The sequence below is a fragment of the Triticum urartu genome, chromosome 7A (assembly GCF_056163025.1).
Source record: "Triticum urartu cultivar PI428250 chromosome 7A, HENAU_Tu73, whole genome shotgun sequence".
Classification (NCBI taxonomy): Eukaryota; Viridiplantae; Streptophyta; class Magnoliopsida; order Poales; family Poaceae; genus Triticum; species Triticum urartu.
In genome coordinates, this window is record NC_141879.1 from 591,521,360 (window position 1) to 591,593,448 (window position 72,089).

Consider the following 72,089-nt stretch of genomic DNA (forward strand, 5'->3'; position numbering starts at 1 on the left):
CTACTCAAGTTGATCACCCTAAGGAGAAGTGGTTTAAATATAATCCTCCCATTGAAGTAAAGTAATTGCACCTATTAAAGTTGAAGAAAAGACTATCACTTATAATGATCCTGTTGTTCCTACTACTTGTATCGAGAAACCACCTTTCCCTGTTAGAATAAAGGATCATGCTAAAGCTTCAACTGTTGTTCATAAGAGTAATACTAGAACACCTACACCCTCTAAGCAAATTAAAGTTGAACCTAGTATTGCTATGGTTAAATATCTCTAGGCTGATAATATTGATGGGCATGTTCTTTACTTCTGTGATGAAGCTGCTACAATTGCTAGACCTGATACTAAAAATAAACATAGACCTGCTGTAGGCATGCCTGTTATTTCTGTTAAGATAGGAGATCATTGCTATCATGGCTTATGTGATATGGGTGCTAGTGCAAGTGCAATACCTCATTCCTTATATAAAGAAATTATGCATGATATTACACCTGCCGAGATAGAGGAAATTAATGTTACAATTAAGCTTGCCAATAGAGACACTATTTCACCAGTTGGGATTGTTAGAGATGTTGAAGTCTTGTGTGGGGAAGTTAAATATCCTGCTGATTTTCTTGTTCTTAGTTCCCCACAAGATGAATTTTATCCCATTATATTTGGTAGACCCTTCTTGAAGACTGTTATTGCTAAAATCGATTGCCAAAAAGGATGTTGTTACTATTGGTTTGGGGGATATGTCTCATGAGTTTAATTTTGCTAAGTTTCGTAGACAACCACATGATAAAGAGTTCCCTAGTAAAGATGAAATTATTGGTGTTGCTTCTATTGTCGTGCCTCCTAGTGATCCTTTAGAACAATATTTGCTAGACCATGGAAATGATATGTTTATGAATGAAAGAAGGGAAATAGATGAAGTATTCTTTAAACAGGGACCTATTTTGAAACACAACTTGCCTGTTGAAATTCTAGGGGATCCTCCTCCACCCAAGGGTGACCCCGTGTTTGAGCTTAAACCTTTACCTGATACTCTTAAATACGCTTATCTTGATGAGAAAGAGATATATCCTGTTATTATTAGTGCTAACCTTTTTGAGCATGAAGAAAAGAAATTATTGAAAACTCTGAAGAAGCACCGTGCTGCTATTGGATATACTCTTGATGATCTTACAGGCGTTAGTCCCACTCTATGCCAGCACAAAATAAAATTGGAGAAAGACACGAAACCGGTTGTTGATCACCAACGACGGTTAAATCCTAAGATCAAAGAAGTGGTAGAAAAATAAATACTAAAGCTTCTGGAGGCAGGTATAATTTATCCCGTTGCTGATAGTCAGTGGGTAAGTCCTGTCCATTGTGTGCCTAAGAAGGGAGGTACTACTGTTGTTCCTAATGATAAAGATGAACTGATCCCACAAAGAATTGTTACTGGTTATAGAATGGTAATTGATTTCCGCAAATTAAATAAAGCTACTAAAAAGGATCATTACCCTTTACCTTTTATCGATCAAATGCTAGAAAGATTATCCAAACATACACATTTTTGCTTTCTAGATGGTTATTCTGGTTTCTCTCAAATACCTGTGTCAAAAGAGGATCAAGAAAAGACAACTTTTACTTGCCCTTTCGGTACCTTTGCTTATAGACGTATGCCTTTTGGATTATGCAATGCACCTGCTACCTTTCAAAGATGTATGACTGCTATATTCTCCGACTTTTGTGAAAAGATTGTTGAGGTTTTCATGGATGATTTTTATGTATATGGAACTTCTTTTGATGATTACTTAAGCAACCTTGATCGAGTTTTGCGGAGATGTGAAGAAACTAATCTTGTCTTGAATTGGGAGAAGTGCCACTTTATGGTTAATGAAGGTATTGTCTTGGGGCATAAAATTTCCGAAAGAGGTATTGAAGTTGATAAAGCTAAGGTTGATGCTATTGAAAAGATGTCGTGTCCTAAGGACATTAAAGGTATAAGAAGTTTCCTTGGTCATGCCAGTTTTTATAGGAGGTTCATTAAGGACTTCTCTAAAATTTCTAGGCCTCTGACTAATCTCTTACAGAAAGATGTTCCTTTTGTCTTGGATGATGATTGTGTAGAAGCATTTGAAATACTTAAGAAAGCTTTGATTTCTGCACCTATTGTTCAGCCTCCTGATTGGAATTTACCATTTGAAATTATGTGTGATGCTAGTGATTATGCTGTAGGGGCTGTTCTAGGACAAAGAGTTGATAAGAAATTAAATGTTATCCAATATTCTAGTAAAACTCTAGACAATTCCCAAAGAAATTATGCTACTACTGAAAAAGAATTTTTAGCAGTTGTATTTGCTTGTGATAAGTTCAGACCTTATATAGTTGATTCTAAAGTAACTGTTCACACTGATCATGGTGCTATTAAATATCTTATGGAAAAGAAAGATGCTAAACCTAGACTTATTAGATGGGTTCTCTTGCTACAAGAATTTGATTTGCATATTATTGATAGAAAGGGAGTTGAAAACCCCGTTGCAGACAACTTGTCTAGGTTAGAGAATGTTCTTGATGACCCACTACCTATTGATGATAGCTTTCCTGATGAACAATTAGCTATCATAAATGCTTCTCGTACTGCTCCATGGTATGCTGATTATGCTAATTATATTGTTGCTAAATTTATACCACCTAGTTTCACATACTAGCAAAAGAAAAAGTTGTTCTATGACTTAAGACATTACTTTTGGGATGACCCACACCTTTATAAAGAAGGAGTAGATGGTGTTATTAGATGTTGTGTACCTGAGCATGAACAGGAATAGATCCTACGCAAGTGTCACTCCGAGGCTTATGGAGGACACCATGCTGGAGATAGAACTACACATAAGGTATTGCAATCTGGTTTTTATTGGCCTACTCTCTTCAAGGATGCCCGTAAGTTTGTCTTATCTTGTGATGAATGTCAAAGAATTGGTAATATTAGTAGACGTCAAGAAATGCCTATGAATTATTTACTTGTTATTGAACCATTTGATGTTTGGGGCTTTGATTATATGGGACCGTTTCCATCCTCTAATGGGTATACACATATTTTAGTTGCTGTTGATTATGTTACTAAGTGGGTAGAAGCTATTCCAACTAGTAGTGTTGATCATAACACCTCTATTAAGATGCTTAAAGAAGTTATTTTTCCGAGGTTTGGAGTCCCTAGATATTTAGCGACTGATGGTGGTTCACATTTTATTCATGGTGTTTTTCGTAAAATGCTTACTAAATATGATGGTAATCATAGAATTGCATGTCCGTATCACCCACAGTCTAGTGGTCAATTAGAATTGAGTAATAGAGAGCTTAAATTAATTTTGCAAAAGACTGTTAATAGATCTAGAGAGAATTGGTCCAAGAAACTTGATGATGCCTTATGGGCCTATAGAACTACATATAAAAATCCTATGGGTATGTCTCCATATAAAATGGTTTTTGGAAAAGCATGTCACTTACCTCTCGAACTAGAACATAAGACATATTGGGCCATTAAAGAGCTCAATTATGATTTCAAACTTGCCGGTGAAAAGAGGCTTTTTGACATTAGCTCACTTGATGAATGGAGAACCCAGGCCTATGAGAATGCCAAACTGTTTAAAGAAAAAGTTAAAAGATGGCATGATAAAAGGATACAAAAAACATGAGTTCAATGTAGGTGATTATGTATTATTATATAACTCCCGTTTAAGATTTTTTGCAGGAAAACTCCTCTCTAAATGGGAAGGTCCTTACATCATCGAGGAGGTCTATTGTTCCAGTGCCATAAAAATCAACAACTTTAAAGGCACAGTTCCGAGGGTGGTGAACGGTCAAAGAATCAAACATTATATCTCAGGTAATCCTATAAATGTTGAAACTATTATTGAAACCGTAACCCCGGAGGAATACATAAAGGGCACTTTCCAGAACGTTTTAGACTCCGAAAAGGAATAGGTATGAGGTATGCTAAGTAAACCGACTCCAAAACATTTATAATAGCAATTTTTCTCCGTTTTGGAATATTTAAGAAAATAGGAAAATAAGTAGTCCGGGAAGGACACGAGGCGTCCACGAGGGTGGAGGGCGCGCCCCCTACCTCGTGGGCACCTCATGTGCTCTCCAGACTCCGTTTTCTTGCATGATACTTCTTTTGGTTGGTAAAAATTCATTATATAATCTCCCGAAGGTTTTGACCACTGTATCACGCAAATATCCATTGTCTTTGGTTTGAGCTATTTTTGTGACAGATCTAGATCACCATGACGTCTCGAAATGCCCCAAAGGACAAGTTCTTCGAGAAGGGCATCAACCCCTACCTCACAGAGGTGCTGCAACACCCTCAAACCATTGAGATGCGTGAGGGGTTGCTGCACATCCACGATGTTGAGGGACCAAGGAGGACCGGAAGTGTGGAGACAAGACTCGAAGCAATGGAGCAACAAGTTTTCAAGTGCCAGGAGATGGTGGAACGTGGACTCGACACCAACCACATAATGATCACGGAGTTCACCAACACCACCAAGCTAGATGCCAGAAACATCGGAGAGACCATCTTCAAGCTGCATGAGAAAATCGAGCATCTCCAAGCCCATATCTATGACCTGCAAAACCAAAACTGTGAGTATGAATATAGATTCAAGAGGATGAGTTTGGCTGCAGATTTGAGGATCCCGGAGACTCGATCATCCTTCTATGATGGTGAGCCTATGCCTTGGAAGATATGGACAACAAGCCTACATCGTCAACAACTCCATCATCACTACCTCCGAGGAAGGAAACATAAACACATGGGTATGGGCACTCCCCTTGGCAACTGCCAAGCTTGGGGGAGTGCCCCGGTATTGTATCACCATCACACTTTTACCTTTACCATTTTTCTTAGTTCGATCCTTTTGGTAATATCTTGATCTAGTAGAATAATGTTTTAGCATGATATATTTTTGAGTTTTGCTTTATGATCCTTCTATGTAATTGAGTCCGTGAGCTATATATAATAAAGATTAGTGTTGAGTCAAGGGCTTGATTATCTTGCTATGATCTTGAGAAGATAAAAATAAAAGAGAAAGAATAAAAAGAAATAACGAGATCATGTGGATCTTATGGAGAGTAATGACTTCACATACAAAGAGTATGATGAATAAAAATTGTTGAGGGTTGACAAACATAGTTTTCGTCATCGTTGCAACTAATAGGAAGTAATAAAGAAAGAGAGGTTTTCACATATAAATATACTATCTTGGACATCTTTTATGATTGTGAGCACTCATTAAAACATGACATGCTAAAGAGTTGACATTGGACAAGGAAGACAACGTAATGGGTTATGTTTTCTTACATTTGAGATAAATTATATTGTCATGGATCATCCAACATGTTGAGATTGCCTTTCCCTCTCATGCTAGCCAAATTCTTTGCACCAAGTAGAGATACTACTTGTGCTTCCAAATATCCTTAAACCCAGTTTTGCCATGAGAGTCCACCATATCTACCTATGGATTGAGTAAGATCCTTCAAGTAAGTTGTCATTGTTGCAAGCAATAAAAATTGCTCTCTAAATATGTATGATTTATTAGTGTGGAGAAAATAAGCTTTTTATGATCTTGTGATGTGGAAGAAATAAAAGAGACGGACTGCATAATAAAGGTCCATATCACAAGTGGCAATATAAAGTGACGTTCTTTCGCATTAAGATTTTGTGCATCCAACCATAAAAGCACATGACAACCTCAGCTTCCCTCTGCGAAGGGCTATCTTTTATTCTTGTCTTATACTTCATACAAGAGTCATGGTGATCTTCACCTTTCCTTTTTACATTTTATCCTTTGGAAAGCACATTGTGTTGGAAAGATCCTGATATATATAGCTAATTGGATGTGAGTTTTCATGAATTATTATTGTTGACATTACCCTTGAGGTAAAAGGTTGGGAGGCAAAACTATAAGCCCCTATCTTTCTCTGTGTCCGACTAAAACTTCATAACCATAAATATTGCGTGAGTGTTAGCAATTGGGAAAGATTAAATGATAGTTGAGTATGTGGACTTGCTGAAAATCTCTTATATTGACTCTTTCAGATGTTATGATAAATTGCAATTGCTTCAATGATTGAGATTATAGTTTGTTAAGTTTTCAATGGAGTTTCTGATTCATACTTGAAATTGTGAATGAATTGTTACTTTAGCATAAGAAGTCATATGACAATATATATATATATGTATATATATATATTGCTGTTATAAGAATGATCATGATGCCCTCATGTCCGTATTTTATTTTATCGACACCTCTATCTCTAAACATGTGGTCATATTTTTTGATATCGGCTTCCGCTTGAGGACAAGCGAGGTCTAAGCTTGGGGGAGTTGATACATCCATTTTTCATCATGCTTTTACATCGATATTTATTGCATTATGGGCTGTTATTACATAATATGTCACAATACTTATGCCTATTCTCTCTTATTTTACAAGGTTTACATGAAGAGGGAGAATGCCGACAGCTGGAATTCCGGGCTGGAAGAGGAGCAAATATTATAGAACTATTCTGCACATCTCCAAAAGTCCAGAAACTTCACGGGAGCATGTTTCAGAATATATAAAAAATATTGGGTGAAAGAAGTACCAGAGGGGGGCCACCCACCATTCACGAGGGTGGGGGCGCGCCCTACCCCCCTAGGCCTGCCCCCTACGTGGTGGGCCCCCTGGCAGCCCTCTGATGCCCATCTTTGGCTATATGGAGTCTTTCATCCTAGAAAAAATCATAAGGAAGCTCACGGGATGAAACTCCGCCGCCACGAGGCGGAACCTTGGCGGAACCAATCTAGGGCTCCGACGGAGCTGTTCTGCCGGGGAAACTTCCCTCCGGGAGGGGTAAATCATCACCATCGTCATTACCATCGATCCTCTCAACGGGAGGGGGTTAATCTCCATCAACATCTTCACCAGCACCATCTCATCTCAAACCCTAGTTCATCTCTTGTATCTAATCTTTGTCCCAAAGCCTCAGATTGGTACCTGTGAGTTGCTAGTAGTGTTGATTACTCTTTGTAGTTGATGCTAGTTGGTTTATTCGATGGAAGATCACATGTTCAGATCCTTTATGCATATTAATACCCCTCTGATTATGAACATGAATATGATTTGTGAGTAGTTACGTTTGTTCCTGAGGACATGGGAGAAGTCTTGCTATAAGTAGTCATGTGAATTTGGTATTTGTTCGATATTTTGATGAGATGTATGTTGCCTTTCCTCTAGTGGTGTCATGTGAATGTCGACTACATGACACTTCACCATTGTTTGGGCCTAGAGGAAGGCATTGGGAAGTAATAAGTAGATGATGGGGTGCTAGAGTGCGAGAAGCTTAAACCCTAGTTTATGAGTTGCTTCGTAAGGGGCTGATTTGGATCCATATGTTTCATGCTATGGTTAGCTTTACCTTAGTACTTATTTTGTAGTTGCGGATGCTTGCAATAGGGGTTAATCATAAGTGGGATGCTTGTCCAAGGAAGGGCAGTACCCAAGCACCGGTCCACCCACATATCAAATTATCAAAGTACCGAACGTGAATCATATGAACGTGATGAAAACTAGCTTGACGATAATTCCCATGTGTCCTCGGGAGCACTTTCCTTTATATAAGAGTTTGTCCAGGCTTGTCCCACTACTAGGAAAAGGTCTATAGATGAAATTGACACTAATGGCGCACCAGACAAGTGGTGCGCCACTACTATATACTAATGGCGCACCATGTGCTGATGCGCCATTAGTGTGGAACACACTAATGGCGCACCAGACACATGGTTCGCCACTAGTAACAATTTTTTTTTTCATTTTTCAAACATACTAATGGCGCATCCAGGCAAAGTGCGCCATTACTAGTTCTAACTAGTAATGGCACACCAGCCACACAATGCGCCACTACTGTATTTTTTTTATTCTTTTTTTGCAAAACTACTAATGGCGCACCGTGGCATAGTGCGCCATTATTAGTATATATATATATATTTTATTTTTTTGCAAAACTACTAATGGCGCACGGCCAGCAGGTGCGCCATTAGTATGTTGGGTTACTAATGGCGCAAGGGTGGGTGGTGCGCCATTAGTAACCTGGGACCAGCTAGATATTTTGGACAGCCACACCTACACACTCACTTTCCCCACTTCATTCCCTCCACCTCCTTCTCCAAGCTTGTCGGCTGCCTCCTCCTCCTCACCTCATTTGCACCATAGATTCATCAAAATTAAGTGGTTAAATTACCTTTTTTGATAGGTAAGTAAGGGGAAAGCTATCTTTATGTTGTAGATCTACTTTTTTCTCCCTAACTCGCTCCAACAACGTGCACATGCACTTTTTGTGGCCTAGCTAGATCTATGTATGTTTGTGGTGTTGCATATATGTTTGTGTTTGCAGGTACCGGTATTTGAAATGCGATAGTTGCCAATATTTTGCCAGAATGTTGATTCATTTCCGTTTCGGCAAGAATTTTGGCACTATGCATTCTTTTTGGTCCTATTTTTAGGGAAAGTCATGCCAAATTTTTTCTTGGTTCTAAAATATTGTTTTGCTCTATCCCGCAGGTGACCATGGTCCGCACGGTGACCGAAGGCATCGTGAATAGGTTTTTGAGATCCGCGAAGGCCGAGATGCTTCAAAAGAATGAGACTGAGATAAGATATCCGTGTCGAAGATGCAAGCTGAAGAGCCTTATTGCGGGCCCGGATTCCGGGCAGGTGCGGGACCACCTACTCTTGCGTGGTTTCATGGATGGCTATCGGTGGCAAGGTGATGAAGATGACTATGAAGTCGTCCATGGGGGCCAGGCAAGAAATGAGGAAGGGCAGCAAGAGAACCACCGCGGCTCGGGCGGGCGAGAAGATGAAGAATCTCCAGGACATGATCACGACGGTGATGCTGTACACAGTCATCATGTAGAAGATGCCGGACATGATGATGAGGAAGATGCCGGAGTAGACGAAGGGCATGATCATGAATATGAAGATGCCGGCGGAGCAGACGACGATGGACCATCGATGGGCTGGGTGCAGGACCCTCATATTCAAGAGCTGCTTCTCAAGCAGACGGATAACGCAAGAGTTGCCACCCGAGAGAAAGCCAAGCTGGATCAACTGGAGATAGATGCGGTTACTCCATTGTATGAAGGATGCAGTCCCGAGGATACCCGCCTGAAAGTAACGCTCATGGCTCTAGAGATGAAGGTAAAACACAAAATGACCGACGCATGCTTCGACGAGAACATGTCATTCTGGCATGAACGTCTTCCCAAGGGGAACAAGTGCCCTACCAGTTTCGAGGAGGCGAAGAAAATCGTGTGTCCTCTGGATTTACCGCACGTGAAATACCATGTGTGCATGAACAATTGCACCATTTATCAGGACGAGCACGCGGAGTCTATCATATGTCCGGTGTGCGGCATCACTCGATACAAGAAGAGGAAGAAAGCTCCTCAAAAAGTGGTGTGGTACTTTCCGATCACTCCTCGTCTGCAGCGGTATTTCGCGGACCCTAAGGTGGCAAAGCTCCTACGTTGGCACGCGGATAGGGAGGAGAAGAAGCGAGAAGATGACGCAAATGATCCGGAGATAAATAAAAAAGACAAGATGCTGAGTCACCCTAAGGATGGGAGCCAGTGGCAAGCGTTGAACTTTGAACACCTAGAATTTGGGAAGGATCCAAGGAACATTGTGCTGGGCGCGAGCACCGATGGAGTCAATCCATTTGGCAGCCAGAGAAGCACACATAGCACCTGGCCTGTGTTTGTGTGGATGTACAACCTTCCCCCTGGTTGTAAATGAAGAGGAAGTACATTCACATGAGTATGCTAACTGAAGGGCCGAAACAACCAAGGAACAACATCAATCTGTATCTGGGGCTGCTGAAAGAGGAGCTAGACACGCTGTGGAAAATGCCAGCCAATATGTGGGACGCCGCAGAGAAAGAATATTTCCCTATGAGAGCCGCACTGCTCACGACGGTGCACGACTATCTCGGTTACGGATATCTCGCGGGGCAGGTGGTCCATGGATTTTCTGGATGCGTCAGGTGCATGGATGACACAACGTATCGGCAGCTAGATAGAGATCCCGGGTCTTCGAAAACCGTGTTCATGGGACATCGAAGGTGACTTCGCGACGATGACCCGTGGAGGAAACGCAAGGATCTGTTCGATGGTGAAACTGAACCCCGAAGACGCCCGCGTATGAGGAGCGGTGAGGAAATAGACGAGTTGTTGAAAAATTGGAAAGATTTCCCACTACCGGGAAAGAAGCAAAAGGCGCCAGAGCCGGGAAAGAAGCGAAAGGCGCCAGAGCCGCTGCTGAAGGTATGGAAAGCGAGGTCTGTTTTCTGGGACTTGCCGTACTGGAAGATCCACCGTGTGCCTCACAGCCTTGATGTCATGCATATCACGAAGAACGTGTGCGAGAGTCTGCTTGGTACCCTGCTCAACATGCCAGAGAGGACCAAAGATGGGCCGAAAGCAAGGGCAGACTTGAAATCAATGGGCATCAGGAAGGAGCTTCACGCTAATGATGATGATGATGATGATGATGATGATGATGATGAGGCAAAGCAGGACACAGAAAGTCGTCGCAAAGGCAAAAAGGCCAAGAAGACCGGAAATGACTACCCTCCCGCGTGCTTCACTCTAAGTCAGGAGGAGATCGAGCAGTTTTTCACCTGCCTCGTAGGAGTAAAACTTCCTTACGGTTACGCGGGGAAGATAAGCAGATACCTAGACCCAGCGAAGTAGAAGTTCAGCGGGATGAAGTCTCACGACTGTCACATGCTAATGACGCAGATACTTTCAGTTGAAATCAGTGGGATCATGGACGCGCATGTCCGTGAAACGCTATTTGGCCTATGCAACTTTTTCGACATCATCTCTCGGAAGTCGGTTGGCGTGATGCAACTCAGAAGGCTACAGGAAGAGATCGTGGTGATACTATGCGAGCTTGAGATGTACTTCCCGCCCGCATTCTTCGACATTATGGTGCATCTGCTGGTCCATATCATGGAGGATATCATCCAACTCGGGCCGATGTTCTTGCACGGCATGATGCCGTTCGAAAGGATGAATGGTGTCATCAAAGGATACGTTCGCAACATGTCACGTCCAGAGGGAAGTATAGCCAGGGGCTTTCTGACCGAAGAGTGCATCTCCTACTGCATGAATTATCTAGGCATCGAGAACCCCGTTGGTCTGCCCGTCAACAGGCACCTCGGCAGGCTCGCTGGATGGGATCACCGTGAGGGTCGCCGCGAAATGCATGTTGACTTCGAGGGTCGACTCGCCGACTTTGAAAGAGCAAACCTAGTCACGCTACAACACACAGACGTGGTCGATCCTTGGGTGGTAGAGCACAAAACCTTTATTGAGAAGACGTACAGTGACCGAGGCCAACAAAGGACGGACGGAGATATAATCAAAGAGCACAACTCATGTTTTACGCGTTGGTTCAAGCAGAAGCTTCTGTCGTACCCTTTACACGAGGATTCTTCCGCGGAAGAACAACTCATATTCGCCTTGTCATAGGGCGCCGAGCACAACCTGATGACCTATGAGGTGTACGATATCAATGGCTACACAATCTACACCGAGGACAAGGACATGAAGAGCGATGGTTATCAGAACTCTGGGGTAACGATGGAATCCTACACCGGTAACGGCAAGGACAGATACTACAGAAGGATCGAGGAGATCTGGGAGCTGAGCTACGCTGGAGAGAAGGTCCCGATCTTCCGTGTCAGATGGGCCAAGAGCGTCCTAAAAGAAGACCGGTATTTCACCACCATGGTTATACCCGAAGCCAAATCCAAGACCGTGGGCGCAAACGTCACCGCGAAAAATGAGCCATGGGTACTGGCTTCCCAAGTGGACCAATGCTTCTTGATTACCGACCCGTCAAAGCCCAGTCGTGTTGTCATGAGGAGAGGAAAAAGGAAGATCATCGGAATGGATGGAGTAGCCAATGAGCAAGACTTCGACAAGTACGGCGACCCGAAGATCGAACATGACGACGACGATGAAGTAGCAGCATACACCACAAGAAGAAGCAGGACCACCCTACCTAAAGGACGTTCGTTCCACACAAGAACTCCATTTGCGAAAAAGAAGGGCAAGAAGATTGTGAACAGATAGCTAGCTAGCTAAGATCGATTGTATTTAAATTGTAGTCTTCATTTCTCGATTGTATTACATGGCCACTTTTTGAACTATCATGAATATTTTTAAATTTCATGGGCACTTTTTGAATTCATGAAAAAATATTGAATATTCATGAGGACACTCGATCTCGATCCCCCTCCATCTTGATCGCTACCCCCCCTCGCCAGATCCCCCTCGCCGCCGAGCACCCCCCGCACCCTCCCCCGCTCCACCGTCACAAATGAATGCAACTAAAAATCCAAAAAATAATTATATTTTCAAAAAACAAATTTGATTATATTTTCAAATAACAAATTTGATGATATTTTTTTATATTCATAAATATTTTCAAATAACAAATCTGATGATATTTTTAAAAAAATTATTACTGTTTTTATAAAAATTTATTACAGTTTCATATTCATATTCATTTTCTAAAAAATTATTAGACGCAACAAAATAATAATAAAAAAATCTTACTTATGGCGCACGGCTGGCTGGTGCGCCATTGCTATCTTAAAAAAAGAATACTTATGGCGCACCGTCCCGCTGGTGCGCCATTGCTATGAAAAAAACATTCTAATGGCGCACCGCCAGGGGGTGCGCCATTAGTAATCTTCCCCCATCCATACACTTCGTCCCCCCCTCTCGCCAGACACTTCGTCCCTCTCCCTCCACCGCGCCGCTCCCTCCCTCGTCCCTCCCTCCACCGCGTCGCCGCCGCCGCTACCCCGACCCACTGCGCCGCAGCCGCCCACGCGCCCCCGCCGCCTCCCTCTCCCCTTCCTCCCCTCGAGCGTCGCCTCGCCCCCGAGCCCCGCCTCCCCCCGAGCGCCGCCTCCCTCGAAACCCTAGAAACCCGCCGGAGATTTGGAGCCTCGGAGCCGGCGGAGACTTGGAGCCTCGGAGCCGCCCCACGTCCACCAGGAGAGGAGGCCCCACGTCCACCAGGAGAGGAGGCCCGCGACCTCCCCGCCGTCTATCCCCGCCTCCCCCAAGCTCGCCGTCTCCGCCCTCCGTCGTCTCCACTCCGGCCACCACCTCATCGTGGTCAGGTAACCCTCCTCCCTCTTCTTCTCTTCTCCTCTATTCCTCCTCTCCTCCCTCCCGGCCATGCCCTCTTCTTCTCTCTTTTTCTAGGTTTAGGTCAAATCCCTCTCGAATTTAGGTCAAATTAGGTTCAAAAAATTGTGGGAGTAGTGCCTAGCAAACATGAATAATTAGTACTCCATGTGCATTGGATTACTTGGTACCTGCAAGATTTGGACACTCAACTGCAAAAGTCGAGGTATCTTTTTCATGCTTGTTGTCTATTGCTTGAAGGATCACTGCCTCTGCCTCACTGGCCGACACTTCCATGGTGCTATATCCTTTGTTGCTTTAATTGTATAGCATTAGATATAGACATTTGAATCAAATTTGTGATCATCAAACATCAAAATTGCAGGGGAGAGGTTGGTGCCTGGATTGCATTCGTTGTAGTCATCCTGCGGCTCTTCTTCCCGCGTCACTTCCCTGGTATCATTTCCTACCTAATCTTTTACCTAACCTTGCTGCCCCTAGCAAATTATCACTATGTGTTGCATTTCTCATCTTTGTTGTGCCCTGTAAAGAGAATTTTCTGCTTATATAGCACTACCAAAAAACATGTCCTTATTTTTCATCTACGCAATAAGCCGCTAAACTGTTACATAAATGACGCAATGAGTACTTGGTGCCTAGCAAACATGTATTTGTCCATGGTTTATAGACGAAAAAATGCACTGGACACACTGAAGAAAAATGCACTGTATCATGTATTTGTCCATGGTTTATAGATGAAAATGAGTTATTTTGGACATTAACCATTGCAAGTAGTGTGCTGCTACCACTGTCCTGCAAGGTAAGAGACATGTAGGACTGAAACTGGATCCAGTCCTGTTTGCAACTAGATACAGACTAATTGCAAACTGTGCTCTTTATTATATCCCAGTAAAATAAAATATAGGATAAAGTATGTAGTGCTGGCTCCTGAGAATGAGTAGAGCTATCTAGTCTCTGCAAGCAACTTAAAGCCCCAGTATTCAGTTGCTGGTCTGTTTGGTGTGATACATAACACAAGATGGGTTTGGTGTGGTTCTAGTCAAGAGATATGGACTCTTAATTACAAGTAAATATAGGGTTCAAGATGAGTATGTTGATTATCCAGGGCTGGATCTTAATTACAAGTAAATATAGGGTTTAATTTGTGTTTGGGGTTGGAGCTGGGAAAGAGAGACAGAGGGATAGGAGGGGGAGGGGAAAGAGAAATGTTTATTTTAGGGTTTAATTAGGGCAGTGGCATGGTGCCCAGCCCAGGTGATATGACTGTCAATGCATGTTCATGTTCATGTTGAGAACCTGTCACAATGCTTGACTTGAGTATGTTTAATCCTCATTTTCTATGCATGCAGAACATCTTATTTCAGTAGTAGTGCTCTTTTGACAAAAATGTTTTAGTTACTTTTTAAAGGAAAAAATAGGTGCATTTTAAGGAGAATCATACTGTCTGTGTACCTAAGTAGTACAGCAACACTGCATGCCTAACAGAGCTGCACAATAATTAAACATTAACAAGAGGTTGATTTTCTTCTTTCTGTCCAACAAACATGATGGTGCCAGGTAAAGGTATCTTTTCTGTGAAGTCATGCAGATTCGATGAATCTTCTCATATGTGCTTCTATATGATTTTTTTCTTTTTTCTCCTGTTGTTCTGTTAATAACCAGATATGATACTTGCAAACATTTTATTACTTGTTGCATTGGAGGTTCATCTTGTCTTGAGGCAAACAAATCAACATTGGAGGCTCATCTTTGAGGCTCATCTTTATTACACATCAGAACTTGCAAACAAATCTGTGAAAGACTTGTAAAGTTGCTGGGTTTTGTCTCCGACCATTGTGTCGTGATGAATTTGCAGGTACCCCGAGAGGCCCTTGAGTTTGCCGGAATGTCGATTAACTTCCATTCCGGCAAATTCGGGTACTCCATATGTCCTATTTTCAGCAAAGGTCATGCTGAAATTTTCCGTGAATTTTAGCATGACTTTGCTAAAAAATAGGACATATGGGGTACTTGCGACTAATGCATGGGTCGGGGTATCTTAGTACTTAGTTAAGTAGGATCAACTGCCCTGCCATTCTTGCTGCATTAAACCATAGGTGGCAATAGAGCCAAGTGATTAGGCTCAACTTAGAATTCTCCTTAGCATCGATAAACCCTAGATGATAAACCTAGCATGGGTGGCAATAGAGCCAAGTGATTAGTGCCAAGTGATTAGGCCCAACCTAGGGTGCCTCGGCATCGATAAACCCTAAATGATGAAAACTTAACTTGGCTTCTATAGGGTGCCTCGGTGTCGATGAGAACCTAAATGATGTACGCTTAGGCTTTTAGGGTGCCTCAGCGTCGACAAACCCTAAATGATAAAAGCTTAGCTTTTAGGATGCCTCGGTCTCGAAAAACCCTAAATGATGAGACCATGATCTTGTTCCTTGACAATAACCAACTTTTTGACCAAACTTTTTTCCTATTTAGAGCGAAACATGGCCCACAACGATGAGGCCGGCGGTTCGGGCGGCAAGCAATTCTAGGAGCTGTCCCAGGAGTTGGAGGAAGAACCTCACCGCTATGAGGATGCCGCGGAAGACACCGATCCTGACTACACAACCCCTAGTGGCGTCGGGGATGACACCACTGATGATGGCGCTGCGGATGCCACCACTAATGATGGCGGCGCACACACAGATGGCAGCCAACCAAAGAGGCAACGGAAGGACCGGCGCCCGAGCGTGCTCGGCACCGTCAGGGAGGAATTTACTGAAGTGAACTCCGACGGGCATCCGACGGCGCCCAAAGAAGTAGTCAAGGGGTACTCGGTTCAGCTCGGGTGCATTCTCTAGAGCACCATCTCGATCAACACCAAGAACCTAAGGCATAAGGACCGAGGGAATTTGCGCAGCCTCCTCTTCATGAAGCTGCATGAACGATACAAGTTCCCCGCTGAGTTTGCCAACACACGCCTCTCAGGGAATAAAGTGAACGGTGCCGCCCTCACGAGGATGAGCACGGCCCTGTCTACTTGGAAAAGCACGGTGAAGGCAATGATTGAAAAAGGTGATAGTTATGAGAAGATCAAGGCGAAATATCCTTTGATGAGCGAAGATGACTACAAGGAGTTCAAGATCAAGTGCGAGAGCAGCGCAACCTCCGAATCAAGTCAGTGGGGGAAAGAAATGCGGAAGTTGAACTTAGGGTCCACCAACTCGGTCCCGGCGGTTACAGAGTGGCGGAGCCTATATGGGACAAGGAGGACGCGGAGCGTGCCGAGCAAGGCCTACCGCCCCGCTTCGAGAAATACCGTGACAAGCAGACCAGGAACCTTCTCAGGGCCCGGTACAAGGAGGACCCGGTAACAAAGGAGCTTACCACGGATCCGAAGACCAGAGCGCTTGAGCTTGTTCTGGTAAGGAATACACCCCCGTGTAATTAGCTCCATATGGTTGCATTCTAATTAATCCCCAATATTTCTAAATGGTTCACGTTCCTTCCGTAGGACAATGAAAGCAGTAGCGCGGGGTCGTCTCAGAGCTCCCCTTTCAACACCCCTTTAAATAGGGCGTTGAACGTAATGAAAAACAAGGATAAGCTCAGTAAGCCGACGTCAGCTGGTCGTGTGGCCGGCAAAGGCTTGTCCACAAAATGGTCGTCATACTATACCGCTGGTGGGCGAAAGGAGAAAAAGACCAGCTCGGAAAGCCAGTTGCGCGAGGTTGAAGCACTCAAGGCACAAGTGGCGCGGATTCCGGAGATTGTCCAAGAGCAAGTGCAACAACAACTGGGAACGACGCTCAACGCCATGGTGCCTATGTTGATTCATGGGCTGACGATGTGGATTGCGGGCGGCCAACAGGGGCCTCCCCCGGGTCCCAGCTTCACTGCCAGCAACTCGCAGAACGCGCAGGCGGTGCCATTGGTGTCTCCGGCGGCGCCATTGGTGTCTCTGGCGGAGGCGGTATTCGTGTCTCAGGCACCAGCACGGGCATTGGAGCTTAATGCACCCGGGTGTATGCCGGCCGGCACCTCGCCAGCAAGCGGCCCCTCCGTCAGTTGCACGCCCGCCATTGGCGGTGCCTCGACATAGCCGAGCTCGACGGCATCATGGTAACTAAGCCTCTCGGTCGATGACTTCATCTCCTTGCCTTTGACTGGGCATCCCTGACGCCCTACATGTTTTCGTAGGGTGCCGTTGACGTTCCTTGCACTCTCCTACACTTCGTGGGCGGCGAGTTGGTCGATGTCGCCAAGGGTAGAATCGTTCAACCGGGCAACCCTGTGTTCCACAGTAATCCGATGCCACCCACAGTGTATAGGGTTTAAGTGGTTCGGGTGCTGCCAGGCTGCGACGAGCTGTTACCTCTGATTCAACCCGCTGGGGCCAACGAAGAAGATGAGATGACCCTCAGCGCCTGCGTAAGCTGGCCCCTGCTTTGGCCGAAGAGCCAGATTCGTTTGGGGGCGGGGGACACCACCCCACAGACAAGACTACCAGTCATGCCGGTGCCAAGCCATGGCAAGAACGCCGCAACGCTACTGGACATGTCGGACATCCCTATGGCACAGGATCCGGACATGCATATGGCACAGGATCCGGACGACGACGACAACAGCGACGGTACATTTACCAACGTCGATAAGTACTTTGCCAAACATGGGTACGGTGACGAGTTCTGCGGGCCTCCTTCTCAAGAACCCAACCAAGACGACCGCGATCTAGCTGGTACGGCGGAGAAACCCAATTGCAACAGGCGTCGTCTGGCGTTCAGTTCTCAGGAGATGCCTCCAGATGCCGCCTTCACCGAGCCTCAGATAGCTAAGGTGCAAAATATTATCAGCCCCAACACGCTCAAGAAGGCGGTCTGTGAGTAGAACTCGGTCCCATTACAGCAGATCAAGAAGAAGGGACAGAAACAAAAGGCTAAAAAGGGCACCGGTGCGAGCCAGCCAGCACCGAGTACGATCCATGCTCAGGACGGGCCACCTTCATCTAAGGATATCTCGAGGAGGGTGCATGTGGCAGGTAGGGCGATGCTACCGACAAATATGCTCAATGCTGCAACCGGTGCTATGCGGAGTCTACATGACAGTGTTCTTTCTTTTGAGAAGCGGCATCTCAGAGGGAATGATGTGGCATACCCGGTTTTCATGGCCAAGGTGCCAGAGGGCAAGGGCTTTGTGGATGGCGCCATCGGGGGTACGATCGTCCTGCAGTTTGATGACATCTTTGCTATGTTTAACCTTCATCCGCTGTAGTACATCTTCGTTCGGCTGTTTTCGCTGAGTATGGAGATGCGGATCATTAGAGAGAAGACCCTGCACATCGTGATAGTCGACTCCTTCTACATGCGTGCCAAGCTCTTGGGCAGCGTTGGGGACCGCCAAGTCGCGAGTTCACACCTCGAAGGCGTCATTCTGGCAAACCCAGATAAGGATAACTTCCTCGTGTCTTACTTTCCCGAGTAAGTCATCCCTTAACCGCCCCCAAAACAAATGATTTCTTAGATTTCGATCGTTCTTTCTTTTTTCTAACATTCCGTGTTCTGTGCAGTGACACACATTGCACACTCATCCTCTTAAGCCCGAAATATTCCATGGCCACGTATTTCGACCCGAACCATGACTCCAAGATAGACTACACACATATCAAGAAAGTTCTTGATGATGTTCTCCCCGGCTACGCCAAATCTAGAGGCACCTTCACCAGGCCAGTTCGTAGGTACGACAGGCAAGTGTTCGCCCATAATACTAAGTTCTACTACGTCAAGCAGCCGCCTGGCGGTCAGAAGGATGCCTACTATGCCCTCCATCACATGCGGGCGATCGTACGGGACCATCATCACCTTCTGCTACCAGATAATCTCAAAGATTGGGCCGCGAGCTTGTCGGCAATCCAGGACACGGACATCAGACAAGAATTCTTTCGCATCCAGTCGGAGTTTGCGGAAATCATCCATCAAGATGTCCTTCATACCTCGGGGCAGTTCTACCTCAGATATCAACCGTCCAACAGTGACATAGACACAACGCTACAAATGCAGGCTGACAATGCCCGCGATTTCATGACCATCACGACAGACGGCGGCTTCATCCACGCTCCGGTCCCATGAGTCGAGTCGAAAGTAGTGATGCTATGTCTAGTTCTGAAACATTGATTGGCTCATGTTGTAATTAAACTTTAATGAATTGTATGTCTCTTTGGTTTGGACAGTCGTTCAACTTAGATGTAATCGATGCTATTTATTAGTAGGACCATGAATCGTGCTATTAATGTCTTGCTTTTCTCTTCCGATCCTTTTGTTGCATACTTATATATTTCTTATGTATTGTCTGTTGTTTGGCTTGTGCATAGAGATGTCGTCGTATGTCGTGTACAAGGGTAAGGTTCCCGGAGTCTACGACGACTGGGAGGAGTGTCGGAGACAGGTTCACCGTTTCAGCGGTAACAGTTACAAAGGGTACACCACTAGGGCAGAGGCGGGATCTAGATACTCCCGCTATCTAGCGGGAGAGAGGAGGGAGCATTGGAGGAACCGGATGAAGACCAGTTTCATCGCGATGATGCTCATCGTGATGACCGCATCTCTCTTCTATGTGATGGTAGTTTATATGATCGATATCGACTTGTAATGTAAAGACAAACTCGCTACTCGCGGTCTCGAGACTTGTAATGTTTTATCTTTGTTCGGTCTTTTGAATTCGGAGACTAATATGTGATGGGTTTCGTAGTAATTTCAAAAATTTCCTACGCACACGCAAGATCATGTGATGCATAGCAACGAGGGGGAGAGTGTTGTCTACGTACCCAACGCAGACCGACTACGGCACCTCCGAGTTCGAGCACACGTAGTAGAGGAAGTAGTCGTACGTCTTCACGATCCAACCGATCAAGTACCGAAACTACGGCACCTCCGAGTTCGAGCACACGTTCAGCTCGATGACGATCCCCGGACTCCGATCCAGCAAAGTGTCGGGGAAGAGTTCCGTCAGCACGACGGCGTGGTGACGATCTTGATGAACTACAGCAGCAGGGCTTCGCCTAAACTCCGCTACAGTATTATCGAGGAATATGGTGGCAGGGGGCACCGCACACGGCTAAGGAATAGATCACGTGGATCAACTTGTGTGTTCTAGGGTGCCTCTACCTCAGTATATAAAGGAGCCAAGGGGGGAGGGAGCGCCGGCCAGGGAGAGGGCGCAAGAGGAGTCCTACTCCTTCCGGGAGTAGGACTCCCCCCCAATCCTATTCCAACTAGGATTCCCCAAGGGGGAAAAGAGGGAGAGGGGTGGCCGGCCACCTCTCCTAGTCCTAATAGGACTAGGGGAAGGGGGGAGGCGCGCAGCCCTTATGGGCAGCCCTTTCACCTTTCCACTAAGGCCCATGAAGGCCTATATGGCTCCCGGGGGGTTCCGGTAACCTCCCGGTAACCCGGTAAAATCCCGATTTCACCCGGAACAATTCCGATGTCCAAACATAGGCTTCCAATATATCAATCTTTACGTCTCGACCATTTCGAGACTCCTCGTCATGTCCATGATCACATCCGGGACTCCGAACAACCTTCGGTACATCAAAATGCATAAACTCATAATGTAACTGTCATCGTAACCTTAAGTGTGCGGACCCTACGGGTTCGAGAACAATGTAGACATGACCGAGACATGTCTCCGGTCAATAACCAATAGCGGGACCTGGATGCCCATATTGGCTCCTACATATTCTATGAAGATCTTTATCGGTCAGACCGCATAACAACATACGTTGTTCCCTTTGTCATCGGTATGTTACTTGCCCAAGATTCGATCGTCGGTATCCAATACCTAGTTCAATCTTGTTACCGGCAAGTCTCTTTACTCGTTCCGTAATACATCATCTCGCAACTAACTCATTAGTTGTAATGCTTGCAAGGCTTATGTGATGTGCATTACCGAGAGGGCCCAGAGATACCTCTCCGACAATCGGAGTGACAAATCCTAATCTCGAAATACGCCAACCCAACATCTACCTTTGGAGACACCTATAATGCTCCTTTATAATCACCCAGTTACGTTGTGATGTTTGGTAGCACCCAAAGTGTTCCTCCGGTAAACGGGAGTTGCATAATCTCATAGTCATAGGAACATGTATAAGTCATGAAGAAAGCAATAGCAACATACTAAACGATCGGGTGCTAAGCTAATGGAATGGGTCATGTCAATCAGATCATTCAACTAATGATGTGACCTCGTTAATCAAATAACAACTCTTTGTTCATGGTCAGGAAACATGACCATCTTTGATTAATGAGCTAGTCAAGTAGAGGCATACTAGTGACACTTTGTTTGTCTATGTATTCACACATCTATTATGTTTCCGGTTAATACAATTCTAGCATGAATAATAAACATTTATCATGATTATAAGGAAATAAATAATAACTTTATTATTGCCTCTAGGGCATATTTCCTTCAGTCTCCCACTTGCACTAGAGTCAATAATCTAGATTACACTGTAATGAATCTAACACCCATGGAGCCTTGGTGCTGATCATGTTTTGCTCGTGGAAGAGGCTTAGTCAACGGGTCTGCAACATTCAGATCCGTATGTATCTTTCAAATCTCTATGTCTCCCACCTGGACTAGATCCCGGATGGAGTTGAAGCGTCTCTTGATGTGTTTGGTCCTTTTGTGAAATCTGGATTCCTTTGCCAAGGCAATTGCACCAGTATTGTCACAAAAGATTTTCATTGGACCCGATGCATTAGGTATGACACCTAGATCGGATATGAACTCCTTCATCCAGACTCCTTCGTTCGCTGCTTCCGAAGCAGCTATGTACTCCGCTTCACATGTAGATCCCGCTACGACGCTTTGTTTAGAACTGCACCAACTGACAGCTCCACCGTTTAATGTAAACACGTATCCAGTTTGCGATTTAGAATCGTCCGGATCAGTGTCAAAGCTTGCATCAACGTAACCTTTTACGGTGAGCTCTTTGTCACCTCCATATACGAGAAACATATCCTTAGTCCTTTTCAGGTATTTCAGGATGTTCTTGACCGCTGTCCAGTGATCCACTCCTGGATTACTTTGGTACCTCCCTGCTAAACTTATAGCAAGGCACACATCAGGTCTGGTACACAGCATTGCATACATGATAGATCCTATGGCTGATGCATAGGGAACATCTTTCATATTCTCTCTACCTTCTGCAGTGGTCGGGCATTGAGTCTTACTCAACTTTACTCCTTGTAACATAGGCAAGAACCCTTTCTTTGCTTGATCCATTTTGAACTTCTTCAAAATTTTGTCAAGGTATGTGCTTTGTGAAAGTCCAATTAAGCGTCTTGATCTATCTCTATAGATCTTAATGCCTAATATGTAAGCAGCTTCACCGAGGTCTTTCATTGAAAAACTTTTATTCAAGTATCCCTTTATGCTATCCAGAAATTCTATATCATTTCCAATCAGCAATATGTCATCCACCTATAATATCAGAAATGCTACAGAGCTCCCACTCACTTTCTTGTAAATACAGGCTTCTCCGAAAGTCTGTATAAAACCAAATGCTTTGATCACACTATCAAAACGTTTATTCCAACTCCGAGAGGCTTGCACCAGTCCATAAATGGATCGCTGGAGCTTGCACACTTTGTTAGTTCCCTTTGGATCGACAAAACCTTCCGGTTGCATCATATACAACTCTTCTTCCAGAAATCCATTCAGGAATGCAGTTTTGACATCCATCTGCCAAATTTCATAATCATAAAATGCGGCAATCGCTAACATGATTCGGACGGACTTAAGCATCGCTACGGGTGAGAAGGTCTCATCGTAGTCAATCCCTTGAACTTGCCGAAAACCTTTTGCGACAAGTCGAGCTTTGTAGACAGTAATATTACCATCAGCGTCAGTCTTCTTCTTAAAGATCCATTTATTTTCAATTGCTTGCCGATCATCGGGCAAGTCAACCAAAGTCCATACTTTGTTCTCATACATGGATTCCATCTCAGATTTCATGGCTTCAAGCCACTTTGCGGAATCTGGGCTCACCATCGGTTCTTCATAGTTCGTAGGTTCATCATGATCTAGTAGCATGACTTGCAGAATAGGATTACCGTACCACTCTGGTGCGGATCTTACTCTGGTTGATCTACGAGGTTCAGTAGTATATTGATCTGAAGTTTCATGATCATTATCATTGGCTTCCTCTCTAACTGGTGTAGGTGTCACTGAAACAGTTTTCTGTGATGTACTACTTTCCAGTAAGGGAGCAGGTACAGTTACCTCATCAAGTTCTACTTTCCTCCCACTCACTTCTTTCGAGAGAAACTCCTTCTCTAGAAAGGATCCATTCTTGGCAACGAATGTCTTGCCTTCGGATCTGTGATAGAAGGTGTACCCAACAGTTTCCTTTGGGTATCCTATGAAGACACACTTCTCTGATTTGGGTTCGAGCTTATCAGGTTGAAGCTTTTTCACATAAGCATCGCAGCCCCAAACTTTAAGAAACGACAACTTTGGTTTCTTGCCAAACCACAGTTCATAAGGCGTCGTCTCAACGGATTTTGATGGTGCCCTATTTAACGTGAATGTGGCCGTCTCTAGAGCATAACCCCAAAACGATAGCGGTAAATCAGTAAGAGACATCATAGATCGTACCATATCCAGTAAAGTACGATTACGACGTTCGGACACACCATTACGCTGTGGTGTTCTAGGTGGCGTGAGTTGCGAAACTATTCCACAATTTTTCAAATATACACCAAACTCGTAACTCAAATATTCTCCTCCACGATCAGATCGTAGAAACTTTATTTTCTTGTTACGATGATTTTCAACTTCACTCTGAAATTCTTTGAACTTTTCAAATGTTTCAGACTTATGTTTCATTAAGTAGACATACCCATATCTGCTTAAATCATCTGTGAAGGTGAGAAAATAACGATATCCGCCACGAGCCTCAATATTCATCGGACCACATACATCGGTATGTATGATTTCCAACAAATCTGTTGCTCTCTCCATAGTACCGGAGAACGGTGTTTTAGTCATCTTGCCCATGAGGCACGGTTCGCAAGTACCAAGTGATTCATAATCAAGTGGTTCCAAAAGTCCATCAGTATGGAGTTTCTTCATGCGCTTTATACCGATATGACCTAAACGACAGTGCCACATATAAGTTGCACTTTCATTATGAACTCTGCATCTTTTGGTTTCAACATTATGAATATGTGTATTACTACTATCGAGATTCAATAAGAATAGACCACTCTCCAAGGGTGCATGACCATAAAAGATATTACTCATATAAATAACAACCATTATTCTCTGATTTAAATGAATAACCGTCTCGCATTAAACAAGATCCAGATATAATGTTCATGCTCAACGCTAGCACCAAATAACAATTATTTAGGTCTAATATTAATCCTGAAGGTAGATGTAGAGGTAGCGTGCCGACCGCGATCACATCGACTTTGGAACCGTTTCCCACGCGCATCGTCACCTCGTCCTTTGCCAGTGCCCGCTTATTCCGTAGTCCCTGTTTCGAGTTGCAAATATTAGCAACAGAACCAGTATCAAATACCCAGGTGCTACTGCGAGCTCTAGTAAGGTACACATCAATAACATGTATATCACATATACCTTTGTTCACCTTGCCATCCTTCTTATCCGCCAAATACTTGGGGCAGTTCTGCTTCCAGTGACCAGTCTGCTTGCAGTAGAAGCACTCAGTTTCAGGCTTAGGTCCAGACTTGGGTTTCTTCTCCTGAGCAACAACTTGCTTGCCGTTCTTCTTGAAGTTCCCCTTCTTCCCTTTGCCCTTTTTCTTGAAACTAGTGGTTTTGTTAACCATCAACACTTGATGCTCCTTTTTGATTTCTACCTCCGCAGCTTTCAGCATTGCGAAGAGCTCGGGAATAGTCTTGTTCATCCCTTGCATATTATAGTTCATCATGAAGCTCTTGTAGCTTGGTGGCAGTGATTGGAGAATTCTGTCAATGACGCAATCATCGGGAAGATTAACTCCCAATTGAATCAAGTGATTATTATACCCAGACATTTTGAGTATATGCTCACTGACAGAACTGTTCTCCTCCATCTTGCAGCTATAGAACTTATTGGAGACTTCATATCTCTCAATTCGGGCATTTGCTTGAAATATTAACTTCAACTCCTGGAACATCTCATATGCTCCATGACGTTCAAAATGTCGTTGAAGTCCCGATTCTAAGCCGTAAAGCATGGCACACTGAACTATCGAGTAGTCATCAGCTTTGCTCTGCCAGATGTTCATAACATCTAGTGTTGCTCCAGCAGCAGGCCTGGCACCCAGCGGTGCTTCCAGGACGTAATTCTTCTGTGCAGCAATGAGGATAATCCTCAAGTTACGGACCCAGTCCGTGTAATTGCTACCATCATCTTTCAACTTTGCTTTCTCAAGGAACGCATTAAAATTCAACGGAACAACAGCACGAGCCATCTATCTACAATCAACATAAACAAGCAAGATACTATCAGGTACTAAGTTCATGATAAATTTAAGTTCAATTAATCATATTACTTAAGAACTCCCACTTAGATAGACATCCCTCTAATCTTCTAAGTGATTACGTGATCCAAATCAACTAAACCATAACCGATCATCACGTGAGATGGAGTAGTTTTCAATGGTGAACATCGTTTATGTTGATCATATCTATTATATGATTCACGCTCGACCTTTCGGTCTCCGTGTTCCGAGGCCATATCTGCATATGCTAGGCTCGTCAAGTTTAACCTGAGTATTCTGCGTGTGCAAAAACTGGCTTGCACCCGTTGTAGATGGACGTAGAGCTTATCACACCCGATCATCACGTGGTGTCTGGGCACGACGAACTTTGGCAACGGTGCATACTCAGGGAGAACACTTCTTGATAATTTAGTGAGAGATCATCTTATAATGCTACCATCAATCAAAGCAAGATAAGATGCATAAAAAGATAAACATCACATGCAATCAATATAAGTGATATGATATGGCCATCATCATCTTGTGCTTGTGATCTCCATCTCCGAAGCACCGTCATGATCACCATCGTCACCGGCGCGACACCTTGATCTCCATCGTAGCATCGTTGTCGTCTCGCCAATCTTATGCTTCCACGACTATCACTACCGTTTAGTAATAAAGTAAAGCATTACATCGCGATTGCATTGCATACAATAAAGCGACAACCATATGGCTCCTGCCAGTTGCCGATAACTCGGTTACAAAACATGATCATCTCATACAATAGAATTCAGCATCATGCCTTGACCATATCACATCACAACATGCCCTGCAAAAACAAGTTAGACGTCCTCTACTTTGTTGTTGCATGTTTTACATGGCTGCTACGGGCTTAAGTAAGAACCAATCTCACCTACGCATCATAAACCACAACGATAGTTTGTCAAATAGACTCCGTTTTAACCTTCGCAAGGACCGGGCGTAGCCATACTTGGTTCAACTAAAGTTGGAGAGACAGTCGCCCGCAAGCCATCTATGTGCAAAGCACGTCGAGGGAACCGGTCTCGCGTAAGCGTACGCGTAAGGTTGGTCCGGGTCGTCTCGTCCAACAATACCGCCGAACCAAAGTATGACATGCTGGTAGGCAGTATGACTTGTATCGTCCACAACTCACTTGTGTTCTACTCGTGCATATAACATCAACATAAATAACCTAGGCTCGGATGCCACTGATGGGTTTCGTAGTAATTTCAAAAATTTCCTACGCACACGCAAGAGCATGTGATGCATAGCAACGAGGGGGAGAGTGTTGTCTACGTACCCAACGCAGACCGACTGCGGAAGCGATGACACGACGTAGAGGAAGTAGTCGTACGTCTTCACGATCCAACCGATCAAGTACCGAAACTACGGCACCTCCGAGTTCGAGCACACGTTCAGCTCGATGACGATCCCCGGACTCCGATCCAGCAAAGTGTCAGGGAAGAGTTCCGTCAGCACGACGGCGTGGTGACGATCTTGATGAACTACAGCAGCAGGGCTTCGCCTAAACTCCGCTACAGTATTATCGAGGAATATGGTGGCAGGGGGCACCGCACACGGCTAAGGAATAGATCACGTGGATCAACTTGTGTGTTCTAGGGTGCCTCTACCTCAGTATATAAAGGAGCCAAGGGGGGAGGGGGGCGCCGGCCAGGGAGAGGGCGCAAGAGGAGTCCTACTCCTTCCGGGAGTAGGACTCCCCCCCAATCCTATTCCAACTAGGATTCCCCAAGGGGGAAAAGAGGGAGAGGGGTGGCCGGCCACCTCTCCTAGTCCTAATAGGACTAGGGGAAGGGGGAGGTGCGCAGCCCTTATGGGCAGCCCTTTCACCTTTCCACTAAGGCCCATGAAGGCCCATATGGCTCCCGGGAGGTTCCGGTAACCTCTCGGTAACCCGGTAAAATCCCGATTTCACCCGGAACACTTCCGATGTCCAAACATAGGCTTCCAATATATCAATCTTTACGTCTCGACCATTTCGAGACTCCTCGTCATGTCCATGATCACATCCGGGACTCCGAACAACCTTCGGTACATCAAAATGCATAAATCATAATGTAATTATCATCGTAACCTTAAGCGTGCGGACCCTACGGGTTCGAGAACAATGTAGACATGACCGAGACATGTCTCTGGTCAATAACCAATAGCGGGACCTGGATGCCCATATTGGCTCCTACATATTCTACGAAGATCTTTATCGGTCAGACCGCATAACAACATACGTTGTTCCCTTTGTCATCGGTATGTTACTTGCCCGAGATTCGATCGTCGGTATCCAATACCTAGTTCAATCTTGTTACCGGCAAGTCTCTTTACTCGTTCCGTAATACATCATCTTGCAACTAACTCATTAGTTGTAATGCTTGCAAGGCTTATGTGATGTGCATTACCGAGAGGGCCCAGAGATACCTCTCCGACAATCGGAGTGACAAATCCTAATCTCAAAATACGCCAACCCAACATCTACCTTTGGAGACACCTGTAATGCTCCTTTATAATCACCCAGTTACGTTGTGACGTTTGGTAGCACCCAAAGTGTTCCTCCGGTAAACGGGAGTTGCATAATCTCATAGTCATAGGAACATGTATAAGTCATGAAGAAAGCAATAGCAACATACTAAACGATCGGGTGCTAAGCTAATGGAATGGGTCATGTCAATCAGATCATTCAACTAATGATGTGACCTCATTAATCAAATAACAACTCTTTGTTCATGGTCAGGAAACATGACCATCTTTGATTAACGAGCTAGTCAAGTAGAGGCATACTAGTGACACTTTGTTTGTCTATGTATTCACACATGTATTATGTTTCCGGTTAATACAATTCTAGCATGAATAATAAACATTTATCATGATTATAAGGAAATAAATAATAACTTTATTATTGCCTCTAGGGCATATTTCCTTCAATATGATGAATTGTATTCGGAGACTAATCTTCTATTGTATTCGATGAATCTGCTGTTGTTGTGTGCTGCTGTCTATATTGTGTCCAATAATATATTTTGTAACCTGTGCAAAAATCAGAAAAGTAAAAAAAAATAAAACCTAATATTCATACTAATGGCGCATCACCTCAAAGTGCGCCATTAGTATGCCAAAGGATACTAATGGCGCATCACTACACAGTGCGCCATTAGTATGCCAAAGGATACTAATGGCGCATCACCCCACAGTGCGCCATTAGTATGCCAAAGCACGTGGGTAAATATGGCCCCCTAGGAGGCATACTAATGGTGCATGGTGGTCTATACTAATGGCGCACGGCGTGGTGCGCCATTAGTAAAAAATACTAGTGGCGTGGTACTAGTGGCGCACCAGTAGTGCGCCATTAGTAGGCAAAACTGGTGCGCCACTAGTAGGACTTTTCCTAGTAGTGTCCTTTGCTACAAAAAGGATTGGGCCATATTGCTGCACCTTATTTACTTTTATTACTTGTTAGCCGTACAAATTACCTTATCACAAAACTATCTATTACCAATAATTTCAGTGCTTGCAGAGAATACCTTACTAAAAACTGCTTATCATTTCCTTCTGCTCCTCGTTGGGTTCGACACTCTTACTTATCGAAAGGACTATGATAGATCCCCTATACTTGTGGGTCATCACAAACGTTTGAGATATTAAAGTGGCAGCTATTTTTTCAAAATGCCTTTGTTGGTTGTCATTATTCGAGTGCGCCTTCTCTCAAAATGGACACGAAAAATACCACATCATGTCGGGTGCCATTCCATGATAGCATGCGAAGTTTAATGAATTTCAGACGAGTTTTGGATTTACTGGAATTTAAAAACAGACATCTTAATGTTTTGCCGGCAATCAACGGTGCCCTGGTGTTTGAAATTCATTCCCATTTCTTGCATGGGACCTAAGCATGCACCCAAGGACACATATTTGATTTTTCAACCAATTTATAGGCACTAGAGCATGTGCATGTAGTTCAAATTTGAATTATGCACATAAATGCATTGAAAACTCAGTTAATGCATAAAAATGTCCAAAAGAACCCCGAAAAATCACAAAAATTGACACAACACTCCTGTTGTTCTATGTTGACACGAGAATTTTTTTGGAAGCAATAAGAGGTAGTGGATATCATTTCGTTCCCAAAGGTGGGACGTTCCCTACCGAAACCATGATGCTTGTTGTGAGAAGCTCTGGTTTGTGAGAAGCATATACCCAAACCTGCCCCAAACGGGACAAATGTTTTACCACAGCATCTTCATACCGCTTCATGAAAGCATGCCAAGTTTCATGAATTTCAAACGAGTTTTGGATTTACTAGAATTTAAAAACCAGGCATCTCAATATTTCGCCGGCAATCAACGATGCCCTGGTATTTGAATTTCATTCCCATCTCTTGCATGGGACCTAGAAATTCACCCAAGGACACAGATTAGATTTCTCAACCAACCTTAGTGCATTGGAGCATGTGCTTATAGTTCAAATTTCAATTATGCACATAAAATGCCTAGAAAACCCAGTTAATGCAAAAAAAATTCCAAACGAACCCCGAAAAATCACAAAAATTGACACAACACTCCTGTTGTTCTATGTTGACACTAGAAAATTTTTGAAAGCAATAAGAGGCAATGGATATCGTTTCGTCCCCAAAGGTGGGACGTTCCCTACCGAAATGATCATGCTTGTTGTGAGAAGCTCTGGTTTGTGAGAAGCATATACCCAAACCTGCCCCAATGGTGCTGGCAGGTCCGCTACCACGGCGCGACGGCTAGGCTCAAATTCCCCTTCGGCACACGTCTGGTCCACCTCGTTCCGTCGGAGCCAGGGGTGGTGAGCTCGGCTATGGCGCGGGAGGACCGCGAGGCGTGGGAGCGCCTCAAGGCCGAGGCCGCCGACGAGGCCTACATGCAAGAGTTTTGCCGGCAACACCCGGAGCTCGTGGAGGCGGAGCGGGTGATCTTTGCTGGTGCGGAGGGCGGCGAGGTTATCGCGCCCTCATTCGATCATGAGGTCGAAGGCGGCGAGGACTGATACGTCTCCAATGTATCTATAATTTTTTATTGTTCCATGCTATTATATTATCTGTTTTGGAAGTTTATGGGCCTTATTTTATAGTTTTATATTATTTTTGGTACTAACCTATTAACTAGAGTCCTAGCCCAAATTGTTGTTTTCTTGCCTATTTCAGTGTTTCGAAGAAAAGGAATATCAAACGGAGTCCAAACGGAATGAAACCTTCGGGAGAATTATTTTTGGAACTGAAGCAATCCAGGAGACTTGGAGTGTACATCAGGGAAGCAACGAGGTGGCCACGAGGCAGGGAGGCGCGCCTGCCCCCTGGGCGCGCCCCACCCTCGTGGGCCCCTCGTGGCTCCCCTGACCCACTTCTTTCGCCTATATATCCATATACCCTAAAAACTTCGAGGAGCGGAATAGATCGGGAGTTCCGCCGCCAGAAGCCTCCGTAGCCACCGAAAACCAATCTATACCCTTTATGGCACCCTTCCGGAGGGGGGAATCCCTCTCCGGTGGACATCTTCATCATCCCAGCGCTCTCCATGACGAGGAGGGAGTAGTTCCCCCTCGGGGCTGAGGGTATGTACCAGTAGCTATGTGTTTGATCTGTCTCTCTCTCGTGTTCTTGAGGTGGTACGTTCTTGATGTATCGCGAGCTTTGATATTATAGTTGGATCTTATGATGTTTCTCCCCCTCTACTCTCTTGTGATGAATTCAGTTCTCCCTTTGAAGTTATCTTATCGGATTGAGTCTTTAAGGATTTGAGAACACTTGATGTATGTCTTGCATGTGCTTATCTGTGGTGACAATGGGATATCACGTGATCCACTTGATGTATGTTTTGGTGATCAACTTGCGAGTTACGTGAACTTATGCATAGGGGTTGGCACACGTTTTCGTCTTGACTCTCTGGTAGAAACTTTGGGGCACTCTTTAAAGTTCTTGGTGTTGGTTGAATAGATGAATCTCAGATTGTGTGATGCATAGCGTATAATCATACCCATGGGTACTTGAGGTGACATTGGAGTATCTAGGTGACCTTAGGGTTTTGGTTGATTTGTATCTTAAGGTGTTATTCTAGTATGAACTCTATGATTGATTGAACAGAAAGAATAGCTTCGTGTTATTTTACTACGGACTCTTGAATAGATCGATCAGAAAGGATAACTTTGAGGTGGTTTCGTACCCTGCCATAATCTCTTCGTTTGTTCTCCGCTATTAGTGACTTTGGAGTGACTCTTTGTTGCATGTTAAGGGATAGTTATATGATCCAATTATGTTATTATTGTCGAGAGAACTTGCACTAGTGAAAGTATGAACCCTAGGCTTTGTTTCAACACATTGCAATACCGTTTGTCCTCACTTTTATCATTAGTTACCTTGCTGTTTTTATATTTTCAAATTACAAAAACCTTTATCTATCATTCATATTGCACTTGTATCACCATCTCTTCGCCGAACTAGTGCACCTATACAATTTACCATTGTATTGGGTGTGTTGGGGACACAAGAGACTCTTTGTTATTTGGTTGCATGGTTGTTTGAGAGAGACCATCTTCATCCTACGCCACCCACGGATTGATAAACCTTAGGTCATCCACTTGAGGGAAATTTGCTACTGTCCTACAAACCTCTGCACTTGGAGGCCCAACAACGTCTACAAGAAGAAGGTTGTATAGTAGACATCAAGGTCTTTTCTGGCGCCGTTGCCGGGTAGGTTAGCGCTTGAAGGTATATCTTTAGATCTTGCAATCGACTCTTTTTGTTTCTTGTTTTAGCACTTGTTTAGTTTATAAAAGAAAACTACAAAAAAATGGAATTGAGTTTGCCTCATACGCTTCATCTTTTTAATATCTTTCGTGAGAATGATGGAAAGGAAAATTATGCTCAAATGCTAGAAGAAGAAGTCTATAAAATGTTTGGCACTAAATATTTGAATGATGAGCATGATTGCAATGTTATTAGTATGAACTCTTTGAATATCCATAGTACTAATGATGATTGCACTAGTCATGATGAAAATATCTCTTATAATCATGTCAATTTTTGTGGAGTGCATAGAGTTTGCAAGTACATACCAAACAGGGAAGATAGATTCTGCAAAACACATAAGTATTTGGAAACTAAATGGTTGCAAGAAAGGCTAGATGTTTGTGCTGAAAATTTAAACTTTCTTAGCCGTACTTGTGAACTTTGCAATGAACGTGATCATTTTAGTACCCAATGCAAATTATTTCATGATCGTATCGTGTCCAAAAATTGTGATGATTTTATTTCCCTTGCACATCATAATGAACTTAGTTTGCTCTTGGGTTATGAATAAATGAAATGTATATCTAAGGTTATTCCAGAATTTGCCCTTTATAGAGTTCTTAATTTTGATCTAGAGGAAATTTATATGTATTGTGCGGTGAATTGCATTGAAAATCCTTATATTGCCAAGTATATAAAGAAAAGAAAACAAATATAAGATGAAGAGAATACTAATGAAAGGGAAGAGGCTTCCTAATATCCTCCTATTATTTCTTATGATGAATCAGGTAACGAGGAGGAGCCTTCTATTCAACCAATCTCATTAATAAGGAGCTCCAAAAAGAGGATTGAACCCACACATGATGTGAAGAAGAAAAGGAAAATACGGAGAAGTAAAGGTAGAAAGGTATCCCTCCCAAATGATGTTGCCCCTATTACTCATTGTGATGATGATAATTGCTATACTATTGGTGCTATACATACTATTAATGATGAGAGTGATTATGCTTATGATATGGAAAGGCCCAAGCTTGGGGATGCTATGTTTGATGAAGATGATGTTTTTGAGAATATATTTGCTGCAATTAATGTTTGTCCCAAGCTTGGGGATCCTGTGTTTAATGAAGATGATATTTTTAGTCTCCCAAGTTTTGATATGCAAATTTATAATGATGATAGCATGCCTCCTACTTATGATGATTATATTGATGAAAGTGGGTTTGGAAGAGTGTCAACTTTAGGAAGTAATGATCCCACTATTTTGTAGGATGTTGAATCTTATTATGATAATTATGAAAGTGGATTTGGAGAGGTCATGACTTTATTTAGTAATGATTCCACTATCTTGGAAGAGGCTTCAATTGATTATGATGAGAACAAAGTCGCTACTTATGATGATTATTGTGATGATACTTATGCTATAAAAGTAGTGATTATTATATTTATAAACCTTTTCATGATTATGATTACCCCTTTTCTGAACATTACTCTTTTAATATGGAAACAATTTATAGTATTCGAGTTTCTTATGATACTCCCACTATTTCGAATAAGAAGAATCTTGCTTAAGTGGAGAGTAGTAAATTTTCTATGCTTGTAGATCATGAAAAGAATGCTTTATGTGATAGTTATATTGTTGAATTAATTCATGAAGCTACTGAAAATTATTATGAGGGAGGAATATATGTTTGTAGGAATTGCAATAATATCGAGTTTCCTCTCTATGTGCTTAAAGTTTTCAAGTTATGCTTGTTTTGCCTTCCTATGCTAGTTGATTATTGTTCCCATAAGTTGTTTGCTCACAAAATCCCTATGAATAGAAAGTGGGTTAGAATTAAATGTGCTAGTCATATTCTTCATGATGCTCTCTTTATGCTACAATTCTTATCTTTTATGTGAGCATCATTGAAATCATCATGCCTAGCTATGGGCGTTAAACAATACCGCTTGTTGGGAGGCAACCCAACTTTATTTTTGTTCCTTGATTTTTGTTCCTGTTTAGTAATAAATAATTCATCTAGCCTCTGTTTAGATGTGGTTTTATGCTTTTAATTAGTGTTTGTGCCAAGTAGAACCTTTGGGAAGACTTGGGGAAAGTCTTGTCGATCTTGCTGTAAATAACAGAAACTTTAGCGCTCAGGAGAATTGCTGACATTTTTTATTGGAGAGTACTATTTATTTAATTCTTTTTGTAGATGATTAATAGATAAATTCCTCACGTACAAAAATTTATTTTAGAATTTTTGGGGTTCAAGAAGTATACGTTTGATCCAGATTACTACAGACTGTTCTGTTTTTGACAGATTCTGTTTTCTATGTGTTGTTTGCTTATTTTGATAAATCTATGAGTAGTATCGGAGGGTATGAACCATATATAAGTTGGAATACAGTAGGTTTAACACCAATATCAATAAATAATTAGTTAATTACAGTACCTTGAAGTGGTGTTTTGTTTTCTTTCGCTAACGGAGCTTACGAGTTTTCTGTTAAGTTTTGTGTTGTGAAGTTTTCATGTTTTGGGTAAAAATTTGATGGACTATGGAATAAGGAGTGGCAAGAGACTAAGCTTGGGGATGCCCAAGGCACCCCAAGGTAATATTCAAGGACAACCAATAGCCTAAGCTTGGGGATGCCCCAGATGGCATCCCCTCTTTCGTCTTCGTTCATCGGTAACTTTACTTGGAGCTATATTTTTATTCACCACATGATATGTGTTTTGCTTGGAGCGTCATTTTATTTTATTTAGTTTTTCATGTTGTTTGAATAATATCCCAAGATCTGAAATTGTTAAATGTTAGAGAGTCTTCATATAGTTGCATAATTATTCAACTACTCATTGATCTTCACTCATATCTTGTGGAGTAGTTTGTCATTTGCTCTAGTGCTTCACTTATATCTTTTAGAGCATGGCGGTGGTTTTATTTTATAGAAATAATTGATCTGTCATGCTTCACTTATATTATTTTGAGAGTCCTTTAGAAAAAAATATAAAAACTTTCATATAAGTGCATTGAATACTAAGAGAAGTTTGATACTTGATGATTGTTTTGAGATATGGAGATGGTGATATTAGAGTCATGCTAGTTGAGTAGTTGTGAATTTGAGAAATACTTGTGTTGAAGTTTGTGATTCCCGTAGCATGCATGTATGGTGAACCGTTATGTGATGAAGTCGGAGCATGATTTATTTATTGATTGCCTTCCTTATGAGTGGCGGTGGGGGACGAGCGATGGTCTTTTCCTACCAATCTATCCCCCTAGGAGCATGCGCGTAATACTTTGTTTCGATAACTAATGATTTTTGCAATAAGTATGTGGGTTCTTTACGAGTAATTTTGAGTCCATGGATTATACACACTTTCACCCTTCCACCATTGCTAGCCTCTCTAGTATCTCGCAACTTTTGCCGGTACCATGAACCCACCATATACCTTCCTCAAAACAGCCACCATACCTACCTATTATGGCATTTTCATAGCCATTCCGAGATATATTTCCATGCAACTTTCCACCGTTCCGTTATTATTACACACTCCATCATTGTCGTATTGCTTTGCATGATCATGTAGTTGACATCGTATTTGTGGCAAAGCCACCGTTCATAATTCTTTCATACATGTCACTCATGAGTCATTGCACATCCCGGTACACCGTCAGAGGCATTCACATAGAGTCATATTTTGTTCTAAGTATCAAGTTGTAATTCTTGAGTTGTAAGTAAATAAAAGTGTGATGATCTTCATTATTAGAGCATTGTCCCAGTGAGGAAAGGATGATGGAGACAATGATTCCCCCACAAGTCGGGATGAGACTCTGGACGAAAAAAAGAAGAAGAGAAAAGAGGCCAAAAAGAAAAAAGAAGGCCCAAAGAAAAAAATAAAAAGAGAGAAAAAGAGAGAAGGGACAATGTTACTATCCTTTTCCACACTTGTGCTTCAAGGTAGCACCATGATCTTCATGATAGAGAGTCTCCTATGATATCACTTTCATATACTAGTGGGAATTTTTCATTATAGAACTTGGCTTGTATATTCCAATGACGGGCTTCCTCAAAATGCCCTAGGTCTTCGTGAGCAAGCAAGTTGGGTGCACAACCACTTAGTTTCTTTTTGAGCTTTCATACACTCATAGCTCTAGTGCATCCATTGCATGGCAATCCCTACTCACTCACATTGATATCTATTGATGGGCATCTCCATAGCCCATTGATACACCAAGTTGATGTGAGACTATCTTCCTCCTTTTTGTCTTCTCCACAACCACCATTCTATTCCACCTATAGTGCTATATCCATGGCTCACGCTCATGTATTGTGTGAAGATTGAAGAAGTTTAAGAACATCAAAAGTATGAAACAATTGCTTGGCTTGTCATCGGGGTTGTGCATGATTTAAATATCTTGTGTGATGAAGATGGAGCATAGCCAGACTATATGATTTTGTAGGGATAGCTTTCTTTGGCCATGTTATTTTGAGAAGACATGATTACTTTGTTAGTATGCTTGAAGTATTATTATTTTTATGTCAATATTAAACTTTTGTCTTGAATCTTATGGATCTGAATATTGTTGCCACAATAAAGAAAATTACATTGATGAATATGTTATGTAGCATTCCACATCAAAAAATTTGTTTTTATCATTTACCTACTCGAGGACGAGCAGGAATTAAGCTTGGGGATGCTGATACGTCTCCAATGTTTCTATAATTTTTGATTGTTCCATGCTATTATATTATCTGTTTTGGATGTTTATGGGCTTTATTTTACACTTTTATATTTTTTTGGGACTAACCTATTAACTGGAGGCCCAGCCCAAATTGTTGTTTTCTTGCCTATTTCAGTGTTTCGAAGAAAAGGAATATCAAACGGAGTCCAAACGGAATGAAACCTTTGGGAGAGTTATTTTTGGAACGGAAGCAATCCAGGAGACTTGGAGTGTACGTCAGGGAAGCAACGAGGTGGCCACGAGGCAGGGAGGCGCGCCTGCCCCTGGGTGCGCCCCCACCCTCGTGGGCCCCTCATGGCTCCCCTGACCAACTTCTTTCGCCTATATATATCCATATACCCTAAAAACTTCGAGGAGCAGAATAGATTGGGAGTTCCACCGCCAAATGCCGCCGTAGCCATCGAAAACCAATCTAGACCCTTTCTGGCACCCTGTCGAAGGGGGGAATTGTTGGGGAACGTAGTAATTTAAAAAAAATTCCTATGCACACGCAAGATCATGGTGATGCATAGCAACGAGAGGGGAGAGTGTGTCCACGTACCTCGTAGACCGAAAGCGGAAGCGTTAGCACAACGCGGTTGATGTAGTCGTACGTCTTCACGATCCGACCGATCAAGTACCAAACGGACGACACCTGCGAGTTCTGCACACGTTCAACTTGATGACGTCCCTCAAACTATGATCCAGTCGAGCATTGAGGGAGAGATCCGTCAGCACGATGGCGTGATGACGATGTTTATGTTCTACCGTCGTAGGGCTTCGCCTAAGCACCGCTATGATATTATCGATGTGGACTATGGTGGAAAGGGGCACTACACAGGGCTAAAAGATCCAATGGATCAATTGTTGTGTCTATGGGGTGCTCCTCTCCTCCGTATATAAAGGAGAGGAGGAGAGGGTCGGCCAAGGGGAGGAGGCGCGCCCAAGGGGGGAGTCCTACTCCCACCGGGAGTAGGACTCCTCCTTTTGCTATTTGGAGAGGGAGAGGGAAGGAAGAGGAAGGAGGGAGGAAGGAAAGGGGGGGGGCGCCCCTCCCAATTCAGATTGGGCTTGGGGGGCACGCCCCCTCCCTTGCTCCTTTCCCCTCCTGTCCACTAAAGCGCATTAAGGCCCATGTACCTCCCGGGGGGTTCCGATAACCTCCTGGTGCTCCGGTATTATTCTGATCTCACCCGGAACCATTCTGGTATCCAAATATAGTCATCCAATATATTGATCTTTACGTCTCGAACATTTCGAGACTCCTCGTCATGTCCATGATCACATCTGGGACTCCGAACTACCTTCGGTACATCAAAAACCATAAACTCATAATATAACCGTCATCGAACTTTAAGCGTGCGGACCCTACGGGTTCGAGAACTATGTAGACATGACTGAGACACGTCTCCGGTCAATAACCAATAATGGAACCTGGATGCTCATATTGGCTCCTACTGTTGGGTTTCGTAGTAATTTCAAAAAATTTCCTATGCACACGCAAGATCATGTGATGCATAGCAACGAGAGGGGAGAGTGTTGTCTACGTACCCAACGCAGACCGACTGCGGAAGCGCTGACACGACGTAGAGGAAGTAGTCGTACGTCTTCACGATCCAACCGATCAAGCACCGAAACTACGGCACCTCCGAGTTCGAGCACACGTTCAGCTCGATGACGATCCCCGGACTCCGATCCAGCAAAGTGTCGGGGAAGAGTTCCGTCAGCATGACGGCGTGGTGACGATCTTGATGAACTACAGCAGCAGGGCTTCGCCTAAACTCCGCTACAGTATTATCGAGGAATATGGTGGCAGGGGGCACCGCACACGGCTAAGGAATAGATCACGTGGATCAACTTGTGTGTTTCTGGGGTGCCTCTGCCTCAGTATATAAAGGAGCCAAGGGGGAGGGGGGGCGCCGGCCAGGAGGAGGGCGCAGGAGGAGTCCTACTCCTTCCAGGAGTAGGACTCCCCCCCAATCCTATTCCAACTAGGATTCCCAAGGGGGGAAAAGAGGGAGAGGGGGGCCCGCCACCTCTCCTAGTCCTAATAGGACTAGGGGAGGGGGGAGGTGCGCAGCCACCTTGGGCTGCCCCTTTCTCCTTTCCACTAAGGCCCATGAAGGCCCATATGGCTCCCGGGGGGTTCCGGTAACCTCCCGGTAACCCGGTAAAATCCCGATTTCACCCGGAACACTTCCGATATCCAAACATAGGCTTCCAATATATCAATCTTTACGTCTCGACCATTTAGAGACTCCTCATCATGTCCGTGATCACATCCGGGACTCCGAACAACCTTCGGTACATCAAAATGCATAAACTCATAATATAACTGTCATCGTAACCTTAAGCGTGCGGACCCTACGGGTTCGAGAACAATGTAGACATGACCGAGACACGTCTCCGGTCAATAACCAATAGCAGGACCTGGATGCCCATATTGGCTCCTACATATTCTACGAAGATCTTTATCGGTCAGACCGCATAACAACATACGTTGTTCCCTTTGTCATCGGTATGTTACTTGCCCGAGATTCGATCGTCGGTATCCAATACCTAGTTCAATCTCGTTACTGGCAAGTCTCTTTACTCGTTCCGTAATACATCATCTTGCAACTAACTCATTAGTTGTAATGCTTGCAAGGCTTATGTGATGTGCATTACCGAGAGGGCCCAGAGATACCTCTCCGACAATCGGAGTGACAAATCCTAATCTCAAAATACGCCAACCCAACATCTACCTTTGGAGACACCTGTAATGCTCCTTTATAATCACCCAGTTACGTTGTGACGTTTGGTAGCACCCAAAGTGTTCCTCCGGCAAACGGGAGTTGCATAATCTCATAGTCATAGGAACATGTATAAGTCATGAAGAAAGCAATAGCAACATACTAAACGATTGGGTGCTAAGCTAATGGAATGGGTCATGTCAATCAGATCATTCAACTAATGATGTGACCTCGTTAATCAAATAACAACTCATTGTTCATGGTCAGGAAACATAACCATCTTTGATTAACGAGCTAGTCAAGTAGAGGCATACTAGTGACACTTTGTTTGTCTATGTATTCACACATGTATTATGTTTCCGGTTAATACAATTCTAGCATGAATAATAAACATTTATCATGATTATAAGGAAATAAATAATAACTTTATTATTGCCTCTAGGGCATATTTCCTTCACCTACATATTCTACGAAGATCTTTATCGGTCAAACCGCATAACAACATACGTTTGTTCCCTTTGTCATCGGTATGTTACTTGCCCGAGATTCGATCGTCGGTATCTCAATACCTAGTTCAATCTCGTTACCGGCAAGTCTCTTTAATCGTTCCGTAACACATCATCCCGCAACTAACTCATTACTTTCAATGCTTGCAAGGCTTAAGTGATGTGTATTACCGAGTGGGCCCAAAGATACCTCTCCAACAATCGGAGTGACAAATCCTAATCTCGAAATACGCCAACCCAACAAGTACCTTCGGAGACACCTGTAGAGCACCTTTATAATCACCCAATTACATTGTGACATTTAGTAGCACACAAAGTGTTCCTCCGGTAAACGGGAGTTGCATAATCTCATAGTCATAGGAACATGTATAAGTCATGAAGAAAGCAATAGCAACAAACTAAACGATCAAGTGCTAAGCTAACGGAATGGGTCAAGTCAATCACATCATTCTCCTAATGATGTGATCCCGTTAATCAAATGACAAGTCTTTGTCTATGGCTAGGAAACATAACCATCTTTGATCAACGAGCTAGTCAAGTAGAGGCATACTAGTGACACTCTGTTTGTCTATGTATTCACACATGTATTATGTTTCTGGTTAATACAATTCTAGCATGAATAATAAACATTTATCATCATATAAGGAAATAAATGATAACTTTATTATTGCCTCTAGGGAATATTTCCTTCAGTCTCCCACTTGCACTAGAATCAATAATCTAGATTACACAGTAATGATTCTAACACCCATGGAGCCTTGGTGCTGATCATGTTTTGCTCGTGGAAGAGGCTTAGTCAACGGGTTTGCAACATTCAGATCTGTATGTATCTTGCAAATCTCTATGTCTCCCACCTGGACTTGATCCCGGATGGAGTTGAAGCGTCTCTTGATGTGCTTAGTTCTCTTGTGAAATCTGGATTCCTTGGCCAAAGCAATTGCACCAGTATTGTCACAAAAGATTTTCATTGGACCCGATGCACTAGGTATGACACCTAGATCGAATATGAACTCCTTCATCCAGAATCCTTCATTTGCTGCTTCCGAAGCAGCTATGTACTCCGCTTCACATGTAGATCCCACTACGATGCTTTGTTTAGAACTGCACCAACTGACAGCTCCACCGTTTAATAAAAACACGTATCCGGTTTGCGATTTAGAATCATCCGGATTAGTGTCAAAGCTTGCATCAATGTAACCATTTACGACAAGCTCTTTGTCACCTCCATAAACGAGAAACATATCCTTCGTCCTTTTCAGGTATTTCAGGATGTTCTTGACCGCTGTCCAGTGATCCACTCCTGGATTACTTTGGTACCTCCATGCTAAACTAATAGCAAGGCACACATCAGGTCTGGTACACAGCATTTCATACATGATAGAGCCTATGGCTGAAGCATAGGGAACATCTTTCATTCTCTTTCTATCTTTTGCAGTGGTCGGGCATTGAGTCTTACTCAACTTCACACCTTGTAACACAGGCAAGAACCCTTTCTTTGCTTGATCCATTTTGAACTTCTTCAAAACTTTGTCAAGGTATGTGCTTTGTCAAGGAATTTGTATATCATTTCCAATCAACAATATGTCATCCACATATAATATTAGAAATGCTACATAGCTCCCACTCACTTTCTTGTAAATACATGCTTCTCCAAAAGTCTGTATAAAACCATATGCTTTGATCACACTATCAAAATGTTTATTCCAACTCCGAGAGGCTTGCACCAGTCCATAAATGGATCGCTGTAGCTTGCACACTTTGTTAGCACCCTTTGAATCGATAAAACCTTCAGGTTGTATCATATACAATTCTTTTTCCAAAAATCCATTTAGGAATGCAGTCTTTACGTCCATTTGCCAAATTTCATAATCATAAAATGCGGCAATAGCTAACATGATTTGGACGGACTTAAGCATCGCTACGAGTGAGAAGGTCTCATCATAGTCAACTCCTTGAACTTGTCGAAAACCTTTTGCAACAAGTCAAACTTTGTAGACAGTAACATTACCATCAGCGTCTGTTCATTTCTACTACACAACCTTCTTCTTGGAGACGTTGTTGGGCCTCCAAGTGCAGAGGTTTGTAGGACAGTAGCAAATTTCCCTCAAGTGGATGACCTAAGGTTTATCAATCCGTAGGAGGCGTAGGATGAAGATGGTCTCTCTCAAGCAACCCTACAACCAAATAACAAAGAGTCTCTTGTGTCCCCAACACACCCAATACAATGGTAAATTGTACAGGTGCACTAGTTCGGCGAAGAGATGGTGATACAAGTGGTATATGGATAGTAGATAATAGTTTTTGTAATCTGAAAATATAAAAACAGCAAGGTAACTAATGATAAAAGTGAGCACAAACGGTATTGCAATGCGTTGAAACAAGGCCTAGGGTTCATACTTTCACTAGTGCAAGTCCTCTCAACAATAATATCATAATTGGATCATATAACTATCCCTCAACATGCAACAAAGAGTCACTCCAAAGTCACTGATAGTGGAGAACGAACGAAGAGATTATGGTAGGGTACGAAACCACCTCAAAGTTATTCTTTCCAATCAATCCGTTGGGCTATTCCTATAAGTGTCACAAACAGCCCTAGAGTTTGTACTAGAATAACACCTTAAGAACAATTCAACCAAAACCCTAATGTCACCTAGATACTCCAATGTCACCTCAAGTATCCATGGGCATGATTATACGATATGCGTAACACAATCTCAGATTCATCTATTCAAACCAACACAAAGGACCTCAAAGAGTGCCCCAAAGTTTCTACTGGAGAATCACGACGAAAACGTGTGCCAACCCCTATGCATAGGTTCATGGGCGGAACCCACAAGTTGATCACCAAAACATACATCAAGTGAATCACGTGACATCCCATTGTCACCACAGATACGCACGGCAAGACATACATCAAGTGTTCTCAAATCTTTAAAGACTCAATCCGATAAGATAACTTCAAAGGGAAAACTCAATCCATTACAAGAGAGTAGAGGGGGGAGAAAACATCATAAGATCCAACCATAATAGCAAAGCTCGCGATACATCAAGATCGTATCACCTCAGGAACACGAGAGAGAGAGAGATCAAACACATAGCTACTGGTACATACCCTCAGCCCCGAGGGAGAACTACTCCCTCCTCGTCATGGAGAGCACCATGATGATGAAGATGGCCATCGGAGAGGGATTACCCCCTCCGGCAGGGTGCCGAAACGGGTCTAGATTGGCTTTCGATGGCTACGGAGGCTTCTGGCGGCGGAACTCCTGATCTATTGTGCTCCCTGATGTTTTTTGGGTATATGGAGATATATAGGTGGAAGAAGTACGTCAGGGGGCCACGAGGGGCCCATGAGGGTGGAGGGCGCGCCCAGGGGGGTGGGCACGCCCCCTTGCCTCGTGGCTTCCTCGTAGATCCCCTGACGTGCACTCCAAGTCTTCTGGGCTTCTTCTGATCCAAAAATAAGTTCCGTGAAGTTTCAGGTCAATTGGACTCCGTTTGGTTTTCCTTTTCTTTGAAACCCAAAAATAGGCCAAAAACAGAAACTGGCACTAGGCTCTGGGTTAATAGGTTAGTCCCAAAAATAATATAAAGTGTATAATAAAGCCCATAAACATCCAAAACAAAAGATAAAATAGCATGGAGCAATCAAAAATTATAGATACCTTGGAGACGTATCAGCATCCCCAAGCTTAATTCATGCTCGTCCTCGAGTAGGTAAATGATAAAAACAGAACTTTTATGTGGAGTGCTACTTGGCATAATTTAAATGTAATTCTTCTTAATTGTGGCATGAATATTCAGATCCATAAGATTCAAGACAAAAATTTAATATTGACATGAAAACAATAATACTTCAAGCATACTAACTAAGCAATCACGTCTTCTCAAAATAACATGGAAAAGAAAGTTCATCCCTACAAAATCATATAGTTTAGTCATGCTCCATTTTCGTCACACAAGAATGCTCTCATCATGCACAACCCCGATGAAAAGCCAAGCAATTGTTTCATACTTTAGTAATCTCAAACCTATAAAATTTCACGCAATATATGAGTGCGAGCCATGGACATAGCACTATGGGTGGAATAGAATATGATGATGGGGGGTATGTGGAGAAGACAAAAAAGGAGAAAGTCTCACATCAATGAGGCTAATCAATGAGCTATGGGGATGCCCATTGATTGATGTTAATGCGAGGAGTAGGGATTGTCATGCAACGGATGCACTAGAGCTATAAATGTATGAAAGCTCAATAAAAGAAACTAAGTGGGTGTGCATCCAACTTGCTTGCTCACGAAGACCTAGGGCACTTGAGGAGGCCCATTGTTGGAATATACAAGCCAAGTTCTATAATGAAAAATTCCCACTAGTATATCAAAGTGACAAAACAAGAGACTCTCTATCATGAAGATCATGGTGCTACTTTGAAGCACAAGTGTGGAAAAGGATAGTAGCATTGTCCCTTCTCTCTTTTTCTCTCATTTTCAATTTTTTTTACATTTTTTGGGGCCTTCTCTTTTTTATGGCCTTTTTTTGGACCTTCTCCTTTTTTATGGCCTTTATCTCTCTCTCTCTCTCTCTCTTTTATTCCTCACTTGGGACAATGCTCTATTAATGATGATCATCACACTTCTATTTATTTACAACTCAATGATTACAACTCGATACTAGAACAAAGTACGACTCTATATGAATGCCTCCGGCGGTGTACCGGGATTGCGATGAATCAAGAGTGACATGTATTAAAAAATTATGAGAGGTGGCTTTGCCACAAATACGATGTCAACTACATGATCATGCTAGGCAATATGACAATGATGAACGTGTCATGATAAACGGAATGGTGGAAAGTTGCATGGCAATATATCTCGGAATGGCTATGGAAATGCCATAATAGGTAGGTATGGTGGCTGTTTTGAGGAATATATAAGGAGGTTTTTGTGTGAAAGAGTGTATCATATCACGGGGTTTGGATGCACCGGCGAAGTTTGCGCCAACTCTCAATGTGAGCAAGGGCAATGCACGGTACCGAAGAAGCTAGCAAGGATGGAAGGGTGAGAGTGCGTATAATCCATGGACTCAACATTAGTCATAAAGAACTCACATACTTATTGCAAAAATCTACAAGTCATCAAAAACCTCGGTACTACGCACATGCTCCTAGGGGGATAGATTGGTAGGAAAAGACCATCACTCATCCCCGACCGCCACTCATAAGGAAGACAATCAAATAACACCTCATGTTTCCAATTTGTTACACAATGTTTACCATACGTGCATGCTACGGGACTTGCAAACTTCAACACAAGCATTTCTCAATTTCACAACTACTCAACTAGCACGACTTTGATATTATTGCCTTCATATCTCAAAATAATCATCAAGCATCAAACTCCTCTTAGTGTTCAAAACACTCATAAGAAAGTTTTTACTAATCTTGAATACCCAGCATATTAGGATTATTTAAGCAAATTACCATGCTATTTAAGACTCTCAAAAAATATATAAGTGAAGCATGAGATTTCATCTATTTCTACAAAATAAAAGCACCACCGTGCTCTGAAAAGATATAAGTGAAGCACTAGGGCAAACGACAAACTACTCCGAAAGATATAAGTGAAGATCAATGAGTAGTCGAATAATTATGCAACTATGTGAAGACTCTCTAACATTTAAGAATTTCAGATCTTGGTATTTTATTCAAACAGCAAGCAAAGCAAAATAAAATGGCATTCTAAGAATAGCAACCATCATGTGAAGAAGCAAAAACTTAGGATCAACCGAAACTAACGGTAGTTGTTGAAGAAGAAAGGTGGGATGCCAGTCGAGGCATCCCCAAGCTTAGAAGCTTGAGACTTCTTGAAATATTATCTTGGGATGCCTTGGGCATCCCCAAGCTTGAGCTTTTGTGTCTCCTTACTTCCTCTCATATCACGGTCTCCCTAAATCTCAAAAGATTCATCCACACAAAACTCAACAAGGACTCGTGAGATAAGTTAGTATAAACCATTGCCAGAACCTTATCATACTCTACTGTATCAAATCACTAAAATTATTATTCAACATTGCATACTAAATTACTCTGCATATTTAATAGTCCTATCCTCAAATAGAATCATTAAAGAAGCAAACATATGCAAACAATGCAAACATATCAGCAATCTACCTAAACAGGATAGTCTGTAAAGAGTGCAGCAAGATCCATACTTCCCTAACTCCAAAAATTATGAAAGAAAATTCCCACTGTAGTAAATTTATCAGATCTTAATATGAAAAAGGTTTCAACATTTTATCACATTCTGACTTTTCTAGGGAATTATTGCAACAGCGGTAAACTTTCTGTTTTCAAACAGCAACATGAAGACTTGTAACATAGGCATAGTAAAGACTATCAATGCCACTTTTATTGGAATAAAAGATGCAAAATATTGTTCTAAATAACAGAAAGAAAATCCTAACAAAATAAATTGACGCTCCAAGCAAAACACATATCATGTGGTGAATAAAAAGATAGCTCCAAGTAAAGTTACCGATGGAAGTAGACGAAAGAGGGGATGCCTTCCGGGGCATCCCCAAGCTTAGGCTTTTGGTTGTCCTTGAATATTTACTTGGGGTGCCTTGGGAATCCCAAATATTAGGCTTTTGCCACTCCTTATTCCATAATCCATCGAATCTTTACCCAAAACTTGAAAACTTCACAACACAAAACTTAACAGAAAACTCGTAAGCTCCGTTAGTATAAGAAAGCAAATCACCATCATAAGGTACTGTAATGAACTCATTCTAAATTCATATTGGTGTAATATCTACTGTATTCCAACTTCTCTATGGTTCATACCCTCCGATACTACTCATAGATTCATCAAAATAAGCAAACAACACGATGAAAACAGAATCTGTGTAAAACAGAACAGTCTGTAGTAATCTGAATCAAACGTATACTTCTGGAACTCATAAAATTCTAAAATAAATTTCTGGACCTGAGGAATTTATCTATTAATCATCTTCAAAAACAATTAACTAAATAGCACTTTAAAAATAAAAATTGCAGCAATTCCCGTGAGCGCTAAAGTTTCTGTTTTTACAGCATGATCGCAAAGACTTTCCCCAAGTCTTCCCAAAGGTTCTACTTGGCACAAACACTAATTAAACACAAAAATAACAAACATAACAGAGGATAGATAAATTATTTATTACTAAACAGGAGCAAAAAGCAAGGAATAAAAATAAAGTTGGGTTGCCTCCCAACAAGCGCTATCGTTTAACGCCCCTAGCTAGGTATGATGATTTCAATGATGCTCACATAAAAGATAAGAATTGAAACATAAAGAGAGCATCATGAAGAATCTGACTAGCAAATTTAAGTCTAACCCACTTCCTATGCATAGGTATTTTGTGAGCAAACAATTTATGGGGACAATAATCAACTTGCATAGGAAGGTAAAACAAGCATAACTTCGAAATTTTAAGCACATAGAGAGGAAACTTGATATTATTGCAATTCCTACAAGCATATGTTCCTCCCTCATAATAATTTTTAGTAGCATCATGAATGAATTCAACAATATAACCAGCACCTAAAGCATTCTTTTCATGATCTACAAGCATAGAATTTTTATTACTCTCCACATAAGCAAAATTCTTCTCATTCGGAATAGTGGGAGTAAACTCAACAAAATAACTATCATGTGAGGCATAATACAATTGAAAACTAAAATCATGATGACAAGTTTCATGGTTATCATTATTCTTTATAGCATACAAGTCATCAAAATAATCATCATAGATAGCAACTTTGTTCCCATAATCAATTGGAACCTCTTCCGAAATAGTGGATTCATCACAAAATAAAGTCATGACCTCTCCAAATCCACTTTCATCAATATAATCATCATAAATAGGAGGCATGCTTTTATCATAATAAATTTGCTCACCAAAACTTGGGGGACAAAAAATATCAACTTCTTCAAACATAGCTTCCCCAAGCTTGTGGCTTTGCATATCATTAGCATCATGGATATTCAAGGAATTCATACTAACAACATTGCAATCATGCTCATCATTCAAATATTTAGTGCCAAACATTTTTATGCATTCTTCTTCTAACACTTTGGCACAATTTTCGTTTCCATCATACTCTCTAAAGATATTAAAAAGATGAAGCGTATGGTGATACAAGTGGTATATGGATAGTAGATAATAGTTTTTGTAATCTGAAAATATAAAAACAGCAAGGTAACTAATGATAAAAGTGAGCACAAACGGTATTGCAATGCATTGAAACAAGGCCTTGGGTTCATACTTTCACTAGTGCAAGTCCTCTCAACAATAATAACATAATTGGATCATATAACTATCCCTTAACATGCAACAAAGAGTCACTCCAAAGTCACTAATAGCGGAGAACGAACGAAGAGATTATGGTAGGGTACGAAACCACCTCAAAGTTATTCTTTCCAATCAATCCGTTGGGCTATTCCTATATGTGTCACAAACATCCCTAGAGTTCGTACTAGAATAACACCTTAAGACGTAAATCAACCAAAACCCTAATGTCACCTAGATACTCCAATGTCACCTCAAGTATCCGTGGGCATGATTATATGATATGCGTCACACAATCTCAGATTCATCTATTCAAACCAACACAAAGGACCTCAAAGAGTGCCCCAAAGTTTCTACCGGAGAATCACAATGAAAACGTGTGCCAACCCCTATGCATAGGTTCATGGGCGGAACCTGCAAGTTGATCACCAAAACATACATCAAGTGAATCACGTGATATCCCATTGTCACCACAGATACGCACGGAAAGACATACATCAAGTTTTCTCAAATCTTTAAAGACTCAATCCGATAAGATAACTTCAAAGGGAAAACTCAATCCATTACAAGAGAGTAGAGGGGGGGAGAAAACATCATAAGATCTAACTATAGTAGCAAAGCTCGCGATACATCAAGATCATATCACCTCAAGACCACGAAAGAGAGACATCAAACACATAGCTACTGGTACATACCCTCAGCCCCGAGGGAGAACTACTCCCTCCTCGTCATGGAGAGCACCAGGATGATGAAGATGGCCACCGGAGAGGGATTGCCCCCTTCGGCAGGGTGCCGAAATGGGTCTAGATTGGCTTTCGGTGGCTACAGAGGCTTCTGGCGGTGGAACTCTCGATCTATTGTGCTCCCTGATGTTTTTTGGGTATATGGAGATATATAGGCGGAAGAAGTATGTCAGGGGGGCCACAAGGGGCCCACGAGGGTGGAGGGCGCGCCCAGGGGGTGGGCGCCCCCCTGCCTCGTGGCTTCCTCGTAGATCCCCTGACGTGCACTCCAAGTCTTCTGGGCCTCTTTTGATCCAAAAATAAGTTCCGTGAAGTTTCAGGTCAATTGGACTCCATTTGGGGCAAAAAAACAGAAACTGGCACTGGGCTCTGGGTTAATAGGTTAGTCCCAAAAATCTTTACCTAATATTAAAGGACGGATTGTTTCTCCACTTTTTTTGGTTTACTGTGGGACCCATATGATTTTCGTCTGTCTTGGAACCCCTGCCAACTTTCGTTCGATCGTCCGCTAGCCGCAGGTGGCTCACGCCCCAACTTCCTGGAAGCTAAAAAAAGATTTAAAAAATCGTGTCTTTGTGGACATCGAACTCAGGACCTCAGGGACGCTATGGTATCTCACAACCAATAGACCAAGAGGCCTGGAGTGTTGATTCTTGGGATATCTTTATCTTTACCTAATATTAAAGGACGTATTGTTTCTCCACTTTTTTTGGTTTATGGTGGGACCCATACGATTTTCGTCCGTCTTGGAACCCCTGCCAATTTTCGTTCCATCGTCCGCTGGCCGTAGGTGGCTCACGCCCTAGCTTCCTGGAAGCTAAAAAAAGATTTAAAAAATTGTGTCTTTGTGGACATCAAACTCAGAACATCAGGGAGGTTATGGTATCTCACAACCAATAGACCAAGAGGCCTGGAGTGATGATTCTTAAGATATCATTTATTTATACGTTAACCCTGTCAGGGAAATAAAGCAAGCGCAAACTGACCGGCCCAGACAACATACAAGGTCAATTTGATTGAGATGATGATGCCTAACTTCAATGCAATTCCCAGCACTCCACACCTTTTAATGAAACAGGTGGTTAGTTTAAATTAAAATGAGATTATGTGCACAACAAATACTGGAAGTGCCCTTGGCGAATTAACATGCACGCTGTCTATTATACTCTACATGGTGACTACCTTGAATTACACCACATACCTGCATAAAAGTATATATGTTGGGAGAATCAATGAAATTCCTTAACCAACACATTAACGGGTGTGTAGCTTAAATTAAATGGTATTGTGTACATTGAATTGGGCTATAGCCGATTATCCTCATTTTGGTGTTTACTCACTAGCAAAGCACCAGCCGCAAGTCTAGCAATGCTACATTTTCCGGCAAAAAGACAAGAAACAATTCTACAAAGATGGTCGGCTTGAAAGAACAATTCTTCTTCATGTTAAGGATATTGGACAATGCTTATTATTATTATTATTATTTGAGAAAGACATAGTGATAGAATTAGGAGTGTCAGGGTTCGATGAATTTTTATCCCGTTGCAATGCACAGACCATTTTCTATGTGCTGGGCTAGGTACCAAGCAAGTGGCCTTCTAACGGGATTTTTTCCCTTCCGGGCCAAGAGAATGAAGGTGGGCTTTCTTTCTGCAATAAAAATAAACATGGTGGGTCGATCTCACGATAAGCCTGTAGCAAGCAAACAACTCCGCCAACTATGCTAGCTCATGATTATGGGTGAAAGAGGTTAGTTTACAAACGAAATAATCCACCTTGCCTTTTTACATAAAACCTGACCAACTTATATACTTGCACAAGTTGCCTGTATAGACAACGATCCACATGGAGAAACAAGAAACAAACAGTAATTCACAAGACATGCACGCTTTGTGCATGAAAGAAAGTTTTGATTAATTAAATTAGATTCGATTGGGGGCTGCATGACATAAAGAAAGGAGATTGTTGTGCTCCATGAGATAGGTCGAAAGACACGAAGATAAAAAAATAGAAAAATATTTAACTGGAATGGTGGATTGTGGCACTTGCATGAGATACAAAGACCATTCTCGGTAGAAAGACAAAAGTTGTTGCACATTTCGTTCATGCAATCTTTTTTTCTAATCAAATATTTTAATAAAAGCAAGATATTCCTTTCAATCACTATCTGCCTGCTTTGATTGCCAGGCTCATGAGGTAGGCATGAAAAACCCTAAGCGAGATAGTAGTTTTCAAGATTATGAAATAATAAGTATTCCTTAGCACCAGTATTAAAACTTCTTTCATGACTAATGCACAATTAATAACGTTGTCCTTTCAAACTTTGGCACACGCCTCGTTGCTGCTGTTGGTGCCAATGTATGTATGCCGTCATGCCTTCCTGGTGGACTTTTTGACGGATACTTGTCGTTTTTTTGCAGGCGACACACGTTAATTTTCTCTCCCGTTGCAACGCATGGGCATTTGTGCTAGTAATATAAAAGTGTATAATAAAGCCCATAAACATCCAAAACAGAAGATAAAATAGCATGGAGCAATCAAAAATTATAGATACGTTGGAGTGGTATCAGCATCCCCAAGCTTAATTCATGTTCGTCCTCGAGTAGGTAAATGATAAAAACAGAATTTTTGATGCGGAGTGCTACTTGGCATAATTTCAATGTAATTCTTCTTAATTGTGGCATGAATATTCAGATCGATAAGATTCAAGACAAAAGTTTAATATTGACATGAAAACAATAATACTTCAAGCATACTAACTAAGCAATCATGTCTTCTCAAAATTGTGACGCCCTCGATTCAATCGTACACTAATAATACACACAAATGTGTACGATCAAGATCAAGGACTCACAGGAAGATATCACAACACAACTCTAGACACAAATTTAAAATAATACAAGCTTTATATTACAAGCCAGGGGCCTCGAGGGCTCGAATACATAAGTTTAAATACACAAGAGTCAGTGGAAGCAACAATATCTGAGTACAGACATAACTTAGACAAGTTTGCCTTAAGAAGGCTAGCACAAAAGCAACATCGATCGAAAAGGCAAGGCCTCCTGCCTGGGAGCCTCCTAACTACACCTAGTCGTCTGCGGTCTTCACGTAGTAGTAGGCATCCTCCGGGTAGTAGTAGTCATCAGTGGCGTCGTCTGGCTCCTGGGATCCGTCATCTGGTCACAATAATCGGGTATGGGGGAAAAAGAAGTAGCAAAGCAACCGTGAGTACTCATCCAAAGTACTCGCAAGACTTACATCAGATCTAAACTAAGTATGCATCTGTATCAAAGGAAATGGGTTGTATTTGTGGACTAAACTGCAAAATGCTAGAAGAGAAGGGGAAAGCCTAGCCTATCGAAGACTAGTGTTGAGGGAGTCCTAGATTAGGGGGTGTTCGGGTAGCCGGACTATACCTTCAGCCGGACTCCTGGACTATGAAGATACAAGATTGAAGACTTCGTCCCGTGTCCGGATGGGACTTTCCTTGGCGTGGAAGGCAAGCTTGGCGATGTGGATATTCAAGATCTCCTACTATTGTAACCGACTCTGTGTAACCCTAACCCTATCCGGTGTCTATATAAACCGGAGGGTTGTAGTCCGTAGGCAATCAACTCCATACACAACAATCATACCATAGGCTAGCTTCTAGGGTTTAGCCTCCTTGATCTCGTGGTAGATCTACTCTTGTACTACCCATATCATCAATATTAATCAAGCAGGAGTAGGGTATTACCTCCATCGAGAGGGCCCGAACCTGGGTAAAACAAAGTGTCCCCTGTCTCCTGTTACCATCCGGCCTAGACGCACAGTTCGGGACCCCCTACCCGAGATCCGCCGGTTTTGACGCTGACATTGGTGCTTTCATTGAGAGTTCCTCTGTGTCGTCGCTTTTAGGCCCGATGGCTCCTTCGATCATCAACAACGATGCAGTCCAAGGTGAGATTTTTCTCCCCGGACAGATCTTCGTCTTCGGCGGCTTCGCACTGCGGGCCAATTCGCTTGGCCACCTTGAGCAGATCGAAAGCTACGCCCCTGGCCATCAGGTCAGGTTTGGAAGCCTAAACTACACGGTTGACATCCGCGGGGACTTGATCTTCGACGGATTCGAGACACAGCCAAGCGCGCCGCACTGTCTCGATGGGCATGATATAGCTCTGCCACCGAACAGCGCCTTGGAGGCCGCACACGCATCGGTTCCGACCATTGATTCGGAGCCTACTGCACCGATCGAGGATCAGCGGTTGGACGCTGCCTCAGGGGCTGTGATCTCAGAGGCGATTGAGCCGAACTCCAGCCCCGCACTCCGCATGGCCCATGACTCCGAGGATCCGGATTCCTCTCCGGGCTCCGAGCCCCCCGCGCCCCTGCCGATCGAATCCGATTGGGCGCCGATCATGGAGTTCACCGCCGCGGACATCTTTCAGCACTCGCCCTTCGGCGACATCCTGAATTCTCTAAAGTCTCTCTGTTTATCAGGAGATCCCTGGCCAGACTATGGTCAGCAGGGTTGGGATACGGACGACGAAAAAATTCAAAGCCCACCCACCACCCACTTCGTAGCCACTGTCGACGACTTAACCGACACGCTTAACTTCGATTCCGAAGACATCGACGGCATGGACGATGATGCAGGAGATGAACAAGAACCAGCACCTGTAGGGCGCTGGAAGGCCACCTCGTCATATGACATATATATGGTGGATACTCCAAAAGATGGAGATGGCGATGGAACAGTGGGGGATGACGCCCCCAAGAAACAGCAAAAGCGCCAGCGTCAGCGGCGCCGCTCTAAATCCCGCCAAAGCAAAAACGGTGATTCCGGCACGGGAGACAATACTAGCCCGGATAGCGCCGAAGAACACCCACCTCAGCAAAATTCGGCACAGGAAGATGGAGAAACCAGCCCTCATGAAAGAGTGGCAGATCGAGAGGTCGAGGATGATAACTATACGCCTCCCTCTGAAGACGAGGCTAGCCTCGATAACGACGAATTCGTCATACCATCAGACCCCGCCGAACAAGAGCGTTTTAAACGCAGGCTTTTAGCTACGGCAAGCAGCCTCAAGAAAAAGCAGCAACAGCTTAGAGCTGCCCAAGAATTGCTAGCTGACAGATGGACTGAAGACCTGGCGGCCGAAGAGTATGAACTCGAACGCCCCTCCAAGAGTTACCCGAAGCGCAGGCCGCTACCCCGATCAGAGGAGGAAGCACCTACATCACCAGCGCATGACATGGCAGACCGGCCACCTTGCGGTCGCGACAGAGAGGCCTGTCGGCCCTCCACCCAAGCCATGCCCCGACGCCGCTCAACTAAGGCACAGGAAAATGCGCCCGACCTGCGAGACATACTGGAGGATAAGGCAAGACAAACAAGATCGATCTACGGATCGCGCAGGCGCCCTACGGCATGTGACAATGATCTTCACTCCGGATACAACAAATCCGGCCGGGCCGAACACAACAGACATAGCTCTTCCGAGCTGCGTCGCGATATAGCCCAGTACAGAGGTGCCGCACACCCGCTATGCTTCACGAGTGAAGTAATGGATCATAAATCCCAGAGGGTTTCAAACCCGTAAACATCGAATCATACGATGGCACAACAGATCCGGCGGTATGGATTGAGGATTACCTCCTTCACATCCACATGGCATGCGGCGATGATCTACACGCCATCAAATACCTCCCGCTCAAACTTAAAGGACCGGCCCGGCATTGGCTTAACAGCTTGCCAGCAGACTCAATCGGTTCTTGGGAGGACCTGGAAGCCGCATTCCTCGACAACTTCTAGGGCACTTATGTGCGACCGCCGGATGCCGACGACTTAAGCCACATAATTCAGCAGCCAGACGAATCGGCCAGACAATTCTGTACACGGTTCCTAACAAAGAAAAACCAGATAGTCGACTGTCCGACGCAGAGGCCCTAGCAGCCTTCAAGCATAACATCCGCGACGAGTGGCTTGCCCGGCACCTGGGACAGGAAAAGCCGAAATCCATGGCAGCCCTCACGACACTCATGACCCGCTTTTGCGCAGGAGAAGACAGCTGGCTAGCTCGCAATAACAACTTATCAAAGAACCCTGGTAATTCGGATACCAAGGACAAAAGTGGCAGGACACGTCAGAATAAGAAAAAACGCCGCGTTAACAGCGACAGCAATGAAGACACGGCAGTCAATGCTGGATTCAAAGGCTATAAATCCGGTCAGCGAAAAAAGCCATACAAAAAGAATACTCAGGGCCCGTCCAGTTTGGACCGAATACTCGATCGCTTGTGCCAGATACATGGCACCCCCGAAAGGCCAGCCAATCACACTAATAGGGATTGTTGGGTGTTCAAGCAGGCAGGCAAGTTAAAGGCCGAAAACAGAGACAAGGGGCTGCACAGCGACGACGAGGAGCCCAAGCCGCCGAACAACAATGGACGGAAGGGCTTTCCCCCACAAGTGCGGACGGTGAACATGATATACGCAACCCACATTCCCAAGCGGGAGCGGAAGCGTGCGCTACGGGATGTATACGCGATGGAGCCAGTCGCCCCAAAGTTCAACCCATGGTCCTCCTGCCCGATCACTTTTGATCGAAGGGACCATCCCACTAGCATCCGTCATGGCGGCTTCGCCGCATTGGTTCTCGACCCAATCATCGACGGATTTCATCTCACAAGAGTCCTCATGGACGGCAGCAGTAGCCTGAACCTGCTTTATTAGGATACAGTGCGGAAAATGGGCATAGATCCCTCAAGGAGTAAACCCACAAGAACGACCTTTAAAGGCATTATACCAGGTGTAGAAGCCAACTGTACAGGCTCAGTAACACTTGACGTGGTCTTCAGATCCCCGGATAATTTCCGAAGCAAAGAGTTAATCTTCGATATAGTCCCGTTTCGCAGTGGCTATCACGCCCTGCTCGGACGAACCGCGTTTGCAAAGTTCAATGTGGTGCCGCACTACGCATATCTCAAGCTCAAGATGCCAGGCCCTCGAGGAGTAATTACGGTCAACGGAAACACCGAACGCTCCCTCCAAATGGAGGAGCATACGGCGGCTCTCGCAGCGGAGGTACAAAGTAGCCTTCTCAGGCAATTCTCCAGTCCGGCCATTAAAAAGCCAGACACTGCCAAGCGCGCCCGGAGTAACCTACAGCGGGACCGCCTGACACACTCTGAGCAAGCGTAGCAATGCGGCCCCAACCCCAGCTCTTGCGACATAGCGAAACCAGTACCTCGCGTACATAACTACGCCCTTGAAATACCATGGGCACAGGGGAAGGGGCACAATAACGGCACGCCCAAAATACGGCTTAAAACGTACTAGGGGCTGCCGGATTTTTTTTAAAATTTTTCTTACTTTCAGGACTCCATACTTCGGACGACCTGTTCGGCAATTCGACTGCCACACAAACGATGCAAGATCCAGGGAGGTAGACAAGCCATGCCGCATTATGGAATCCCAGGTGGTCTCTGTTACGAGCGCTATACCTGTTTTAAATACAATTCCGCGGCCTGCCCCTGGTCAGGACATACTGAATAGTCCAATATCTTTTGCTTACCGCACTATTTGTATCATTCGGCTTTGATAAATAGCCTCTGTATAAACAATGCTTAGCTTTTTGTCTATTTTTTGCATTACTCTCTTTTATATATGTTCATTAATGACATGTTGCACCCGTACACTATGGTACGGCAAGTACGCCAGGGGCTTCAGTACCCTTTAATATGGCGAGAGAAGTCCGTACACTTTCACAAGTGCGGCACCCCGAACTTATAGCACTATATGCATCGGCTCCGAATCATGATTTGGGTCAATAGTTGGGTTTGCCCGGCTCCTATGTTTTGGTGCCTTACGTTCCGCTATATCGGCTAAGGTAGCACTAGGAGAACCACTGCGATTGTGCCCCGGTTGAGCTGGGTTAAGCACCTCAGTGGAGAAAGCTAAAACTGACTGTCATGATGAGGCGAGAGACCGGTCGCTGTTCGAGAGGTTTTTCGGGTCCCTAAAGACCTATGCCGCTTCGAGCGAGGAGCTGGATAACCCCAGCCAAGGCGTGGATAGCGCCCCGAACTCGGTCTTCCGAACTAGGGGCTTCGCCGAAATTTAAAATTATAAAGTTCTATGGCTAAGTGAGAGTGTTCAAGCATTATAGTCCGATTGCCTGGTTCGTCGTGCTGAGCGCCTCCCTCGAAGGACCCAAACATGGGAAAAAGAGCGCACAGGTTTATCACCGAACACCCCAGCACTAGTGGCATGGGGGCAGAAGCCGACGACTGGCCATCTCTCAATTTTTGATAAACGGCCGCACAGAAAATAATATTTTAAATTCAATAAGCATTGCTTAGCGCATATGAACAAGTTTTCAGCGCACAGGATAAAATTGAGCGAGTTCATTCAAAAATTACATCCTTGGTGCACTCATCCGCTACAAGGCGGGCACCCGCAAGAACATCCTTATAGTAGTTCTCGGGCTTGCCATGCTCCTTCCCCGGCGGCGGCCCGTCCCTAACAAGCTTCTCACCATCCAGCTTACCCCAGTGCACCTTTGCACGGGCAAGGGCCCTACGGGCACCATCGATGCAGACGGAGCGCTTGATGACCTCGAGCCTTGGACAGGCCTCCACCAGCCGCCGCACCAGCCCGAAGTAGCTCCCAGGCAGGGCCTCTCCGGGCCACAGCCGAACTATGAAGCCCTTCATGGCCTGTTCGGCCGCCTTGTGGAGCTTGACCAGCTGTTTCAGCTGGTCGCTCAAGGGCACAGGGTGTCCGGCCTCGGTATACTAAGACCAGAACACCTTCTCCGTCGAGCTGCCCTCTTCAGCTCGGTAGAATGTGGCGGCATCGGATACGCTGCGGGGAAGATCTGCGAATGCCCCTGGAGAGCTCCGGATTCGGGTAAGTAACAAGTAGTTTACTTTTATATTTCTGCTTTGCATAAAGAATGCCTTACCCGCTGCTATCTTTTTCACCTCCTCCAACTCTTGGAGGGCCTTTTGGGCTTCGGCCTTGGCAGACTTGGCAGTCTCAAGGGCCGCCGCGAGCTCGGACGCTTGGGTCTTTGACTCAAGCTCCAAACTCTCATGTTTTTTCATGAGAGCCTGAAGCTCTTGCTGCACCTCGCCGACCTGAGCCCCAAGATTCTCTCGCTCGGTGCGCTCCGCGGCCGTTTTCTTTTCGGCCTCAGATAGCGCCTGCTTGAGGGTCGCCACCTCAGTCGTGGCCCCTACAATAAGCAGTACAATCCTGTTATTTTTTACAATCACGCCTCTCTATAGGCACCCTTTTCAGTAAGCTATTTCTTACCTTCTTTCTCCTCAAGCTGCCACTTGGCAAGGCCGAGCTCTTGCTCGGTCCGCTCGAGGTCCTGCCTCAGGACACCCACCTCCGCAGTCAGTGTGGTGGTGGGTAGCAGCGAAGCCTGCATACGCATATTGACTCTTTTTGTTAGACTCCTGCGAAATTTACTAGATCCTCTATTCGGCTTTTCTTTCCGAACGCCAAACAACGCATCAGGGGCTACTGTCTATGCGGTAATATTTTTACATATTTTTACTTACCTCGAAGCCTGTTAGAAGGCTAGCGCAAGCTTCAGTCAGTCCGCTCTTGGCGGACTGAACCTTCTGGATCACCGTACTCATAATAGTACGGTGCTCCTCGTCGATGGAGGCGCCTTCAAGCACCTCCAGCAGATTGTCCGGCGCCTCCAGTTGGACGGAGGCTGCCGGCTCAGAAGACTTGCTCCTCTTGGAAGGAGTTTGCCTACTGCAGTCCGGAACTGTTGAAGATTCCGGCGCAGTGTCCGACATAAAGCCGGACTTGGAGCCCTGGGGGGTCTTGTTCCCTTTACTCCTGGAGTCCGGGAGGTCGCCTTGCGGCTCCTCCAGGACCACCTCCACCTGCCCCGGATCTCGTTGCGACGCCACTTCGGCGTCATCCGCAGTGCGGGGGGAGACAAGGGGCGAAAGTGAGTTCACGTCCGATGAATCCAGGAAGCCGCTCGACGACTCGTTGAGTTCGGCCCGGGGCGGGCTGCATGATTATATTCGACATTAGGGAAAGCTGTGCAACAAAAGGAATATCATGAGTTACTCTGGTATCCGAACACTTACGATTTCGCCGGACGTCTGGCTCTGTCCGGCCACTCCTCTTCGTCCTCGTCGGCGTCGGGGGCGTAGTCCGGCGGAGGGGTTTTCCTCTTCTTGGACCCCTCGGCCTTGCCCCTTGGGGCGGCCTTCCTTTTCTTTCCTCCCCCCGCTGGGGGGGGGGGGGGAGAGCCTTCTTCTTCCTCCTCGTTTTCACGGGAGGAGGGCGTCTCGGACTCGTCGGATGACGAGTCCGACAACACCATGTTGCGGGTACTCTTTCGAGTCCCCGTGGTCTTCTTCTTCTTGGCCTTCTTTTTCGGCACCACATAAGGCGTCGGAGCCAGCAACTTCACTAGTAGAGCTGGGGGTGGGTCTTCGGGCAGCGGAGCCGGACAGTTAATCGGTCCGGATACCGCTCGCCACGCCTGTCAAAGGTAAGGGAGTTTAGATCCCGCATAGAGTTAAACTATGAAAAAAGCCGAACATCCTGTAAAAGGTGAAAATGGCTTACCTCGCTAGCGTGACGCTGCGAGCTATATCCGCGGTCCTCGGAAGCGGATGCGGGAACCTCGGCACCTTTGATTAGCGCCTTCCAGACGTCTTCATACGTCGTGTCGAAGAGCCTGTTAAGGGTTCGGTGCTGTGCCGGGTCGAACTCCCACAAAGTAAAGTCCCGTTGTTGACACGGGAGGATTCGGCGAACGAGCATGACCTGGACTATATTTACAAGCCTGGTTGACTTGTTTACCAGGGACTGGATGCATGTCTTCAGTCCGGTCACCTCTTTCTCGTTACCCCACGATAGGCCCGTCTCTTTCCAGGACATGAGCCGCGTGGGGGGTCCGGATCAGAACTCGGGGGCTGCGATCCATTTCGGATCGCGTGGCTCGGTGATGTAAAACCACCCGGCTTGCCACCCCTTTAGGGCCTCTACGAAGGAGCCCTCGAACCACAGGACGTTGGCAATCTTGCCCGCCATGGCGCCTCCGCACTCCGCCTGGTTGCCACGCACCACCTTGGGCTTGACGTTGAAGGTCTTGAGCCAGAGGCCGAAATGGGGGCGGACGCGGAGGAAAGCCTCGCACACGACGATAAACGCCGAGATGTTGAAGATGAAGTTCGGGGCCAGATCATGAAAATCCAGGCCGTAGTAGAACATGAGCCCCTGGACGAATGGGTGAAGTGGGAAACCCAGTCCGCAGAGGAAGTGGGGAAGGAATACTACCCTCTTATGGGGCCTTGGGGTGGGGACAAGTTGCCCCTCCTCGGGAAGCCGGTGCGCGATGTCTTTGGACATGTATCCGGCCTTCCTAAGCTTTTTGACGTCGCCCTCCGTGACGGAGGAGACCTTCCACTTGCCTCCCGCTCCGGACATCGCTGGAGAAGGTTGAGGTGGGAAGTGCGGGCTTGGGCGCTGGAGCTCGAGTGCGCAGGAGATGGATAGGCAAAGGAGGAAGAAGGCGTAGGTAAAAAGGTGGATCCTTATCCCCTTATATGGGCGGATGCGGTTGTGTGTCCCCACCTGCCTAATAAAACTCGCTTGCCTCCCAAGCACCGTGGTAAATGGCGCGGTTAGGGTTACCCACGTCCGTATTGATGAGAATCCCGTAAAAGGGCACACGATCTCTGCTTTGACAAGACATGCCAAGGAAGCCGCCTCGCAAAACATGCTGAGGTGGAAAAGTAAAAACGATTCGAGTAAAGGACTTGGCCGTAGTGTGATAGTGCACTGTGGAATACGTCAGCAGATTTGATTTGTGTTAATATTATTATTCTCTCTATGGCAATATGTGGAAGCTTATTTTGCAGAACCGGACACTACTCTTGGTGTTTACAAATCTTCTATGAAGGACTTGGAGGAGGAACCCGCCTTGCAATGCCGAAGACAATTTGCGCGCCGGACTCGTCGTCATTGAAGCCTGGTTCAGGGGCTACTAAGGGAGTCCTAGATTAGGGGGTGTTCGGGTAGCCGGACTATACCTTCAGCCGGACTCCTGGACAATGAAGATACAAGATTGAAGACTTCGTCCCGTGTCCGGATGGGACTTTCCTTGGCGTGGAAGGCAAGCTTGGCGATGCGGATATTCAAGATCTCCTACTATTGTAACCGACTCTGTGTAACCCTAACCCTATCCGGTGTCTATATAAACCGGAGGGTTGTAGTCCGTAGGCAATCAACTTCATACACAACAATCATACCATAGGCTAGCTTCTAGGGTTTAGCCTCCTTGATCTCATGGTAGATCTACTCTTGTACTACCCATATCATCAATATTAATCAAGCAGGGGTAGGGTATTACCTCCATCGAGAGGGCCCGAACCTGGGTAAAACAAAGTGTCCCCTGTCTTCTATTACCATCCTTCCTAGACGCACAATTCGGGACCCCCTACCCGAGATACGCCGGTTTTGACAAGCGTCTTCAAGCATCTTCAAGCATCTTGCAGCATATAGAAGAGTATAAGTCACCATAATGTAAAGTAGTAGTAGTGTTATCAACCTCGGCTAGAGATCCTTTCTCGACTCCCTGCGAGAAAGCAATCCCAGAGCCATACTATCCATTTCTCATTCACAAATCATTTCTCATCACAAGTATCTAGTTCTAGTTGTATTGATCGGCATACAATTCCAAGTGTCCATTACCGTAGGACAGGTTATCGATAGATGTTTTCTTCCTTGCAGGGGTGCACCAAATTACCCACCACGCTCGATTAACTCCGGCTGGACACACTTTCCTGGGTCATGCCCGGCCTCGGCCAAACAATACGCTGCAACCCGACCTAGGCTTAATAGAGAGGCCAGCATGCCGGACTAAACCTATGCCCTTAGGGGTCATGGGCCATCTCCTCAGGAACTCCTGAACGTTGCGTACCAGTGAGCAGACCTAGCTACCTCCTTCAAAAAGGCGGGTGCTTACCAGTCCAACCCGGCGCGCGCCGCTCAGTCGCTGATGTCTATTAAACTTCGGCTGATGCATACGACGCAGAACGCCCATACTATGCCCACGTGATGGTTAGTGCTATCAGGCCAGAGGCCCCTCGGATCAAAATATCCAAATCGTAGTGGATTAGGAGCAGGCGGTAACAAGCAGAGACTCATGAAAGATGTGATCCCATTGCCCCGTCTCGAGTACTTGCGGCAAGGGCTAAGAATGCTCGACCACGCCTCGTAATTATCTCGCGGGCACCTTCCAGGTCAACCCGACTCCACATCACTCGCTATTAAGCTCGCGCAGGTACCCCTCAGGGCCGACCCATCTTTAGTAACATGGCTCAGTGCAAATTCATAGTAACCATAGTAACTATGTGTCTAACACCAAGGGGAAAACCCGAGGAATCACCCCCGGTGGATTCCACTCGATGTTGTCATCAAGGTGAACGTAAGAGGATCCACCCTCGAGGTTCACACTTGAGGGGTTGCACGACAGAGCCGTAATGGAAGTGGTTAAGGAGGAAATCACCCTCGATGACCTCGACCGTATAGCTACACTATAGAGATCTCATCAGGAGTGATGTAAGAGGTTCCACCCTCGGCACTCGATGGTAACTCTGCAGAGTCGTACAACTAGGGGGTGATGTGCGGTGTCGGGGCCTGGACGTCGATCACGTTGATCGAGTCATCGATCATAAAGCAGGGCAACTGGGGCAAGGTGGGGGTCACTGATGGATCTCTAACCAACCTATACTAAGCAGTTTAGGATAAGCAGGTAAGGTAACAATAAGCAGGTAACAAAAACAGGCTATGCATCAGAGTAGGATCATATGTAAAGCAGTAGCAGTTCTAAAGCAAGTATGAGAGGGAAAGAAATGGGCAATATCAAAATGCTCAAGGGGGGTTTGCTTGCCTGGAAGCTCTGTTGAAAAGGAAGAAGTGTCGGCGTCGACGTAGTCGATCACAGGGGTGGCATTGGTCTCGGGGTCTACCGGAGAGAAGAGGGGGAAGAAACAATAAATATAAAGCAAACATAGCATCACAAAGCATAACATGGCAATATGTTGTGCCGGGGTGTGACCTAACGTATGGCTACACGATAAAGGTGAAGGGGGAAAACAACCGAGAATGTTTTTCCGATTCCGGACCTGTGTCAGACAGATGACCGGAGGGGGAAAGTTCCATGTTCAGCTAGTTAGAGGCATGTGAGGGGTGAACGAACCGCGTATTCGGATTCGTCTCGTCGTTCTGAGCAACTTTCATGTATAAAACTTTTTCATCCGAGTTACGGATTATTTTCTATGATTTTCTAAAGATTTAAAAGGTTTTATGTATTTCTCAATATTTCGAAATAGAAAACAGAATATACTTTTGTCACCTAGTGGTATCCTAGCTTGTGTGTATGACAGTGGGACTAGTGGGGTTTGGTTGACCACTCAAGGGCTGACTGGTCAACATATGAACAGTGTAAGTGGGTCCCACGTGTCATTGCCTTCAGTTTAATAAAATGGTAATTAACAAGGGTGATCCCACATGTCATTTATTAGGCTAAAATAGCACTAGATTAGCACTAATTGATCCAAGACCTAAGTCTAAACAAGGGCCGGCGTGATGGCACAGCCGTGCACACACAACACACACACACACACACGACACACACACGCTGCACACTTGGCCATGGCCAGTCGCAAGCAGCAGCATAGCAGCATTGAGCAGCAGGAGCAGGCAAACCAGCAGCGCAGTGCCTAAGCAGCACAAGCTAGCAGTAGTACGCATCCGCAGTAGAAGAACCCGGTAGAGCAACGAACGCACGGGGGCGAGAGCAGGCAGCAACAGCGCAGTGACAGTAGGAGGCGAGCGGGGGCTCGGCCACACGCGTGTGAGGGCGCGGCTAGGGTACGGCGGGCGCGAGCGGGGGCACGCGCATGCGGCCAAGGGCGTGGAGGACGTGGTCAGGGGCGCGCGGGAGCGTGGACAGCGACGCGGTGAGCACAAGCTCCGACGGCATCGGGCACGGCGGTGACGGCGGCCTACATCGGTGGTTCGATGGGGGGAAATAGGGGAAACCAGAGGAGGGCTCACTACGGGGAGGTCGTGGATGAGCTCGAGGGGGTTGGGGATGGTCGGAGCTCGCGGGACGATGGCGAGATGGCGGCGGTCGAGGTTGGTGGAGCCGGTCGATGCCATCTTTGTGGTGCTGCACCCGACGAACGGGGACTCGGAGAAGACGCGGTGGTCGACGGGGGTCCGCCTGGACAACTCCTCCAACGCCGGGGACTACGCAGGCCGCGGCAATGGCTATGACACACACAACCACATCGCGATCTCGCGAGCTCGTTTTTGAGTGGAAGGAAAGGGGGCATGATGGGGAAAGAGAGGGGATCAGACGAGCTCGATCTAGGGTTCCCAGGGGACGTTCTTAAAGGGCTGGGGGGTACTGTGGTGTGCGTGGCGGCCATCAAGCCGTGGTGGCCATGGATGTGTGCCACGCACATGTCCCTGCCTCCTCCCCTGTTGAGAGATAGGAGAAGGCCTTAGGTGGGCTGGACTTTAGACTATAGCATTGGGCCATAAGTGAACAGTGCTCTTTTCTATCCCCTTTTCTTTTCTGCTTTACATTTTCTTCAGTGTTTTGCATTTGGAATTCATACCAAATAAATTTAGTCGACTAAGAAACTTGTTACATAAATATTAGTCATTATTTTGGAGAGGCCCACAATGTTTCAAGTCAAAAGGGAAAATACATAAATGTTTGTTTATTTGAAAAGGGGTAATTTGTTGTTTTTGAACCACCTTTTATTATACTAGGGATTAATTGGTGAGTCAAATGATCTTGGTTCAACATGTTAAAAGATTAGGAGAATTTATACTAAAATTCAAACATTTTAGTTTTATACTTTGGAGAAATAAATATTTGACTTGCATATTTAATTTGAAATTGACTTTGATTTTTGGACATGTGGCAAGTTGCATAGTAATCACGATGACATGGCCACCATTAGGCGGAGATCACTATAGCAAGATTCTCGGGGTGTTACAAATCTCCTCCACTACAAGAAATCTCATCCTGAGATTTAAGAGGTGGAGTAAGAGGAAAAGTTCTGGTTACGAAATTCTAACAGATCTTCACGGTCTTGGTTGCTCTTCTCGAAGTGGTCGATCCATTACATTGGTGTCTTCATTTCTCTGCATCAATGCATCATGATGAAGTTGTCATTCTTCCTTCCGGATCTTCACCGTTCTCACGAAGGGACAAGGGTTAAATTCGGAAGAACGAACCTAATAAGGTTGATTATCTGGTAGATAGTTTAGTGAATGTGACAGGAAGTAGCTCTTGAATTGAACTTAAGAAAAACATCGAGAGCAACATAAGAAGGCACAATAAGAAGTTTCAAGCAGATAGACAATCGTTCGATTCCTGAAACGGAGTGTGAAAGGGGCTTAGAGCAATGGGAATAAGCATTGTGTCTGATACCAGAATTTGATGACCTCTCGAAAGGTAGCTCGTGAATTACATATGAAGCCACGCGTGAGGAATAACTATGGAAATATGGGGTGTACAAGAGAGTCAGGTTTCGGTCCTATGAAACTGTGGGTTATGAGCCCACCATGTGGGTTAAGGTAAGAGGGGCGGCGATATCTTGCATGGTCATGATAGCGAGGCATGTCAGGGAATAGCCTGTTAGTTATGTCGGCAACAACATCGGTACCAAGGGAGAGGGATAAACAGAACTATTTTCCTACTCGTTGAATGAGGCGGGCCAATAGGCAAAGTTCTTGTTCATCGGTGGCTACTGGAATGTCATCAACAATAGTAACAGGGTCTTACTGACTGAGTTGTACATCGAGGTGTGTACATAAGCAGGGAAATATTAGTGCTTATTCATATAAACCTCAAGAAGGTTAAACAAAACAATGGAAAGGAAAATGTGATTATCAGACTAAACAGAAGAATGGAATTTTAAACACATAATTCAGGGGGTATATCCTTCCCAAGGACAAGCAGCGCATGATCCATGAAGGGATATAATTGTAGAAAACCCTTTAGGAAAGGGGAAAGAAATTCCATGAAATTACCCATACAATGGTGTTTGGATAAAGAAAACTTAGCATTGTGCTTACAATGCTCTTGTTGAGGTTTGAGTACCACAGTCATGCTTACAGATAGCATTGGCCTGGTCTTCAGGGAAAGGTCAAACTTCGGATACACAAAGGATCCATCGGAAACAACTTATAAAATAAGTCGTACAATTTCAGCAAGGGAAAGATGAGGATGGGGCCCACAGGCTCAGCAACAATTCATCAAGGGGGCAAGGACGGTATTTCTCATCATGAATTCGATTGATATCCTGGAACAACTCTGAATGTTGGTGATGATCACGACACCTTCGTCGAGAGATTTCATGATGATGTAACCGATCGGTGATGACATCCAGTCAAAGGAATGATGAAGCGAAAGGTTATTGGAACCATGGGTACGACACAAACTCGAAATTAAGCTTGTTGTTCAAGGCGAAAAGATAAGATGAGGAAGATCGATGTAAGCTTAGCTCATTGTCGGAAGTTGCTCCGGGCATAAGGACCAGGTAGCACAGTTACAAGTTGACATGATAAAAAATATAGTCGATCAGGCTAGGAATGATGTGATGGGGTATAAGGCGTCCCAGTATCAAGTACTAGGTGTAATGCCAGAAGGTAAATCGGAGTAGAGGTTGGACGGGGGAAATGATTTGCAGAGGATAAGTAATTTTAACTTACCCAGTAAATGGGATCAAGGAGGAAATATGGTCGGGACCATAACTGCAAGGGATCCAATTTACGATACCGGAAGAATTATTCAAATGATTAAATATCATTGCAAGAAGCTTTCATGATAAGTTTCACACCGTGTCCGTGGGCATGAACACAAAGGTTCAGGGTCGAATCCCACTTCTATAATGCATAACCTTTCATTTTACTTCTCGCTCTTGATGAAGTTGTAGTAGTGAAATTTTATCTGACTAAAAGCCAGTAGAGTATAACCCGCATAAGTTTCGAGTTCACACAGATTAAGGAAGGCATAGGTTCAACCCATCGGGGCATCTTAGGAACATATATCATAAATTTCAAGAATAAATAACACAAGATCGGTAGTAGAGCATGCTTGAGAAAGTAGATGATACAATTTACCAAAAGCATTATGTATCCGAGGAAAGGCTCACAAGCTTATTGAATATGAAGGACGCTGTCGGATAAAATCCAAAAAAGGGGGTCTAGTGGTCCACAAGGGATCTGATGTGAGCATCAGTATTCAACCAGAGGAAGAAAGAATGCAAGGAGATCAGATTATAGAAACAACTGACTAACTCAAAGCTCAATTGCAAAGGAATTATGAATTCCAAGACAAGGGATTAGAAGCAATGCTCTGATTAGGGATGGATAGGTAGAATAGCCTTAGGGGTACAATCGATGGCGATTTGATTGGTCGAGATCCAGCACATGTTAAAATGACGTCTGAGACGAAAGGATGAATTCTAGGATCTGACTGAGGATTGCGAGCATTCGCAACATATTGTATCAATGGAATCAAAATGATAATGACAAAGGAAGACAATAAGATTACTGGACTTATGGTATTAACCATAATGCAAGCAAACAAGAAATTCAAGAACAATAGGCTGTTGAGGATTTTTACAAGAATGAATGGTATTATGTAGACTTTTGTGAAGTACATGAATCAACTAAGGATGAGCGGATACTCGGTAGGTGCACAAAGTTATCTGTAGGGGTATTCAAGTGACAAGGAACTGCAAGGCAGTAAGCTCAAAGGATTCTCGAAACAAAGGAGAGCAGTTCAGGGAATCTTATAATAACAAGAGCAACAAGGAATGATTGTATGAATACAAGTGTATGTAGTTATCCATAAGGATATATCGGTGGTAGGGAACTGCAAAGAAGTGGGCACAGGATCTCGGGACTCGTCGAGAAGTATCTTCAGAGTCTTTTGATGAAACAGTCGGTCATCTGTGGTGAAGGGGCTCTCCAGAATGAAGTGGTTGCGAGAACCTAATGTCAAGTTAGTAAAAATTTAACCCGAAAGGAAGAGAGATCAGAGTCCCAGAGTATAGACGAGGAGTAAAAGATCCTAATACCACCCAATGCCGACGTGGGCCCGTAAGACACACAGCCATGTTAGTAAAAGTTTTTTTGACTAGACTCGACTTCGGCCAAGGAGTTGGAAAGGGGGCTACCTATAGGCAGTCGGCTCTGATACCAACTTGTGATGCCCTCGATTCAATCGTACACTAATTATACACGCAAATGTGTATGATCAAGATCAAGGACTCATGGGAAGATATCACAACACAACTCTAGACACAAATTTAAAATAATACAAGCTTTATATTACAAGCCAGGGGCCTCGAGGGCTCGAATACATAAGCTCGAATACACAAGAGTCAGCGGAAGCACCAATATCTGAGTACAGACATAAGTTAGACACGTTTGCCTTAAGAAGGCTAGCACAAAAGCAACATCAATCGAAAAGGCAAGGCCTCCTGCCTGGGAGCCTCCTAACTACTCCTAGTCGTCTGCGGTCTTCACATAGTAGTAGGCATACTCCAGGTAGTAGTAGTCATCAGTGGCGTCGTCTGGCTCCTGGGATCCGTCATCTGGTCGCAACAATCGGGTATGGGGGAAAAGAAGTAGCAAAGCAACCATGAGTACTCATCCAAAGAACTCGCAAGACTTACATCAGATCTAAACTAAGTATGCATCTGTATCAAAGGAAATGGGTTGTATCTGTGGACTAAACTGCAGAATGCCAGAATAGAAGGGGAAAGCCTAGCCTATCGAAGACTAGCGTCTTCAAGCATCTTCAAGCATCTTGCAGCATATAGAAGAGTATAAGTCACCATAATGTAAAGTAGTAGTAGTGTTATCAACCTCGGCTAGAGATCCTTTCTCGACTCCCTGCGAGAAAGCAATCCCAGAGCCATACTATCCATTTATCATTCACAAATCATTTCTCATCACAAGTATCTAGTTCTAGTTGTATCGATCGGCATACAATTCCAAGTGTCCGTTACCGTAGGACAGGTTATCGATAGATGTTTTCTTCCTTGCAGGGGTGCACCAAATTACCCACCACGCTCGATTAACTCCGGCCGGACACACTTTCCTGGGTCATGCCCGGCCTCGGCCAAACAATACGCTGCAACCCGACCTAGGCTTAATAGAGAGGCCAGCACGCCAGACTAAACCTATGCCCTTAGGGGTCATGGGCCATCTCCTCAGGAACTCCTGAACGTTGCGTACGCGGCCGGTGAGCAGACCTAGCTACCTCCTTCAAAAAGGCGGGTGCTTACCAGTCCAACCCGGCGCGCGCCGCTCAGTCGCTGATGTCTATTAAACTTCGGCTGATGCATACGACGCAGAACGCCCATACTATGCCCACGTGATGGTTAGTGCTATCAGGCCAGAGGCCCCTCGGATCAAAATATCCAAATCGTAGTGGATTAGGAGCAGGCGGTAACAAGCAGAGACTCATGAAAGATGTGATCCCATTGCCCCGTCTCGAGTACTTGCGGCAAGGGCTAAGAATGCTCGGCCACGCCTCGTAATTATCTCGCGGGCACCTTCCAGGTCAACCCGACTCCACATCACTCGCTATTAAGCTCGCGCAGGTACCCCTCAGGGCCGACCCATCTTTAGTAACATGGCTCAGTGCAAATTCATAGTAACCATAGTAACTATGTGTCTAACACCAAGGGGAAAACCCGAGGAATCACCCCCGGTGAATTCCACTCGATGTTGTCATCAAGGTGAACGTAAGAGGATCCACCCTCGAGGTTCACACTTGAGGGGTTGCACGACAGAGCCGTAACGGAAGTGGTTAAGGAGGAAATCACCCTCGATGACCTCGACCGTATAGCTACACTATAGAGATCTCATCAGGAGTGATGTAAGAGGTTCCACCCTCGGCACTCGATGGTAACTCTGCAGAGTCGTACAACTAGGGGGTGATGTGCGGTGTCGGGGCCTGGACGTCGATCACGTTGATCGAGTCATCGATCATAAAGCAGGGCAACTGGGGCAAGGTGGGGTCACTGATGGATCTCTAACCAACCTATACTAAGCAGTTTAGGATAAGCAGGTAAGGTAACAATAAGCAGGTAACAAAAACAGGCTATGCATCAGAGTAGGATCATACGTAAAGCAGTAGCAGTTCTAAAGCAAGCATGAGAGGGAAAGAAATGGGCAATATCAAAATGCTCAAGGGGGGTTTGCTTGCCTGGAAGCTCTATTGAAAAGGAAGAAGTGTCGGCGTCGACGTAGTCGATCACAGGGGTGGCATTGGTCTCGGGGTCTACCGGAGAGAAGAGGAGGAAGAAACAATAAATATAAAGCAAACATAGCATCACAAAGCATAACATGGCAATATGTTGTGCCGGGGTGTGACCTAACGTATGGCTACACGATAAAGGTGAAGGGGGAAAACAACCGAGAATGTTTTTCTGATTCCGGACCTGTGTCAGACAGATGACCGGAGGGGGAAAGTTCCATGTTCAGCTAGTTAGAGGCATGTGAGGGGTGAATGAACCGCGTATTCGGATTCGTCTCGTCGTTCTGAGCAACTTTCATGTATAAAACTTTTTCATCCGAGTTACGGATTATTTTCTATGATTTTCTAAAGATTTAAAAGGTTTTATGTATTTCTCAATATTTCGAAATAGAAAACAGAATATACTTTTGTCACCTAGTGCTATCCTAGCTTGTGTGTATGACAGTGGGACTAGTGGGGTTTGGTTGACCCACTCAAGGGCTGACTGGTCAACATATGAACAGTGTAAGTGGGTCCCACGTGTCATTGCCTTCAGTTTAATAAAATGGTAATTAACAAGGGTGATCCCACATGTCATTTATTAGGCTAAATTAGCACTAGATTGGCACTAATTGATCCAAGACCTAAGTCTAAACAAGGGCTGGCGTGATGGCACAGCCGTGCACACACAACACACACACACACACACACGCTGCACACTTGGCCATGGCCAGTCGCAAGTAGCAGCATAGCAGCGTTGACCAGCAGGAGCAGGCAAACCAGAAGCGCAGTGCCTAAGCAGCACTAGCTAGCAGTAGGACGCATCTGCAGTAGCAGAACGCAGTAGAGCAATGAACGCACGGGGGCGAGAGCAGGCAGCAATAGCGCAGCGACAGCAGGAGGCGAGCGGGGGCTCGGCCACACGCGTGTGGGGGCACGGCCAGGGTACGGCGGGTTCGAGCGGGGGCACGCGCAGGCGGCCAAGGGCGTGGAGGACGTGGTCAGGGGCGTGCGGGAGCGCGGACAGCGACGCAGTGAGCACAAGCTCTGACGGCATCGGGCACGACAGTGACGGCGGCCTACGCTGATGGTTCGATGGGGGAAAATAGGGGAAACCAGAGGAGGGCTCACTAGCGAGATGGCGGCGGTCGAGGTTGGTGGAGCCGGTCGATGCCATCTTTGTGGTGCTGCACCCGACGAACGGGGACTCGGAGAAGACGCGGTGGTCGACGGGGGTCCGCCTGGACAACTCCTCCAACGCCGGGGACTACGCAGGC